Below are 72,089 nucleotides of genomic sequence, written 5' to 3' on the forward strand. Positions count from 1 at the left end.
TGATGAGGTCGCTCATCATATCTTCCTCCCTGACCTGTTGGAAAAAGCTGTGGGAAACACCGAGCTTCCAAACTTTCCTCCCAAACACTAATGGGACTCCCTTTCGCTTGTTTCATTTGAAACAACTCAATAGCATTCCCCATGACTTCCTTGGAATGCAAAGGATGAACACTATAATGTTCATATATTTCTTCACTAGTACAGGGTTCTACTTTCTCAATTTGACCAGCACACAAATCGCTATCCTCTTCCTCACTTACTTCCTCTTCTGCAACATATACATTTTTATAGTATTTATTATATTTTTTCAAATACAATGTTGCCCTTTTGACTTTCCTAACATCTACTAAATCTTGCCATATTTTCTTATTCTTTGTCGGAACCCCATTAACTAAGATAACCAGAGGTTCCTCTTCCACTTTTTCTACTCCAATTGTGTTAATGTTTTTCTTCAAATCTAGAGGCAAATAAACAACTCTTCCCTTTAATCCTCTCTGTAAATCTGATGGAGGCAATTTCCCTGTCTTTGGCTCCATTCTTACAATAGCCTGAAAGGGATGGATACTTTGAATCAAAATAGATTCATAAGTATTTAAATCCTTCAATTCAGAAGGAATTTCAACCAATTCCAGATTATTATGAACTGCTCTAGCAGGCATCTGGTTTTGATTTAATTTGTTACAACAATAAGTACACACACGTTGATCCAATCCCAAATCAAAACAATTTTCTACCATCAAGTATGTTGTAAAATCCTTCCATTCACTATTATTTTCCCTTTCACTTTTTCCATATAAATCCACTAACTTAGTTTGATTCTTATAATAAGTGCGTCGACAACACACACAAGTGAAATTTGGCCTCTCACTTGATTTCACCTCAAACGTCGCAATTTCCCTCTGGAAATTATCTGTACTGGAAACCTGTACACTATCTTCCACATTACTCTCTTCTTCTTGGTCAATTTCAACATTCTCCTCTTTACTTCCAAAGTAACAAAACTCAATTTCTTCACATATATTTTTCACATCTATTTCAGAACCATGCAAAAGAGCAGCGCATAATTGTTTTAGCATAATTGCTGGACTCTTAGCATAATACAACATTCTAACTAATTTCCTCACTTTATTATGATGCACTGCTAGCATCCTGAAATGATGAAAAACACTCTGGCATACTCTCCTGGAAAGACAAGCCAGTGAATGACCATGCAAACCTATCACTTCTCTCACTCTGCAAGGATCTAATTCTTGCAACAACTTCATTTTCTGCTTCAAACTTTTCTTACTAAATGACCGTATAAAATCACAAAGCAAATTGATGGAATCCTGTCGTACACTGCAAATACTACTACACTTCCAGGTGTACACAGGACCCTTAGGACGTCTCCCTAAAACCTCATTACCTAACACCTCTTCTATCTCTGTTCTCACAAGTTTTTCTTTTTCAACTGGACAACCATCTTTCACTTCATAAGCTCGACCACTGGTGTCAACTGCATGCACCAAATCATTATCCTGGAAATAACTCTCCTCATTAAAAAATGCCTCAGAGCTTGAACTATGCATCCATTCTCCGGAAAAAACTTCACAAAAATTACTACGATTAACTATTCTCTTCCATCTACTATTTCTTTTGAAATCATAAATTACCTTGTTTAGCTTCCTAATTCTATTGATTGTCAAAATAAATAACTTACGTTTAATTTCAAAGGCCTGATCAATAACTTTCTCAACTATTTTTTTTCTCTTATAAAAAACCACTTTCTGCTGACCTTTCTTAATATTTTTTAACAAATTCCCAATTATCCTGTTGCGGAACATTCGTTTACGAATATCCGTAAACTGTTGTTTCCTTCTACTTTCATGCATAGAGTTATCTCTTACTCTAGCAGTAACATTTCTCATTGGCCTTTCCTTACCATTTGAATTCGGTCTCCTTTTCTGGAGTGAAACATTTTCTGTAGTAATATTTTTTTTACTAGACATATTTCTTATGACTGTTTTTCGACTCTTACCCGGTGCTTTCTTGGTGACTTGACAAATCTTTTTGTTAGAGGACTGCTGCAATATTCCATGCTCCTGCTGTCTTTGACGTTTTCCAGCCTTTCTTACTCTTTCTTTGCTAGGCATCCTAAAATCTTGAAATAATGTGCAGTTGAATCTGTGGTAAAATATAATAAAAAATGTTATTAACCACTATTACCCAACAGTAAATTAATAACAGTCATCAAAAACTTAACACACTACTTAAGTATATAATATACTGAAGCCTATCTTCAATTTTTCACTGAACAGGACTCATCTCTTCTTAACCTTGGATAAACCTCACCTACTCTGTGTCCCCTGCACATAATTAAATGTAAAGGGGCAGATTTATATTAACTAGCACATCCCCAGGGATGCACCAGTTAACGTGCACCGCTGCTCTGCCACCCACGGTGTGCCGCATTTACAATCAGATAGGACAAAGCTACATCAAAACCCTGCGCCTGCTTGAAGCAGGCATAGATCTTGACGCAGGTAGGCTGAAAGCTAAAGCAACAACTAAGTGTCGTGTGCAGAACTTACAAAAAAGGAAAAATGGCGTTTAAACCAGTAATGAGACCATGCTAACGTAATACAGAGTAAAAATATCCAGGATCTACATCAGTTTGGGGTTCACGAACCTGGCAGGTACAAGGCACTGAGGCTTTCCACCGTGCATGTCTCATCCCAAAACATATGTTGTTTGTGAATGAAACAATTTCCCAGACCAAATGCTTTGGATTGGCTACTTCTAAAAAATTAAACACCCCTACTATCCCGGAGTTAGAGGAATACGATGGTTGGAGTAATTTTACTCGTTGTCTATTAAAGATTTACAGGCCCTACTCCGTAATTCTTCCTTTAACATTTCCAGTATAAATCCAAAAGGTTGACTGCTTTGGCAACGTGCCTTATCCACGGTTTAATAACGCTGCCTTTTGCTTTATATAAGTTTTCAAATTGTATGAAATATATACCAATAGGTCGTTATTAACCTTTAGGTAGTGGTTTTCTTCATCAAGTCTGGTCGCTTCCATACACATACAGATTTTCAAAGATGATCAAGAACTTTATCTGAATGGAGAGGAATGCACTGAGACGCCAGATCATTCACTAATGTGTAGGCACAGACAGTTACACGGTTCATGCAACAAACACCGACCAAATATGGCTTGCGTGTTGCAAGGCACGCCAGTTCCTGCTATCATCCCCACGTTCAAGTTCTTGGAAAATGGTAGTTATTTGATGCTCAATAATGAAGATTGTTCTGGGTTAATTAAAAGTATTCATTTTATCGTAACAGTAAATGAACGGGTTATTTGCTGCAGAAATGTTCTATTTCCTCCCACACATGAACATAGGGAGTTTTCAATCTGGCCACAAATACCAACCTTGGGAGCACATTTCAACAGCATGGCAAGAATAAGAGCTCTTTTGTCTCAGAGAGAGGTGGCCTTGAGTTCGGCCCGTGAAACTTTCGTGCTTCACATAGCGAACACCCGTACAGAGGTGCAGACCCTTTTAAATACAGATTCGACTTTGCATTTCAGCAAGATTACCCATTCATTTCCATGCAGCAGGAGGCCCATAGGAATGAAGGTGCAATTTGCGATTAGCAATTACCTCATCGCAAATTACGAATTTTTCCGACGGTGCAGGGGTATCTCAAGAACACCCTGCTGCACCCCTGAAAAAAAAATTTGGGGTCATATGGCGCACATAAATTTTGAAAACATTCCTTTACCTCAAAAACGATTTTCAACTCATAATTTGAAAACACTGCACATGGGGAAATGACTTAAAATGTCCTTAAGACACATAAAAGCATTTTTTGATTGCCTTTGCAGCATGTTTCAGTCACCTTTAACATGCCTATGTAACGGAAACATTCAAAATTTAAATTTGCCATGCACAGGTGGGAGCATATTTACAAGCAATTTGCTCCACAGACAAACTTCTTACATTGAAATGGAAAAGACTCTCAATTACCTTATAAAGAAGCAGACACCATTATGTCCTTCTCATCAATATTAAAACCATTGCTTTTTCTCAAAAACGATTTACAAGTCATAATTTGAAAACACTCCACAGCTCCTATGCACATAAAAGCCCTGTCAGTACTAATACTTCACATTTTCTCCAATTACAATTTCTCAAACAAACAAAATCTATTTGTGAAACACTTGAGACAAAGCAACATTTGAAAAACACAACTTTCTTCATAATTTTCTCCTTAAAGCACACTATTTTCTATCTAAATTAAAGAAATTTTTTCTCACCTTAGCAAGTACTTTGAGTTTCAAAACAGTCTCAGAAACACACCAATTTGTCTTCAGCAGAGCAAAAGGTATGCACTCCAGAGTCTGCAGCTATCAAAAGCACAGAAATGCTGTAATTCCTCACACAGATCTCTCATGTCACCCAATCAAAACTCTTCCCTCACTTTTTTTCAAAGCAAAACCCTTCCCCCCTCTGCCCCCTCTCTGCTTTTTCTGCATAGCAACCACCTCTTGCAAGACCTCTCACACAACAATGTTGCAATTGAACTCTGAACTCTCAGTGCACCTGCATATCCAAAGCATTCTTTCATTTAATGATTTTTTCTTCGCCACTCAAAATACATCTTTCAACGAACTCATCCATGCACACTAACTTTCTGTTTTCAGCAATCAAAATCCACCAATCACTCTTACTGCTTCATTAACACAGAAACTCCTCAGTTTTTTTCATTTTACACTCTCATTTTTTCAACTGCCATTTCATTGCCACACTTCATCTGACTGCAAGAGAACCTTCTCTCGCCATGTTTTCTGTCTGGATTGTTGGACATAGCTACATCTATTGGGCTCAAAGGTACGCTGAAAACAGGAATTTACCTAACCTCAATTTACAAGATGTGGAAATTAAGTGGTTTGGCCACAGAGGATTAAAATGTCACCAATTGATACCATTGGTGAAAACCTTTATGCATTTGCCAAAACCTGACCTGTTAATTGTGCACTGTGGAGGTAATGATTTGGGCACTTTGACTGGGGTAGGTCTGGAAATGCTTTTAAAGGACACCTTTGAGCAATTGATGGCACTTTTTCCTCAGACTGCCTTGGTATATTCAAATATATGCCAAAGACAGAAATGGAGGTGGTCGAACCAATTTTGTCCACAAATTGAGAAATCGAGGAAGCATGTAAACAAATCTGTTTCAGCTTACATGAGAGACCATGGAATGGGCTCCCTGTACAACAATAACTTGCGTTACTACATGCAAGATATCTACAGAGGAGATGGAGTTCACTTCTCAGATGAGGGCAACAGAGTTTTCACTCTGAATTTAAGAATGTGCATTGGTACCTACTTATAAGTACCTAAATGTACCATAAACCCAAAAGCTCTTCTCAGAGCTACCCTACATCTGATCACTCACAATTATTATTGTACTCTAACTTTTTTCACTAATTTTCAAGAAAGTACGCTCCCCAGAACGCTTCCCGGTTCGCGAACCGAGCGCACTCCACGCAAAAAAACTAAAAAAACGGTATATATTTTTTTGCCCTGCGAGAACCTTTCAAAGCCTCCACATCAAACCTAGGGGGTCAGGGACGATCTACTATGCCCCCTTATGGTCATTTGCCCCTTCGCTTTGGCCTCCTCTTGTCTCTCGATCCTACCGAGAGACAAGATGGCGGCCGCTACGGACTGTTTGGAATGTTTACAGACGCCGAAAAACCAATCAGCTTCGCAAACCTCCGTAACGCGAAAAGTACGCGAAGCGGAGCGCTGTTACAGATATATATCTTTTTTTGAACGTTAATTTCTCAAAATCCACTGGAGCACATATATTGAGACCTAGCAAAGGCACATCGGGCTACCAGTCCCTACAATTTTGCCAAGTTTCGTGCAAATCCATTCAGCCGTTCGATTATTATTATTATTTTTTTTTTTGCCCCGCGGGGCCCTTTTAAAACCTCCACATCAAACCTAGGGGGTCAGCGAGGATCTACTATTCCCCCTTATGGTCATTTGCCCCTTCGCTTTCGCCTCCTCTTGTCTCTCGATCCTACCGAGAGACAAGATGGCGGCCGCTACGGACTGTTTGGAATGTTGACAGACGCCGGAGAACCAATCAGCTTCGCTTCACAAAGCTCCGTTGCGCGAAAAGTCCGCGAACCAGACCGCTGCCTGGTCCGTGCTTACAGATATATATCTTTTTTTAAACGTTAATTTCTCAAAATCCACTGGAGCACATATATTGAGACCTACAAAAGGCACATCGGGCTACCAGTCCCTACAATTTTGCCAAGTTTCGTGCAAATCCATTCAGCCGTTCGGGCTAAAAGTGAGGCCAACCGCCCTATGGAAATTAACATGGGAAAAACGCGTTTTGGGACCCCCCTTTTTTCTCGGCCCCCCCTTGACGAACCCCCCCCAAATTTTCAAAGGCTGCTCAGAAACAAAATGTGCCATTTTCCTGAAAATTTCAGCCAATTCCGTCCACAAACGGCAAAGTTATTAGACATAGAATTTTCAAAAAACCCATAGAGAAAAAATCCTAACTATATATACCTACTGGCGACCGCCAGTAGGTAATATATATATATATATATATCCATTAAAAACAAAGTTTATAGGGACGTTATAGGTAGGCTGACATTTCACTCATACAAAACTAGAGAAATTCAGCAGTTTTAGTAAGCTGAGCTAACTGACAACATCACTAATGATATCATCCAGTGACTATGAGTGTTTTTTAAAAGTTTGTGAGCGTTAAATATATATACCAAGGTGCATTGATGAATCAGTTGGTATATGAGTGCCTGTATGGATCACTCAGTGGGTGTCTGAGTGAATGTATGGGTGAGTGAATGTTTGTGTGAATGTCTGTTTCAGTCTGTCGCTTGGTGACTAAGTGAATGTATGGGTGTGTGTGTGGGTAGGTGAGTTTTTATATGGGTGAGTGATTGGTTGTCCGAGTACTTCCACGGGTGTCTGAGCGTCTCTGTGGGTGGGTGAGGGGATGTGTGACTGCTTGTATGGATGAGTGAGTGTGTGACTCAGTGGATGAGTGAGTGAGTGAGTGAACCATGCATACTCACTACAGGAGACTTTTCTGCATTGACTTGGAACCTTTACAGGGATTCAGACTGGATAATTTTCGGTAATTGCTGTTACCTGACACCGACCCGTATCTGAGACGTTTGGCTCAGATTAATAGCTACAATTGACATTATGGTGTGACAAAACAGAATGTTATCATGTGGAGTAGAACAGTACCAGGTTGTATAGGAGGGTTTAGGTTGGCAGCTGACACATCAGAAGGACTGTCAATCTCTTATATTTTACCACCTGCACATATATCCACCCCGGATGAAGTCATAATTACAACAAAAAACTTTTTGGCTAATTAGAACAAAGCTGTTTTAGAATAAAGCTATCATAATGCTCAAGACCAAGTACAATGTCCGAAGACTGGATTCCTAATTATTCCTTGTGCCATAAGGCAGCTGTACCTATGTTTATATAGAGCCCTGGTTCTGTTTGTGGATGTAGGGTGGGCATCCTTCCATGTGTGTGCACTGCATTACTCACGTGCATATACCAAACTGAGTGTTACCTTTGAGGTGATCACCAGGAACCCAAAGTTACCACCTTTTAGTATAATTGGGTGAGTGAGTGCATGTGTCAATGGTATATGGGTGAGTAACTGTATACGTGAAAGTTAGTATAGGTATGTGTTGGAGCATATAAGTGGCTATATGTGTGAGTAAGTTCTTGTTAGAGTGGCTGTATGGGTTACTGTGTTTGTGTCAGTGACTGTATAGGTGAGTGAGTATGTATGTGTTAATCCATGAATCAGTGAGTGGTTCTGTAAGTCCTAGGACGGGTGTGTGAATGGGTTTGAGAATGCTAGTGTGGAAGTTGGAGTGGGTAATTTTGAAAGGTTATATGGGGTTATGAGTGGATATATCAGAGATTCTGTTAATGATGTCCTCAGTGTTGTCATCACTGTAGTAATTTGAGATGTCATCAGTGATGTTGTCACTATGTCACCTAATATGTGAGGTCATAAGCAGTACAATGCAGGGGAATGAGTTATAGTTAGCTCACTAACTATAATGTTTGGATTTCACTGGTTTTGTACCAGTGAAACTTGACCTAGCTATAAAATTCCTGTAAGCTTTAGTTTTTTTTTGTGAATTTATAAGGTGTTTTTTTTATTCAGTTTCCTAACTATAACATCCCATTGACCTTAGTTTTTTTCTGTGAATTTCCAAGGTTTTCTTAAATGCTAATTCCTAACTATAACGTCCCTGTAATCTTTGTTTTTTTAGTGACTTTCAAATTTTTTTTTTTTAATAGTGGTTGTATTTGCAGAGTGGTGGTGAAAGGGGGCAGGGCCCGACCAGCTCCCAGGAATCCCTGTATGTATGACTTACAGGAGATACCAAGAGAGCTTCTTGACAGAACCAATAGTTCACCAGGGAGACTAGACACAATGTAAAAAAAAAATATAGACTGGACAGAATATCGAGTTTTTTTATATAGAATAGACAGAATATCGACTTCCAAAATATAGTGGTGCCCAATATCCAAATTCAGGTAAGAAATATGGATTTTCATAATATTGAAGTTAGGAATATCGACAGTCATAATATAGTTATTAAAAAAAGTGAATTTCTTTATAGTGTTTTAAGTGTTAGCATATGTGTTAAAAGTAAGTAATATTTTTGTAATGTATGTTTGAATTTTTTTAAAGTAGGGAATTTTATGTTATTTAATTTTACGTAATTTAATTCTGTAGAGGGTTGTGGGTTTATAGGGGAATAGGGTGGGAAGTAATTTAATTATAGTAATTAAATATTATTTTTTAGGAATTATGAATTATTTTTAATTAAATGTTGCGTTTTAGTTCTGTAGCGAGTTGTGGGTTTATAGGGGAATAGGGTGGGAAGTAATTTAATTGTAATTAAGTAATTATCTATTTTTATTTATTGGTATTGATAATTAATGTATTGTTAATTAAATATTGAGTGGCAATTAATTTATATTAATTGGTAATTAAGTTTGTATTAATTGATTAATTGATCATTAAATTAATTGTATTAAATAATTCATTTCATTTCACACAGCTTTATTTGATTATTATGAACAGATCACAAAAGCAAAAGAATACATATAAAAAATATCCAGATCAATAAATATTCATATATACATTAATTAAAACATTATTAAACACATTTTGTTGTGGTCCAATTAAAACCTTCAAAATAGGTTATAATAGAAAAAACTGTTCATAATATGGTTACAGGGTGTTGCTGGAAACTATGCCATCCTTTTCCTCTTCCCGAGGCAGGCCCATAGTTATGAGGCAACACAGAAACAAAAAGGGTCACATAGGGCTTTTAAAAAATACATTGCGACCCGACATTGTCTAAAATTATGATGTCTCAGAATTGGCAGTATAAACAATTTCCTAGCCTCAGAATATTTTTGACAAAATAGTAGGATATGCAGATCTGTCTGCGCCGCAATGTTGTTGATCGAGATCTGCTAGCCTATACTTCTTTTGTTGATATCCCAGGAGTAACCAAATCATGTTTAATCTGAAGTGCAGTAGAATAAATCTGTGCTGTGTGTTGTTTATTCATGCTAAGTAATGAAAACCGTCACCTGGTATTAATGGGACCAAGTCATATGCAATAGTAGAATGATGGATCTGTATTTTTTTCCCTGCTGGCGTATTTTGCTCTTCGGGAATATAGATCTTTTAACCATTTTTTCGTGACCCCCTTACAGGAGTCAGGGTCCTGAAAGAGTTTTTCCATCCCTATAACCTTCAATACATTTTCTACATGATTTAGCCTCCCGATTCTTTCTGTAAAATTTTAGGTTGCAGCATCCTCTTATAATGGTCTGTGTCTAATCTCCTGTTGTTCTTTGCCAAATGCATAGCCACAAGAGGACCGGAGCCCTTCTTATGGTGTCGCTCAGAAAGGGGGGCCCTAATTCGAGATGTAGAATACAAATTGAAGCTGATTGGGGTAAATACACATGGTTTTTAGAAAAAGAGTCTTCCATTTGCTGTAAAAGGCCAGTATTGGCCATCCCCCACACGCCTGCTCCATATGTTGTGGTTGATTTTATTTTGGCTTGGTAAATATTTTGCATACCCTGGGTTCTTGATTATACTAGTTTGGACCAAGAATGATCCTTATCATAAAGCCCTCCTAGGTATTAAAAGTAAGCCTGGGCTTAGTTTGCATAGCAGCACTTCACATACTTTGCACGTAGCTGAAGACACTGTGTACTTGTCTATACTGTACTAAAATTGTAAAATAATTGCAAAAAGCTTCCTGTACATGACCAGATATGATAAAATAAGCTTTTCTATCTGTTAAAATGCATATAGTACTTTCACAATAGTGAAACTGAAAAATTGGCACGCAGTGGGAGATGATTTTGGGATCCTCCCTAACCTAGGGAGAGTACCAAACAGATGCCTTGGAAACAAAAAAGCACATCTTATTGAACGATTTAGTTGTGGTCCCATCCTGTTAGGACAAACCCAAACACAGTTATTGGCAAAAAAACATTCCCAACCAAAGGCCCTGCAAAGCATTATGGGATGAAATTAGCAGTGGGCAGTGAATATTATATAGTACACAATATCAAAAGAATTCTACAAAGAGCTGCATTTCCACTGGTCGTCCCTAGATGTCCATCACGAGGCATCAAGGCATCTGCTTGGTGCTCCCCCTAGGTTAGGGGGGACCCCAAAATCATCAGCTATCTAATTCATCATTCATCATTGTTAAAGTTCATATTTGTGAATTGGTTATATGCTATTGAGCATGTAAACTTGCTTTTTCAAAGCATCTGAGAATATTGTTCATTTAGATACTATGCTACGTGGTTAAGCACAGTGTTAAGCACAGTTTTGGTGCAAAGTGTGAATTAGTACAAACTTTGCATGCTTTGTCAGCGTAGCGAAGTTTTAAGCCCAGGGTTAATTAAAAGGAGTCCATCACCTTAATTTCTTTCTTTGCTGGCCATCTGGTATTGTTGCAGTTTCTCTCCTCTGGTTGTTCCGGCCACAATTATGAAAGATTTTGTTTCATTCACTTTTAGGTCAAGGGAAGCCATAAAGATGGCGTACGTTTTAATTAGTTTTTATAGGGCCAGGCCCGTTTTTGCCATCAGCACCGCATCATCAGCGTATGCCAAAATTGGGAGAGGGGTTTGATAAAATTTGGGTTCGTCCAATGAGAGAGCAGGCAGGGAGGACTCGACTCCATTCATATAGATTGAAAAAAGGAACGGGGTGAGCACACACCCCTGTCTAACTCCCTTTTCAATTTTAAAATGACGTGTGTACTCCCCCTTTCTACCATACCTTACACCGGCAGTGGTACTGGCATACAGCTGGCGGATTAACCCAATAATCGGTGAGTCCATACACATGTCCTCCATCATGGACCATAACCTAGAATGTGACACACAGTCAAAGGCTGATGTTAGGTCCATAAAGGCCATGTATAGTTTCCCATTTCTGGCTTTCGAGTAGTTCTCTATAGTTAGGGAAAGGTTTAGGCACTGGTCGACTGTCGTCATACCTCTCAAAACCCATATTGTGCCTTCATGATTATATTACGTGTTTCTGCCCACTCCTCTAGTCTGTGGTGGTATCGAGATGGGATATAGGGCGGTAATTCTTTGGTGAGGCCCTTTCCCCTTTTTTACTAATTAATTATTTGGAGCGGGTCGTGGGTTTATAGAGGAATAGGGTGGGAAGTAATTTAATTGTAATTTATAAATTATTGCAATTATTTTTGTGCATTGATAATTATGTTACTGGTAATTAATTATTGTTTTCTATTATTACTTATTAATGTTTGGTATTGAAAATGTATTTGTTGTACATAATTAATATTAGGTAATTAATAAATAATATGTATTGGTTTTTATAATTAAACATCAAATCATTACTTTCCCTTCTGTTGCACTCACAGGAGTCGTAATAGTAATTTTTAACACTACACTATCCAACCCTTTCCCTACTGTTGCACTTTCTGGAATGGGAACATTCTTTTTTACCCCTACGCTATCCAACACTTTCGCTACTGTTGCACTCACTGGAGTGGGAATAGTCATTTTTACCCTCCCTCTTGCCAACGCTTTCCCTACTGTTGCACTCACTGGAGTGGGAATAGTAAATTTTACCCTCCCGCTATCCTACGCTAAAATTATTTACACGTTTTTTAATATTATTACGTTTATATATATATGTATTAAAAAATGCATGTTTTTTAATTACATTAATTATTAACTTATTTTAAAGTTATTTGAGTATTTTTAAGTATGATTTACTTAATCATATTAATTATTTTATAATTTTACATTACTTTTAAGACATTTAAAAATTTCAATATTTTTACAAACTATATTATTTATAACGATATATTGGATTCAATATTTTTGTACTTACCTGGTTGTAGATAGGAATTCGATATTCTGGCATTCTATATTTTATCATCAATAGTTTGCCAGGTCGATATTTTGCTCCTCGATATTCTGTCAGTGATCCGTTCACCAGGAGCATGGCCTCCAAAGGCCTCTTAGCAATGCCGCTGTTTGGGACTTACTGAAGGTAACAGGAGAGGTGGTTGCCCCCCAAGGACCTCCTTGCAGATGACTTTTGCAGCCATCCACCCATGGTGTCACCCTGCTTCTGCCCTTGAACAAGGGCACTAATGCCATTCTACAGGGCAGAGAGGATGGAGGGTGATGGCACCAGAAAAGGATGCAGAGGTGGCCAACAGCTTATAAAAAAGGACATGTGTGACACCAGGATAGAGAGGTAGGCCAGGAGTCCCAAACATAGCTGCTTGTGTGGTTTTCCCCATGAGGGGTTGTAGCAAGGAGCGCCCTGGAATTTATGAGACTCCCCCACACCAGAGAGAAAAATAAATTAAGAGGCATAGAAAGAGAAGGAAAGGCTTGAGAGCAAAGGGGCGGTCATGGTCTTCCAGTGGAGTTAGACAGACATTTAGAGTAGGAGTGGCATTCATCAGGGTGAGCTTGCCCACAAGCTATGCAACATAATGACTGCAATGGATGGTCACTAGGAAAAATTATTATTAGGAGCACATTGAGCCTTGGACAAACAACAATGGTGCAACAAAGTTGCAGCAGAGGACAAGGGACTACTATCATAGAGATTTAGAGACCCTACAAGCAGACCCCTATGCAAAGCAAGCCAAATGTGCAGGGATCCGTCACCATAGAAACAAGGAGCATAGGGACCCTACAGCTAGGGTAGGAACCTTCTCAAAAGAAGGAATCTGGTGATGGCCGAGGAGTCCCGTATGGAGGGGCAGAGCTCCTGAACTGGAAGTGTGAAAGTAGTAATGCATGGAAAGGTGGAAAGAAGATTCAGTCTAAATCAAAAAAGAGGGAGCAGAAGGGATTAGTGAGTTGAATAGGGAGAAAGAATGAAAGATATGACAAGGAGTAGGGAGCAGGAGTTGTATTGTATTTAGAAGAAGAGTAAAACTTTGGGGCATATTATCAAGGGTGGCGATAGGGAATTTTCGCCGCTTTAGAGGCCGTTTTCGCCCACTAAGCGACGATAATTCTATCGCCCTATTAGCAAGCTGTCGCTAACAGCAGTTAGCGACAGCTTTTAGGTGATAGCAAGCGGTTTGGGGCCCGCTTTGCATGTTAGCGATATTTATCGCTAATGACATGTAAAGTGGGCGTACCCAAACTGTTAGCGACTGAAAACAGTCGCTAACATCACTATCGCCTATTAGCAAGGCAGGCGTAGCGATGGAAATATTCGCGCTAAGCGCGAATATCTCCAAATACTAACACCTGCCCAGACCAGTTCTTAGCCATGTTATCCAATGGGAGGTGGATAACATGGCTAAGAGCATTTCATCGCTAATGCGTGAATATTGCTGTATTCTCAGCGATATTCACGCATTTTGCCGCTATCGCCGCAAAATGTATCGCTTTGGAGATAAACGTTGCTAAATGCACGTTATCTCAGCGATAAATTCCTGCGATGCTCAACGATGAAAAAATTGTCGCTAAGCCTATTTAGCGATAAATATCTCTACTTGTTGGTAATATGCCCCCTTGTAAGGGAAGTGATAGCGGCAATGCACTGAAAAGGCAAGGCACCAGGGAAAAAGGAAAAGGAGGAAGTGGCCTAATGTGACTCTGAAGACTTAGGCAACAACCATGGGGCACCAGGACAATGAGGATGGAACAGAGTATTGTTGCTGGAATCATCGTTGGAGGATGAAAGTGCAAAAGAGAGGGGGGAATACATGCCAGGTGCAAGATTAGCATGTGAAGAGAATGGAAACGAAGTTCAGTGATGGTGGTTAAGCAAGCTGTGGTATGAATTGTCACAGGATAGCCAAAGGGCTAGATCAAGAGTGTCCAACCTTTCCTATATTGAGAGCTACTTCTGATTCCTGAAAACCACCTTGAGATACTGTCTGAAAGAGGGATTCAAAAAGGATACATACACGCCAAGTAACTTAAACACTGCCCCCCTAGAGTACATCAGTTTAATTTAATGGCAGTGGAACGATATTGCAAAAGGTTTACTGTGGGGTTCCCACAGATCAATATTGTTCATTTACTCTTGTTTATGAATCACCTCTGAGGATGAGTAAGTCATTGGGACTTGTGGTCTATTTTTCATGCAATGGATAGGATGACATTGCTCTAATTGTGAGAGCTTTGTCCCAGAATACTTCGGCTATTTTTCTAATATTTTTGTAGGCCCGTGGTTATTACATCCACAACAATCAAATCATAAGAGTTTAACATACATTGCACTCATGCAAACTTCATAGCTCTCCACAAATATATCTCTGAAGCCAACTTCAACCCACATGGTTTACTCCTCAGGGAACCATGATTCAAAATGTAAAACATAAGGAAATTGTTTATCCAATCTTAGAGGAAGGGAAACCGAAGATGAAGAAGGGGAGAAAAAGGAAACAGAAAGAAGCAAGAGAATGGAAAGGAAACGAGAGGAAGATTTTTTTTTATTTGTGGAAGAGACATGAGAGAAAAAAAGAAAGAAAGGAAGAAAGATAAAGTATGTAAAATATTCTCTACTTTTGTAAGTGATTTGGGAATGTTCATGTAATGTGTTTTCACTTTATTACACATTATCTCTAAGTTAAGTTTCACTGATTTGTGCCAAGCTACCAAATGGTTAAACACAGGTTCATTTAGTGACTTTCTGTGGTTCACTCTAACAAGAATTGTGATTATTATCAGTGGGCCCTCACCCCTTCAACTAACACTCCAAACTCTGATAGAGGCACAGTAGATGCTGCAGCCCACTGTTGGCATTTATCTTACAGGCCCAGGGTATACTTTGGGCACCATTGATTAGGGATTTATAGGTATGTTAAATTATGGGTAGGACAATTTTACCATGCTTAAAAGGGTACCACAGGTACCCCACAACTGGTCAGCAGTGGTAAAGTGCAAAGAGCTCTACAGCCAGCGACAACAGTCCATGGAAATATCTTGTGGTACACCACATAGAAGGTGGTAATTCCTAACAATTCTGTTAAAAGATTGGCTACAGCATCCTCAACTATGTGTTGGAGAATTGCATGTGGAGTTATTACACAACGGAAAGGAGACAAGCCGAAAAAAAAACATATGTTAACACAAACCACAATACATTGGGAAGCCAAAATGTCTAACACATGTTCAAAACAAAAATAGTGAACAGCATACCAAAGCAAATAATTGAGAGACAATTGTAATTTCAACAGACCAGGGGGTATATTATCAAGGGGTTTTATCTCCGCTTTTTTGGCTTTAAAAGCCAAGAAAGCGGAGATAAAATTATCTCCCTATTACCAAGCTGTCGCTAACACCAGTTAGCGACAGCTAATAGGAGATAGCGACCATCATGGGCCCCACTTTGCATGTCAGTGATATTTATCACTAATGATATGCAAAGTGGGCGTGCCAAGATGTTAGCGACTGGAAACAGTCGCTAACATCGCTATCTCCTATTACCAACTTTTGGAGATATTTGCGCTAAGGGCGAATATCTCCAAAAGCTAACACCTGCCCTGAGCAGTTCTTAGCCATGTTATCCAATGGGAGGTGGATAACATGGCTAAGAGCATTTGCTCGATAATGCATGAATATCGCTGACTTTTCAGCGATATTCATGCATTGCGGGCGTTTTTTATCGCATTTGCGATAAACCTTGCTAATAGCAAGGTTTATCTGCGATAAAAATCGCCGATGTGCGGCGATAATTTTTGTCTCTAAACAAGTTAGAGACAAAAATTATCGCTAGTTGTTGATAATATACCCCCAGATCTCTCGCCCAAAATGGAAGTTGAAGCACGTACTGCTAAAATTCATACGACTTTGTGTTTTTTAAAATATTTCCTTCCCTCAATACAAGTCTATGGAGTGTAAAATCCTGCCACTCTATGAGATTCAGGAAGTACTCAAATGTACTACGTCAAATACCAGTATTTTTAAACCTACTATGAAATATAGCAAGGAAGTGGCTAAATGGCCCATCGAATTAACAAGAAACCAACAAAATGAATGCAAGGTATGCTTTCCCACAACTTAGAGGAAAGATAAACTGCTGATCAAGGAATTAGGACAGCAAGGTCAGTTGGAGACACTAAAAAGGCCTCTAGTGTGAGCAGCATTTCTGTCAGCTGACAGAGTGGAGCTGGACAAGGGAGGGGCACACAGAGTTCCACAAGAAGACTATTTACTGGATGACAAAAGCACACTTAGTAAATAGTAAAATTACACTTTTTCTTGAAGTTAAAGGGAAAACCTGTTTATTTTTTTGTTTAAACATACGTAATATACCAATTTACAGTTAACATGTACTAAATTAACATATTCTACATCTTTCAACAAATATACAGAAAAGCATTGGTTTACTAATCAATACACATCGGTTTGTCTTTAATTATAAATGTGTATGTGATGTGTATTTTACAATACTTGTTTGTGACACCTTTCATGCACACATTAATCCTGGGCTTAACACTTCATAACATCTAAATGAACAATATTCTCAGATGCTTTGATAAATCAATTTTACATGCTTAACAGCATACAACCAATTAACAAATATGAACTTTTACAATGAAAACACTAGGTAATGAGAGAGCTGATGATTTTGCCCCCCCCCCTAACCTAGGGGGAGCACCAAGCAGATGCCTTGAACATAAAGAGCATAAACAAAAAGCACATTTTGTTGAACTTCAGTGGTGATCCCATCATTTTAGGACCACCCCAAGCACAGTTATTGGCAAAAAACAATCCCAACCAAAACTGCAAAGCATTATGGGACAAGATTAGCAGTGGCAGTGAATATTATAGTATCCAATATCAAAATAATTCTACAAAGAGCTGCAGTTCCACTGGTCGTCCCTAGATGTCCCTCACAAGTCAAATGCACAGCATTGAAATTATTCTTACATCAAGCTGCAGTTCCACTGGTCGGCCCTAGATGTCCCTCACGAGTGAAATGCAAAACCATTGAAACCCTTTCATCAAGCATTTGCATTTGACTGGTGAGGGACATCTAGGGATGACCAGTGGAACTGCAGCTCTTTGTAGAATTCTTTTGATATTGTATACTATATAATATTCACTGCCCACTGCTAATTGTTTCCCATATTGCTTTGCAGGGCCTTTGGTTGGGAATTGTTTTTGCCAATAACTGTGTTTGGGTTTGTCCTAAGAGGATGGGACCACAACTAAATCGTTTAATAAGATGTGCTTTTTTGTTTTCAAGACATCTGTTTGGTACTCCCCCTAGGTTAGGGAGGATCCCAAAATCATCACACGCAAAGTTTAAAGGGGCAGATTTATGAGGCTCTTGCGCCTCCGTGCGCCGCAATTGCGTTACGCAATGTGATGCAACGGCGGCGCAAACAATGCGCCCTATTTACAACGTGACGCATCTAGGAGATGCGTCACGTTGGAAACCCCTGCGCCATAAGGAGGCGTTCCTGCGCAGGAACGCGCGTTCCTGCGCAGGAACGCCTCCTAAAAGTGGCTGAGTGAAATCTATGAGATTTCACTCAGTCACTTTCTACGTCAATTCCCTACGCCTGCTTGAAGCAGGCGTAAGGGTGACGCACCATACATTGAACAGGTGGGCCCGCCGCCCGTGCGCCGAGAGATGCGTCACGCATCTTCACTGCCTTGCACCATGGTGCGCCGCATCATAAATGCGGCGCACCATGGGTGGCGGAGCAGTGGCGCACTGTGGCGCATGTTAACTGGCGCATCCCTGGGGATGCGCCAGTTAACATAAATCTGCCCCAAAGTATATTACGTGAAGCTATATTTAAGGTCATATTATCAACACAGGCGATAAAATTATCGCTGCTTTTATCGGCAGAAAACTGCCGCAAAAGCGGCTTTAGCGATAATTGTATCGCCTGTGTTGATAATATGCCCCTTAATTCTGCTACGCAAACTATGCCCAGGCTTAGCACACATGTTCCTCTGCAGCTCGTGTAACATCATGACCTGGAAGTGGTAATCAAGGTGGATTTCTTATGTCTTCATCATCGCATTTAACACTTGCTGGGCAAATCGAAAGTATGTATAACAAATTGCATTGTATGTTCCTATGATTATACAACAAAACACAAGTAGCTTTGATTTTTCAGCACATCGCTCGATCACTCTCTAGGGCAAACCTCCACTTTTGTACAGACATCTGAACCTGCATTTAAGTAAAACAAACGTCTGCTCGATAATTCTCCTTCTTTGCTAAACCATATTTATATCCTTTCCCTTCATGTCCAGGGATGATAGTAAAGAATAAAGATCCAGGCTGTTAATGCAAATGCGTTGGCACCTGATATTTAGCACACTTGCTTTAGATTTGACATAAACAATACACTATTGTGGCCAGTAAGGTAATATTGAAATTACAATTACGAAAAAAACATGTCTCTATGTGCTAGTACAAATCATGAGTGTCCCCAGGGTACCGAGCAACTAGGTCTACAATCAGATATGTGCCATTACACATTCCTTGGAAAATGGATGCTTGTTGACTTTCTATTGCAAAAGATATATTTTGTTTTAAAGGGTTGAAACATTAGAATGTGTAATATCTACAAATCCAATCACACGGGATAAACAAAGCAATTGCATAGAATTTGTTGGGAGATTGAATAGAATTTGATTTTCGTTGCTTTCAACTTAGCAGGAGTACTCTTAAATGTTGTGTGTGAATTCATTATGGACAACAGTGCATCAAAATAATTTCTTAAATTCCTGCATACAACCCTTTGGGATATCCATCCTGCAACTGAAAAGTGTTTAACTGCGGTTCCACAGATAAAAATGGCTATACCCAATGTCAGTATCAAACATCACTACACCCATCCACATCAGCTATAAGATGCCAGGTAAGACCATGAGCATAAGCCGGTAGGTGGAGTCGCCATCATATTCAAATACAATATCAGCTATACTACCTGCACAAAAACTTGCCCACAGCAACATGGAACACCTCACATTCAAGATGTTCAAGATATGCATTACAGCCAACTTCTCCTGTGTTGAACCCGTATATGCAGACCACCAGGACCCTGCACCAATTCCTCCAGCAACATCATGTACTTCGTTGCACACCTTCGTCACAATGCCAGAACCTTCATCCTCCTATGAGACCTTCATTTTCACCAAGAAGACCACACTGACTCAAACTCTACAGCCTTTCTGGAAAACCTCAGAAACCACAGCCTCTTTCAGTACCTTACTGAACCCAACCACACTGCTGAACACCTATTAGAGCCAACTTTCTCCTCAATATTCAACAAAACATTCAACAGGCTAGGAACTATGGGCCCGATTCACAGAACTAACTTAAGAAAAAATCCTAAACTTACTACTTTTGGTATTCACAGAAGTTAGGATTTTGTCTTAAGTTTGTCTTAAGACAGACTTAAGACAGACTTAAGTTAGGATTTTTTCTTAACTCTGTCTTAAGTCTGTTTTAAGACAAACTTAAGACAAAATCCTAACTTCTGTGAATACCAAAAGTAGTAAGTTTAGGATTTTGTCTTAAGTTAGTTCTGTGAATCGGGCCCACTAACCAAGATACAGCATGCCCTCTTAAATTGCAGCATGCCAATCGCACACCAACAAAGACCTATCACCACCAGAACCAGTTGGAAAAGCATCACTTAAGAAGACTAGGCATTTGCCCTCTCGAAGCACTGGCCAGCAACTTGGCAAAAACCATCAAAAACCTTTACAGCTGTATCACAACATGCACTGACATCCTTGCTCCCTACAAGTGCAACCCAGCAGCATGAGTGCTACCAAAGGACAGCAGGAACTGAGGCAGATTTAATTCCATTGCAAGAAACAAGAGAGCAAATTGAGACCAAGCCAAGACACCATGGATAAGTGCATCTTCAAATGCACCCTAAGATGCTACCACCCACAGATACTGAACACTAAGCACACAGCTCGCATATACTGCATCAACAATGGCACAAACAGCAGCAAGGAAATCTTTGCCATTATCAAATATTTCCATGTACCTCTTGCTGCATCCTGACCAAAAAGTTCTCAGAATTCGGTAACAAACTCACCTTCATATACAGCAAATTTGACACTCAACTGTTACTGTTGCAACTACATTTTCCCTACACAGCTGATGAATGAACCCTACCCCATGGCCCCCATCACAACCTTTGATATCACTGCTACCATGAAGACCACTGCTTGGGGGGTCACACCAGACCGTTTCCCCAATCACACAAACTTCGATTGATCAGTAAAGCACTAACACCCATCCTCAACAGGTCCTTTGGCTCAGGAACTTTCCTGTACACCTTGAAAGATACAGCCGCCATGCCTCTATGCAAGAAACTATCTAATACCCCAGCCATGGTCCCCATCTACAGACACACCTCCCTCCTTCCATACCAGGCCTAGGTCTTGGGGAAACAAATTAAATATTGCATGACAGACCACCACAATAACCACCGGCTCCTTGATGCAACCCAGTCTGGATTCAGGCCCAAGCACAGTACAGAGACAGCACTCATCCCTTAAATGGACAACATCTGAATGATACTTGACAGAGGTCGAGATCCCCTTTACAAGAAACAAGTACATCGGAATAAACACCAATTGTTTAAAGCTCAACATCAACAAGACTGATGCAGTACTCTTTATCAAGAATACCTCGTTGTGGGAATCAAACTAATGTCTGACTGAACTCTGACCCACACCCAGAACATACGTAGTAACCTCAGAATCATCATCAACAGCAAATTGGACATGACAGCACAAGTCCACACTGTCACTGTATTCTGATTTCACACACAGAAGATGCTTAGGAAATCATTATATGGCTCCCAAGCAACACTTGCAAACTAAGCCTGTGCATAGCAGTACTACACGTAGCAGTCTGCATAACATAACTAAAGACACTGAGTAAGTGTCTGCAGTGTGCTAAAATTGCAAAAAGCTTCTTATACATGACCAGACATGGAAAAATAAGCTTTTCAATCTTTAGATGCTAAAGTGCATATAGTACTTTCACAATGGTAAAAGCGAATAAATTGAAAGCAGTGGGAGATGTGATGATTTTGGGATCCTCCCTGACCTAGGGGAGTACCAAACAGATGCCTTGAAAACAAAAAATCACCTCTTATTTAACGATTTAGTTGTGGTCCCATCCTCTTAGGACAAACCCAAACACAGTTATTGGCAAAAAAAATCGCAACCAAAGGCCCTGCAAAGCATTATGGGATGAAATTAGCAGTGGGCAGTGAATATTATATAGTATGCAATATCAAAAGAATTCTACAAAGAGCTGCAGTTCCACTGGTCGTCCCTAGATGTCCCTCACCAGTCAAATGCAAATGCTTGATGAAAGGGTTTCAATGGTTTTGCATTTCACTCATGAGGGACTTCTAGGGACGACCAGTGGAACTGCAGCTTGAGGTAAGAATAATTTCAATGCTTTGCATTTGACTTGTGAGGGACATCTAGGGACGACCAGTGGAACTGCAGCTCTTTGTAGAATTATTTTGATATTGGATACTATAATATTCACTGCCACTGCTAATCTTGTCCCATAATGCTTTGCAGGGCCTTTGGTTGGGATTGTTTTTTGCCAATAACTGTGCTTGGGGTGGTCCTAACATGATGGGATCACCACTGAAGTTCAACAAAATGTGCTTTTTGTTTATGCTCTTTGTGTTCAAGGCATCTGCTTGGTGCTCCCCCTAGGTAAGGGGGGGGGGCAAAATCATTAGCTCTCTCATTACCTAGTGTTTTCATTGTAAAAGTGGGCCACAGAGAGACTGTTACTACAATGCTTCCAGTGCCACAGAACATGGAGATGAGAAGAAAAAGAAATTTCACAGCAGAGAAGACCACCATGCTTGTGGAATACATAGTCAGGCACCACAAGCGCCTATATGGGCTACCACCATACTGCACCAGTGGGGCACAGAAGCAAGAACTATGGCAGCACATAGCCGCTGCTGTTTCAGCCCAGGGGGAGAACAGGCGCACAGTGCAGGACATAAAAAAAGTGGCAGGATGAAAGGCAGAGGGTCAAGGAGATGCATGCCCTGGACCCTGCCGGCAGCTCACCACACTGGAGGAGGATATCCTCACAACTATACACCCCCACTTGGTCCATGGGCTGCCTGTCAGTGATGTTCGCTACGTGGTACCAGGTAAGTGGAATGAAAAGAAAAAGTGCATGAAGAGATTGTCTGTGTTACACTGTCATAGTGATTATGGAAATTGTCCAAAGTATATATAAATATATGGTTAGTCAGAGACTCATGTGTCACCCGCTACGTAGCACCACAAGTCCCAGAATCCTTTGCATCAGAAAAGGCTAATACCCCCACCCTATTAAAAACATGTGCACAGTACTGATGCCAGACATACACAACCCAGCTAATTCAATAACTGTACATATTGACTGAAAATGTGCAATGACAAATGTAAATTTAAAATTAAGTTAAAAAAATAAATTAGCTAAAGACAAACATCAGCAGGGAAGCGCCAGTACCAATGTGACATGCAATTCAACCCTTGCGCAAACAAGATGTGTTGTGTACATATGGTGGTGCACTGTGGTGCAGGGATAGACAGATGTGTGTTGAATCTGAGGGTGTCTAGGGGGGGCTTTGCTGAAGTTGTGTCGCAAGAGCGTTGCAACTCCAACAATGTCCATGCACTGCCCATACCTTACGTGCTGCGCCACTCCTTTTGTCTGCTTCAAGCAGGCGTAAGGTTGGGTCGCAGCGGCCTCTGATAAGTGATACTGTGAAATCATGTAGATTACACTGACTCACTTGGACGCGGCATATCCCAAAGGAGTGCACACCCTGCCTACCTCCAAGCTGACATTGCCCAGGGCCTTACAACATGACGATTCACCATAGTAGCGTCACGTTGCGAATAATCCTAAATGTGTTGTCTGTTGTACACCACCGTTGTGTCACAGAAGTGATGCAACAACAGTTTAAATTCATTTTCTAGGGGGTTGTAAACCTGCCACAAAATCTCCAAAAAGTACATCACCCTGTGCCAGCCTAAATCACAAAGCAGATGGTGAGAGTATTCTCTGATGTAAATATGTCCAACACATATCCTGTTGTCCAATTTCCACTCTGCCACGCCATTACATCCCCAACACACCACTGCTCCTACCTGCCCAGTCTGCGGCAGTTCCGCGCAATAATGTTATCACACAGAAGATATGGGCAAATCCCCGAAACGTTACACAAGCACATTTCCCATTTGTCTACTTTTCTCTCGTCTCACCCATTGACACATCCAGCCAGAGCACAGAAAAAACGCAGTAGCAGAGGACACCGCATCGCATAGGAGGAATCAGCAACGTACCGAGGAAGGCATGTCAACCACACTAATTGGTAAGTCAAAGTGGACAGGAGATGGTCAAAATGCATACATCGTCAGAAGACGGCAGAGGGACAAATAGTGCCCAGCTATGTAAGTCAACCATTTATGCTATATTTGCGGCATTACAATTGGAGTTGTCAATGGACATTCACCTTTAACATATGACATTTGTGAACAGCGAAAGACAAATTATAACATGTCTTGGCTTTATCATACCTTTTTAAATGTGGTACACAACATGTATTACACCAACAGACCCAGAACGGGGAAGGCAATCCTGTAATCGAGGGCCACAACAAGTCGAAAGGGTGTACACACCATATTGTAATAGTGTTTGTTGGACTTGGCCCGCAGGGCTGGTTCACCCCTGAACTTTTTGCCTTATGTGTGACCCTGTGTCAGTGATTTTTGGGTCTATGCGCACTTTTCCCTGGGTCCCAGAGTGAAAGTGCGTGCGTGTAGCATGGCTGGCCTGCCCTCCCATAGGAATGCATGGGGAATGTGTGTGTCACTGGTAGTTCCTGATGCGTGGGGAGTGCAGGCTCGAGTTTAGTATGTGTAAACTCGTGAGAGTGAATGCTGCGAGATGGTATATGCGGCATGTATGTGTCTAGAAGGGAAGTGCTACTTCTGGACATTGAGATATGTGTGCGTGTGCTGTGAGGGTGCTGGAGCGTGATTGGCTGGAGCTGGCTGGCATGCCAGGCTCCAGGAAGTCTGGATGGGTCTGCCCGGTGGTGAGTGGGAGATTAGCATGAGTGATGTGTGGGAGGAGTGTACCTGTGTCCTGGATGGGCTGGGGTTTCCCCACACAATGCTGGCTCCGCCCCCCTGTGGTGTGTCTAACGACCCTAGCCTCCCCAGTGAAAGAAATGGGTGGTTGGGCCATCAAGAGTGCTCCAGAGCCAGCTGAAACTGGTTTTCCCCCCACCCTGCACCTTGAAACAAAGGATTTGTTACTATAAGAAGGGGTTGTGTCCCCTTGGAAAATGTTCTGCTTTTGGATCCTGCCAGAGGGGGCTGTTGCTGCTGCTGGGGCCAGGAGGACCGCCACTTGGGGTGTCTCCCTGCCTGGAGACCCAGTGTGCTGGCTCTGGCCCAGCCTTGCCCCCCCTGCCTGCCTCCAGCCCCTGCTGGAGCCTTGTCCTGTCCTCCAGTGCTAGGGAGCACTGAGGATTCTTTGCCTGCAGCCTGAGAGCGCTGCTCTCTGCCCTTCAGCGCTGGGGAGCGCTGGAATCCCTGCATAGCGCTTGGAAGCGCTTTATTTTGGCCCTAGCGCCGCGAGCGCTGTGAGAGCACAGCCGGTGCCCACCCGGCATCTGATCGCCCTGTGTGGCGGTTTGACGGCGCGGGTGCCACCCCGCTCATTGCCGCTTTGTTTGCCCGTTTTTATTAGATTCACGAGGGAGCCCACTCCTCGGATCCTGGGAAGCCGCCTGCCTGCCTAAGAAGCGAGCCGCCGCGCTGCCCGCGGCGACCCGGAAGTGGTAAGCGGCCCGGCCAATCCCAGCGCGGCCCAGGAAAGGCCGACCGGAAGTCCCGCCTCCTCAGCCGAGCCGGGGAGGGAGAAGCTGCCGGCCGGGTCCCCGAGGCTCCCCGAGTGGAGAGGGGAGCCCCGGGACGAGGGGAAAGGAGCCCCGCGGCGAGAGGAGCCGCCCTGCAGCCCAGAGCCGGTGAGTGTTGCGAGAAGCGAGGGGAGGGGCGCCGGGACACGTTGTCGGTGTCCGCCCCCCCCCCCCCTGCCCCCCTCAGCAGCGCGACCTCGCGCCCTTGTGTTTAGAGCCAGAGAGGCTCTTAGGGGGCATTTCTCGTCCTGAGTCCCCAGAGGGGGGGACTCCAAGCGCCCCCACGTGTTCGAGGGTCCCCCGTGAGGGGCCCTGACGCCCACATCATTGTTGAGGAGCCCGGAGAGGCTCCTGGGGGCCATTTTGTTCGTTGAGCCCAGAGAAGCTCTGGGGGTGCCATTCCCTCGTGTAGGAGCCCAGAGAGGCTCCAGCCCTTTTGCGTGACGAGCCTGAGAGAGGCTCCAGCCTGCATTTGATTTACGAGCCTGAGAGGCTCCAGGCGCTATTTGTTGAGGAGTCCAGAGAGGCTCTGGGGCAGTGGTTCTGGAAAGAAGTGCCTGAGCGAGGCTCAGGGCGCCATTTCTTGTCCAGAAGCCCAGTGAGGCCCCACAGTGCCACAGCAGTGGTTCTTGAGCCCAGAGAGGCTCCAACGTTGCCCTAACTTTCCCTGCACCAGTTGCCCAGCACTTTGTGGGCAACTGCGACGTTTAGGCCCTGACATTGGGACACAGGGACTGTCACAGGTGGTGACTGATCTAAGTTTTGCGCAATGTTATTGCTACACCTCTGAATGTTAATGCATCATGTGTTATGTTTTACACCCCTACAGGTAGTGTGACATGTAGGTGGTTGTTTTTCTCCCTAGTACAGGTGGTGCTAGTGAGGTCCTGTTACCAGTGATTACTGGTTGAGTGCTCTATGTTTATATTGTGTGCTACACTTATTTTACTTTCTAAAAGTGCTATTACTGAAAGTATTATTTCTAAAAGTGCTGATACCCCTGACAGTGGTCCAAGTGGCCCTGTCCTGTGCAATATCCCTTGTAAATTCCGCCCGTGCCTGTTGGCACAGTGTAACAAGATGTGTGTTTTATCTGATGTATATTTATTATAATACAAAGGCTATTTTTATATAACCTTGTGTGGAGTTTCCTTTGTGGTGGGCCTTTGGTTGTTGTTGCTGGGGTGCGTGCGCAAATACTTAACTTACATCGCCTCCAAGTTTAGCCTTGCTGCTCGCGCCACGTTACCTAGAGGGTGAGCTGGGGTTATCTTGGCGTGTAACTCCCTTGCCCTGACTTGGGTGTGGTGGTCTCTGACTGACTTTGGCGAAAGCCCTGGTCAGCCGGGGATCCCATTTCCAACAGTGTTTGTAGACCTAATGAAGAAATAGCATTCCCACCGATACGGAAATGAAAAACAAACAGTGAGATACCAGTCTCTGTAGTATTGACAATGCTTAAACTGTCCAACTTCTAATCTTTCATACATATTTTATTCAGCACATTCCACACAGCTGATCATGTACTGCGTACATTGGGTGGATAATTTCCGGACATCAACAAAACACGATAGTGGACTTTACCTCTGAATTCGTAGGCATGTCATTGTGATATAGGTAGCATCAAGGTAGTGGGCCCAATCTAAGTTATATGTGGGATCACTCATTACATAATGCATGACACACTTCTGCAACGGTGGTGACCATGACTGCTTGTGCCCGTCCCGTGCCAGAAATTGAATGCATCACATGTGGCAGCAGGAATGTAAAGTTGCTAAACAAACTTATCATTGTAGGTACAATGCGGTCCTCCCAGAACACAAGACGCCCACTGACTTCTGCTACTAGGTTGGACTTGACATCTGTCCAGGGACCACATACTGCTCCGGTGCTGGGCCACGGTTAGTCAAGCTTGCTGAATGCTTATTAATTGTGCCTTTCACCTCCACCGTATGTGTTGTACAACACTGTTATCCTGCATCACAATATGCTCACATAGGGCATTTGAACACATGGCCGATCAGACCCTGGTGGCAAATGAGATGCTGACACAAAATGTATGCACAATGGACATACAATAGAACAATGTGTCATAAGAAACGTCCACAACACAACAGGTTTGCAATTCAATGATATGCTAAATCCCTAGCAAAATTAACATGGACAAATCAATATGAAATTAGTATGGCTGAGGCACACACTGGTGCCAATTGTGTACCTGTGAGATGGGTGTAGGGGCTGCTAAGGTGAATCTTCATGCAGTTACACCTGCAAAATGATTTGGCTGAAGAGCAACAGGATAATCCAGTGCAGGTGGGAATATTCAAAGCTTCTCACCTCATCTGCAATGTGTGATCTAAACCAAATGTTGTCTTCTGCTTGCCTCCCTTCTACCATATTCACATGTATAGGTGAGTATATGAAATATGAGCTTTGGATGTCTGCTGCTCAAGACACTATCCATTGTCATGTAAGTAGTACCATGATGTTGGAAATCGAGCATGGGAACAGAGAACACTCAAAGGATGGATATTAGTAAGCTGTGTTCTCTCATTCAAAAATGAACTGTGTGACCTCATGGGTAGGGAAGCACAAATGGGCAACATCAGGCCCCTGACAACTGCACATCTAAAACATGAACTCCTTTCTGACTTGTCAACAGACAACATTACACCCATGAAAAAAGTCAGTCACAATGGTAAGGGTGAAATCAGTAACCTTCTCATACAAGTTCGTCAGTTGATGTGTCATCTTATTGATGTCAGTGATGCATGGCTGTAACCTTGCAAATGCTGCTTGTGGCAGGTGCCAACATGTTAAGTCAATCAGCTACACATGCTGCACATCGTCCTTGATTATCCGCAAATGGCTAATGAGAATGTAATTTGTTCTCATAGCTACAATCTGTTGTACTAAAATATGGACATGTATTTCTCATCACAGGTGCTGACAGGATGATACCACTGCAGCAGACACCATCCCGGGGGATACATGACATCCTGGCTGCAGCTGTGAAACCGTCGCGCACCTGTCCCTCAGGTAAATTGGGCATGAGGAGTGTCAACAGCTTAGATTACAAAGCCATGACAGAGATCGAGATCCCCTTCTACATGGAATCAACAGTTGTTGATTACAAAGTGAAATACAGACCAGGAGTGACACATATGCATGTCTGTCATTTGGTGAGGCAGATCATTGAGAATGTTGTTTCTACCCTCTACAGCTATGTCTACTACAACTATGATGAGACAGGTGCAGCAGGATACACCAGGAGGGAACGCAAAGGGACAGAGAGTTGTGGCTGGAGCTGGTGAGTTTGCTAGTATCATGTAGATCTCCGTGTAACACCTCAGTGCTATGGTGTGATCGGCCATTTGTGGTGGTACCCTAACCTGGTCACATGATCCTCATCTGCTGATGCAAAGTGCAGTAAATACAACCCTGGTGTTGCTGCACATGTAATACCTGGTCAATCACCAATACAGTTGCAACCTCTGTGTTGAGGGAGAGGCTGACAGACCTACAACCAGTGCTGGCCGACAGGCAATCCGAGGGGAGAATCCCCTGATCTTCCAGGCAGCAATGTCGGCTGCAACTCATGCCCAAAAGGAGGAGGATCAAGGTCAAGAGGACGTTGACTTTGAGGAGGATGATGAGTACATATCAATTTACTCCGGGGATGATGATACTGACGTCACAGCCTCACATCCTCTGACAAGCAACGCCCGTCTGCCTCCTCTCAAACCATCAATACCACAGCATAAATCAAACCAGCCACGGCTCCCACACATCCACTCACAGACATCACTCACTCACAGCCCTCACGTCCGGGACCGACATGGTGGTTCCCCTACCCACTCCTCCCTACGCAGTGTTTCCCTGCTATCCTCTCCACCATCTGTGGGAAGTACCAGACCTGTTGTGGACCAGGTATCCCCTGGGCACCCTTCTCCTGCCCACAGACTTCTACCTGCCACCTCCCTGTTGTTGGACCTGCTCATCTCATCCCTGGCAGACACCAGCAGAGGGGGCCTGCACGTGGCGATGGTGGCCAGTGGGAGCAGGACTTCTTCCGACAGCAGGCAGATGTGAGGCAGGACATTCGGGCCAGAGGGGCTACCCTGTCAGCCATTTCTGGGTCCCTGCAGGACATGGCGCAATTCCCTCAGGTGGTGGACAGGGTGGGCCAAGCTTTGGATAGGATGGATAGCACTTGGCAGGAAATGTCTAGAAAAATGACAGACCTGATATCCATCCAAAGGGAAGAGAGTGCAAGACACCATGCCTTGGCCATGAAGATGATGGAGGGCATGTGAGAGTGATCCAAAGTCTACCTTCACGGCCAACGCAGGGAGGGGAACAATCATGTTGATCTGTAGGACAGCACATCCCCACACCTGTAACACCAACTGCACAGCACCACAGCCAAGGTACACAAACACACCCGCACCCTGAACAGGCACGCCCACCACCCCCACTACCTGGCCAAACACCACAAACCTCTGGATTGTCACTCCCCCCACCCCCACTACCTACCTAAACACCACCAACCACTGGACTGTCACTCCCACCACCCCCACTACCTGCCCAAACACTACCAACCACTGGACTGTCACTCCCACCACCCCCACTACCTGCCCAAACACCACCAACCTCTGGACTGTCACTCCCACCACCCCCACTACCTGCCCAAACACTACCAACCACTGGACTGTCGCTCCCACCACCCCAACTACCTGCCCAAACACCACCAACCTCTGGACTGTCACTCCCACCACCCCCACTACCTGCCCAAACACTACCAACCACTGGACTGTCTCTCCCACCACCCCCACTACCTGCCCAAACACCACCAACCTCTGCACAGTCACTTCAACCACCTGAACAACCAGCCCTTGTCCAGCCACAGACACCTAATGTGCAGACACCATCGGCACCTGCACCTCTTGATCAGCCTGGACAACACCCACAGACACGAAGACGACAACCTCACCTCACCCCTCACCGTGTTCCTCCCCCCCTCTATTGCGGAAACGCAAACACGATCGCCATTGACATGGCCAATTTGTTTTGGGCTCCTTAGGAGTATTTTGACAATAAATATCTACTAAAGTAATATCCTGTTGTGTACCATGTCCCTTCTGACGATGTAGGCATGTTTGTGTGTGTGAGACAGGTACAAGTGTAACACATCATAGCAACACGTTGTAATGTGCATAGCATATGGCTTACTAAATATGTGTCTATATTTGGGAACAGACATTCAAAATGAAGTCAAACTAGTCAGACAAAGTAGAATTCAGCAAAGTTATTTATGTAGGAACACAAACAAACCGTCCGTTTGGAAGGGAGAAAGGAAAACAAATGATGATCTTAATGAAGAAGGAGAAGGGAACTTGGATTTGGGTGGGGCAAAACAAATATAATACGTCAGGTAGAGTCATGGGAACCAGTCTATTCACAAGGGGAAAAAGAAATCTTCGTCCAAAACAATGTCTCAGTCCAATAGTCAAGTGTCTTTCAGGTCATTCTCCAGGACCACAATGTCTAGATCCTCAAGGTCGGACACATCCACACGGCTGGCTGATGCAGGAACAGGTACCACACGGGAACGTGACACACGAGTATGGGGGGAAACAGTGTGGGGCAACGGACAGGGGGACACATTGACGGTGGTATGGGAAGGCACTTGGGAGATGAAAGACGTAATGGCTGTGTTCAGGGACTGGACTTGGGTGCCGAGGTTGTCCATAGATCGGACTAGGTCTGTGTTCAGGTACTGGACTTAGGTGCCAAGGTTGTCCATAGATCGGACTAGGTCCGCTCGCATCGAGCATATCTCCAGACACACCTGTAGCAAGATGCGAGCGAACATGTCAGGTTGACCCTCGACCATCCAACTCAAGTCCCCTGGCACAGCCACAGGAGGAACAGCACCGGTACTTGGGGAGAGGGGGGAACAGAAGGGATGTGGTGCCTCAGGTCCGGAGCGGACGGGTTCGGCTTGGCGGCTACGAGGAGGGGGACAGGTATCAGGGGATCGAGCTGGAGCCCCTGATGGCATGGGGGACTCTAGAGGTAGGGAGGGGCAGATGGCAGGTCCAGATTGAACGTTGGCCTGCCCCGGGGACACCTCTTCGTGACCCACTGGTGATGTATGTGTGGGTGAGTGGTTATCCACCACATCATGGTCCGAGGTGTGCGGTCCTTCACCCCCCCTTCAATGTCCACAGCCTCCACCCGGGACATAGTACCAGTGTCGTGTTCTTCTTCATCCCAGGTGGGTGAAACCCCCTGGCCTGCAGATGTTGAGGGCCTCTCCTCCTCCTCCTCTCCTTCATCGCTGGTGGAAAGAGGGTTTAGCCACCGCCGAACTGATGGTCTCCTTCTCCGGACTTGTTCCTGCGGATCTCCTGTCTCACCAACCGTGCCTGCAGAACTGTAAGCAAAATCCTGATGTGGTGGTTGTTTCATGCATGACGCTACACATACATAGAAAAGCCTAGGTCCGATTTTGTTTGCCTCTGATCACACTATACAGTTATCAGGGGCCGATTTACAACTTCGGGCGCATCTCCGCTAATCAGCAGAGGTGTGTCTGATGAGTTGCAACGCATCAGCCCACCCATGCGTCACCCCTGATGGACCGCATGTACAAAGCGGCACACCATGGCGCTTGGGTGGGCAGATGTGTGATGCATCCCCGGTGGAATAGCCGGGCTTTGCTGGAGTGGCGTGGCTAGTGCGAACCCGCCTCCAGCAAGGCTCGGGGGTGCACGATCGCTAACATGCTGCGGCAAACCTTACACCTGGGTCAAGCAGGTGAGTAGATTTGACTCCGCTTGGCCCTAATAATGACTCAGTGAAATCTTGTAGTTTCACTCAGCCACTTTTAGGATGCGATCCTGCACCGTATGCGTCACGTTGTAATTATCCAGCAGCATGGCGCTTTGTGTGCTCCGCCGCTGCGTCACTAAAGTGACCCAATGGCGGTCCACTGAGGCGCAAGTGCCTTGTTGATCTGCCCATCAGTCCTTATGGACTTAATGGTGGTTGGGAGCACACTGCCTCACAGTCCCAGCACAGTTTGCCCCTTTGCATCCGAGTAAATTCTGTTTACAGTATTAACTAACTCCTGAATCATCTGGGTTTGCTGGGAATGCTGCCAAGTTCCTCTCAGGTCACAGTAACACTCACAGACACACAGCAAACCCAGATGATTTACTTTGCTCTCTGAAACTGCTGCTCTCTACTGATGAAGCGCTCATTCCAGGAACACGTGTCTAGAGATATACAGCAAAGTCAGCAGCAAATTTGGTGTATGACTCCAGATTATTCCAAAGTAAGTTTGAACTGTGTACTGCATTTACCAGGATGCAAAGGGCTGGGACCAACCCCCATTCTGTCCATGCACTTACATTACATGTATGCACGCTGTCATATACTGATTTGAGTTTGACATGGAAATCTCATGTGTATTATTGTGGCTTGCGCAACTGCATTAGCCAAACCTCAACCTTGGCATTGTTGTGATCTGTGTGTCGTGTCACTGCTGCATGTGCCAGTTCAACTACAAGTCCACCAGAGGAGAACATGAAGAGTCCAGATATAATAGATATTGGCCATTGATATGGATTTACAGCTATTTAACGTCTGGACAAGTGTCATCTGCTTTGTAGAATTGTATGGGACAAGACAAATGTGGGTCACACATCCATGTGGGGTCTGGAGTACTCCTCTAGCTACATTGTGTGTCTAGCCTTTTGATGTCCCCACACATCTTCGGACAATCCAGTGCCACATAGTGGCTTACTTGACTTACAAGGTAGTGCAGTACACCGCTGAACAGTGGTGGGCGGTTGTGACAGCTACCTGTACATGTAAAATGTCATACAGGCCACTGAGGGTGAGACGTCTGTCAGTGGACACACCTTGCAAACCTATGAAAACTTGTGAGAGATGCAAGGATCTCAAAATCTGTCTTGACTCCAAGGCACATGATGATCTGTCTCAATTGGAACACAACTCTACAGGTGCAATGCTAATCACAACATCCAATCCCCTATGGCCTGCCATGTGCAGACTGGACAGTCTCTGTACCATCGCTCTTCCAATGCACACATCCGTTATGATTGACTTGGTTCAATTGTAGTGGTGCTGGCAGAGCAGAATTCAATATGAATGCATGAGTGTGGCTCATTTACCCAGTTGTCATGAGAAAACTACAACTCCCAAAATGCACTCTGGCCTGTATAGTCCATATGCCACAGTGTGCCTCTTGAAACTTGGTGACTGCTGCTTGGACATGGAATTGGCTAATGAGGCATGGGACACACAATGGTACAGAACTGTTTCACTCACATCATACTCCCAGACACATATTGCATATGATGCACTTACTAGGTCCATGCTGCTCGTGCTCCTCCAGCTGAGCATGGAGGGTCGGCCAAGCTGCTCGTAGGACCCTCCTGTACAGTGGTGAGCGGCGAGGACAATGCACATGGGGCTGGGAGGACAGGCCAGCCAGCTCCGTAGCCTTGTGACGGGCCCACCGCTTCAGGTCCTCCCAGCGCTTGCGGCACCCCCTGGCACTCCTGGTGGACACTCCCACTGTACTGCAGCGCTCGGCGATGTTGGCCCATAGCCTGCCCTGCAGTGCTCAGCTGGTGCTCAGGGTCAGCATATAGCTGAGGGAATTTCTCCAGCACCCCCTCCACCAAGATGTCCAATTCCCTGTCTGAGAAAGGGGGGGCTCTCTCCTCATAGTCCTCAGCCATTATGGGGAAATAGGTCAGATGAGAGCAGCAGGATGCCTGAGGATCTGATCAGTGATAGAGGATGACTCAGAATGACCACAAAATGGCTGCCCACTACTTCCTGTGATGTATTTCCTGTCTCCCACTTCATGTATTACCTTGCCTGTATGAAAGGATGTGTTCTAGTTTATTTTCGGAATTTACAGCCCGAAATCATAGTTTCCGGTTCCGGGGCGTCGTTTACGCACACGCGCATTACGCTGCGACACCGGAAATTACGATTTTGCGCCAAAATGACCCGGAACACATTATATCATACAGGAAATGTAATACAGGTAGTGGGAGACAGGAAATACATCACAGGAAGTATTTTGCAGCCATTTTGTATTCATCCTGAGCCATCCACATTCAGTAAACAAATCCACTGCCATCCTGTTGTTCTGATGTAGGGGAAAGTGAAATGACAATGCAGGTGTGATTCATGAATATGTATCAAAAGAGGGAACAGATCATTTCATGTCATTTCTGCACTGACAGGGGGTAGTGGGCTGACACAACATCCATCCCACTTTCCTATTCTCATACTTTGCATTATGGGACATGTAGTTCATATTGAGTACTCAGTATCAGAGTTGAGTGAAATGTTATGTAACATTAGTTTGGAGAAGTGTGGATATGTCAGATACATATGGGGGCAGCTATATGAGCCCTGTGTGCCACAATTGCGCCACAGTAGCGTCACTTTTGTGGCGCAGCAGCGCTACGCCACCTCCATGCTGTGGGATATCTTCAACGTGACGCATCTGTGAAATGTGTCATATTGTTAGGCCCTGCACCGCAGTTGTGCGTTCCTGTACAAGGGGGGCGTTCCAGCACACGAACGCCTCCGAACAGTGGCAGCGTGAAATGTACAAGATTTCACTCAGTCATTTTCATGGCCACGCTGTGTCACAACCCTGCGCCTGCTTGTAGGAGGCCTAAGGATTGATGCAGCATGTTAGGCATCGGCTCGCCACTTGCCTTGCTGGAGCTGCGTTGCGCTTGCGACCCAAGTCCAGTGGTGCTTCACCTTTATGACAGCATATGCTTCACGCTTCTGTCTATACTTGGCCCACAGCGCACAGCTTTGTAAATGCGGCACATCCATGATGGCGCAAGGGATGTCGTTTGTGAGGCACAATTACTGGGGCATCCCTGCTGATATGCAGAGATGCAACTCTTATTGTAAATCTGACCCATGGTGCATGATTCTCCCATGACATCATCACTCACTTTCTGGGCACATCATTTGTGGGGGAGTCAATTCTGTTGTGGTCATGGGCCTGAGTATGCAACCTTTTGTGATTTGGTGACCCATCCTTATGAGGTCCAGGTATGTCTCTCAGGACATGTATTGTCTGTCATTAGCGTGAATAGTTTGTTTAAGGGATATCCACTACGCTGATCGCTGACATGGGCACATGACCTGAAGCACAATCCACCTTTTGACTTCTGTCAGCAGCTGTGATTTGCATGCAGTTAGTGTGGCTTGCAAAGTCGTCTCAGGGTGGGATTTATCAACACTGTTGTGTCTGTCCACATTTCATCATTGACAACAGACAGCAAACCACATGTTGTCCGTGACACTACAGGTTGCTCATGTGAAATACGTGGCAACGAGCTCATCACGGACTTGCATGCCCTGACGTCGGTTATGTGCAATAGCCCGGTCTCCCACATTCAGAGCTAGTCGAGGTTCGAGAGGCATGTGTAAGCCATGCATTAGAGCAATGTTGTGCAAAACACAACAGGCTAGTATGATCTTGCACACAACTACTGGGGAGTACAGAAGCACACCCCCTGTACGGTCGAGACATCTGAATCGCGACTTCAACAGACCAAAAGTGCGCTCGATGATGGCTCAAGTACGTATGTGTGCCCTATTGTACCTACGCTGAGGTACAGTGTTAGCACGCCTGTAGGGGGTGAGGAGATGTGGAGAGAGTGCATACCCAGCTTCGCCTGAGGAGGGAAGAAAGGGCAGTTGTTAACCTTTTACTCTTTGACTTTAACAGAACATGATCTATACGTTCGTCCATGCATTGTCTGTTGGGCCATGTTTCTTATTGTACAATGGTTACTATTGGGGGGCATTCAGACATTTCAATGACGCATATCACTCATTTTCAGTGCTTGGTACTTACCCAGTAGCCACATGTTACCAAATTCTCCAGCAGCCATACGCCGAGCAAGAGGTGACATGCGGAAAATGAAGCTGTCATGTGTACTACCTGGGAACACTGCATGCACATTGATGAACCTTCCACTGGCATCACAGACAGCTTGAACATTGATGGAATACCATCTGTGTCTGTTGCAGAAGATGTCTGCAATGTGGCGGGGTGGCTGAAGGGCCACATGGGTGGAATCAATTGCACCCAGCACACGTGGGAATTGTGCAAGGAGATAAAAGTCTCTTGCTGCCCTTTGTCTCATGGCCAGTGTATGTGGCATTTGTATGTAGTTGGGGGCTCTATCAGTGATGCATCTCAGTACCTGATGCAGGCACCGCGACTGGCTTGCCTGGGAAATGCCCACATAGTCACTGGTGACCTTTTGGAAGGACCCAGTAGCAAAGAAGTGGAGGGCAGAAAGGATCTTGAGGTATGCTGGTATTGCATGTGAGCAGCAGGTCACAGAGTCAAGTTCCTGCTCCCACTCACATACCATATCCAAGATGACTTCAGGAGGGAAACGGTACCTGGCCCTTACATCCTGGCTGGACATTCCAAATAGGTTGATCCTCTGCCTGAAGATCCTCTCTGCTCTCCTCCTCCTCCTAAAGTGGTTTTGCCGCATGGCAAGTGGTAGTACTACAAACACGTTCAGTGACATCCTTCAAAGGGATTGTTTGTGTCTGCTCTGCATTCATATATGCTGCAGGGCTGGGATTGGCTCCTGTGTGTCAGCTGATCCATGTTGGGGGATGGGTGGACCTTGGCCAGGTGTTTACCCTGGGCTAACATGACCAACGGCCAGTAATCGTAAATTACGGCCCGTAATCGTAAATTACGGCCCGTAATCGGATTTTACGATAATGCGCCGTAAATTCCGCCAAAGTGCCGTAAAATCCGGCCCGGTAGTGGAAATTACGGCCCGGCGGCGGACGTAAAGTTAGTAGTCGTAAGTCTATTCTGTGAATCCCGAAAGTAGTACGTTCATTCTGTGAATCCCGAAAGTAGTAAGTGCATTCTGTGAATACCGAATAGAGGTAAGTGCATTCTGTGAATATCAAATAGTAGTAAGTTTAGGATTTAGTCTTAAATTCATTCTGTGAATGGGCCCTTAGTCAACAGCAAGTTGGACTACACAAAGATCATCAAGAAACTCACCAGGAGACTAAAAACAATCAGAACTTGGCAGCCTGGCTCATCTACAACCACTCAAACAAAACTACCATCACACTACATCTCAGGGAGCTCCACTGGCTCCCAATACATAAATGTACACACATTCAAGGTAACACACATTCCCACTAACCTGAACACTTGTATCTCTTTCCACCAACTACCCAGACAACTCCACTCCACGGGACTCCTACTTTCACAGATTCCTCGCATACATAGAAACAGAACAGGAAGAAAGGTGTTCTCTTAAATCAGTGCTAATCCTTGTGTGACCTTCCACTCCAAATCGGAGCCTCCTCCTCTCTTCTTGAATTCTGCAAGAAGCTGAGAACTTGGCTGTTTGGATGATAGACCTCGTCAAATAATAATTGCACTATTCTTTGCAAGTACCAGATATATATCAATAATTACCTGAGCTCAATTATTGGTAGCTGTGGCACAGAGCAGACAGGCTAAATGTGGGAAAAATGTGCACAGCAGTGATCAGTACCAAACAGGAAATCAGTAGAAACCACCACCCAATCAAAATCCTAATATAAACATTGTATAAAAAATGTTAACCTTCAAAAGGACATGAAAACTCCAAAAATCAGATGTAGGGAACTATATTATTTTTTTACATTTTAGATGCTTCTAATGCCAAAGAGTGCTAAGCACCAACCACTGGTATCTGGATTCACTAGACTAGGTCAAAGCCATAAGTTAAGGCTGACTAAAATGTTGCAAGGGTTGGATACAGGGACTGAGGTTGGTTGAAGAGTTTTAATTACTGACTATAAAATGGAAGTCAAATACCCTCAGTAGGGCAAGCCAGCAGTCAGTGGCTAAGATGAGTTCCACAAGGCAGGAGAGCTGTTGGAAAATGTCCAGGTGAAGCCATTGGCATTTGGTAAAACTCAGAACTTTAAAATTAACACCTGAATAAGGGTCCCCACCAAAAGGATACTTTTCGGACTTTAAAAGTTTTTTTTAAAAGTCAGAATCCTTTGAGAAGTATGAAAAGTTGAGTCTAACTGGCAGTGTGACATCAGCATCTGCGCACGGTGGCCGTCTGATGGCAGCCTCTTGCTCTTTTCTTAAAAATCCTTGAAAATGTTTCTAAGAGCCAGTTTGTATGTTTAGGCAGAAGGTGTACACTCTGTCACTTATCAAAGTGCTCTTGGACCTCAGAGGCACAACTTGGGAGTCAGATCTCACTCAAAGTGAAGCCATCAGCAGGGTCCAGGGCAAGTCCAATTGGGAATGGACAGCTGGGCTCTTCAGGAAGGTGGCTTCTTGTATATTGTGAGAAGCCAAGCAAACTAGCCCTTGGAGTCCACTCATCTGTCTTTGGTTCAAGTGGCAGCAGGTGCCACCCTTTTAGTTTCTCTCCTCAGGTTGCAGTAGGTGCAGTCCAATTTCTAAAGTTGAAAGGTTTCAGCAGGTGCAGTCCTTTTTTGTCTTCCTCAGGTCCACCATAGCTCTGAGGAAGATATCCATGTGTGACACCTTTATACCACTAGTTTGTGGAAACTCGCTGACCAATAGAGTATGGTTCCCAATGGTACCCCTACCAACGTTGGCATAATTTCTTATGGGTTTGGCATTGAACACTTTTCACAGTGCTTTTTTCTGACAAAACCCAACATGACATTGTTTTTTTCCCCTTGGATAGAACACTAGGCATTTGTCACCCCGAGTGGGAAGGGTATGCCTAGAGGTGGGTCCCGTGCTCTTCATGCCACTGGAATCAAGCTATCCTGGCTGAAAAGGGGTGAAACCCCGAAACCGGTCGTAGGATGCTTGTTTTCAGTCGAGGGGGGACCTAGCTTGGCACTTCCGGCTGGACTGTTCCCATAAAGTGCAGGGTCACGACTGATTCGCATATGGCCAGGTCTAAACTAGGGTGGCATGGTGAGCAAAAGAATGATGGATTTAACCCAGATCTCTTAACTGGGGATGAATGTTTTGAGTTGCTCTGCATTCCGTCCATCAATTGTGTGTCTTTTGCTTTCTCACCCTAAGTGCGCCAGGTATGCCAGGAAGAGGGTCCTGGGCGCACTGTGCCACTGGCATAAAGCTATCCTGGCTGAAGAGGGGTGAAACCCCGACACCGGTCCTAGAATGCTTGCTTCTGGTCCAGGGAGGACCTGGCTTGGCAGTTTGGGTTGAACTGTTTCCATGAGGCACAGAGTCAAGACTGATTTGTATATGGCCAGGTCTAAACTGGGGTAGCATTGCGAGCAAACAAAAAAATGATGGATTTATTTAACCCAGATCTCTTGACTGGATGTGAATGTTTTGATTTGTTCTGCATTCCATGTGTGTCTTTTGCTTTTTGTGTTTTTTGAGGCGCTGTACCAAATTTTCTCTGATAGAAATATGTTGAATTTGAGAAAAGGAAACTACTTTGCCCAGCATTCTATATACTACCATGTGAGAAATTAGGTTGTTGTTGGTTGACCGCAGTGTGACCCTGGTCAAGCAACAACCACAATCCTTGCCAGGGTGAACCACAAAATGTCACAAAGTTGGGTAGCTTGGCACAAAAAAAAGTCAGGCTTTACTTTGAGACAATGTGTAAGTATTTATGTAGCACACAAACATTAATAAAGTGAAAACACATATAAAATCTCACACCAATTTATAGAAATAGAGCACATTTTAATAAATTATTTGACACCAAAACAACAAAATTCCTATCAGTAGAACTGGAGTTATGATTGCTTTTTAAAAATCATAGTAAAAATTTGTGCCATGAACAGGATGTTGCCACAAAAGATGATAACATAGTTGGAATGGGAGACACAGGTGGAGGCGGCTCTCCATCTCTTGGCTGTAGTGCAAATATTCAAGATTGCAATAATGATGAAGGCATAGGTGATGAGGATAATAATCCGAGAACTTAGCACAACTAATGAAGCAAAAACAAAACACACTAAATCATTGATGGAGATGTCAGTGCAGGACAGCTTCACCAGCACAGGGTAATCACAAACTGTGGGTCCGATTCACAGAATGAACTTAAGACTCAATCCTAAACTTACTACTATTTAGGTATTCACAGAATGCACTTACTACTTTTGGCATTCACAGAATGAACTTACTACTTTTGGTATTCACAGAAGTTAGGATTTTGTCTTAAGTTTGTCTTAAGACAAACTTAAGACAGACTTAAGACAGACTTAAGACAAAATCCTAACTTCTGTGAATACCAAAAGTAGTAAGTTCATTCTGTGAATGCCAAAAGTAGTAAGTGCATTCTGTGAATACAAAAATAGTAGTAAATTTAGGATTGAGTCTTAAGTTCATTCTGTGAATCGGGCCCATAGTAGTTCATGACATCAGGACCACAAAAAGTCAACCGACAAATGCAACATTCATGAATCAGTGGTTGCAGGAAATGTCCTATGTATGTCCACGCAACCAGCTGCATGCAGAGACAGTTTGTCATGGTGACTGTATAAAGCAGTGGTTTACATACTGCTACATAGTGGTCAAAGGCCATCACTGCCAAGAGGAATAACTCACTACTGCCAATAGCAGCAAAAAAGAATACTTGGGTTACACAGCCATAAAAAGAGATGGTCTTCCTATTAGACAGCAGAACAACCAGCATCTTGGGGCAGATAACAGTTTTATGATCCAGACATCGAAGCTGGCTGGGAAAGAAGTATGCAGGTGTCTGAAGGTGAGTGTTGCAACCAACAATAACCAGGATGCTAACATTACCCAACAGAGTGAAAATATAGACTGGAAGAAGTAATATAAATAGCAGGATTTGCAGGTTGGGATCACTGGTGAGACCTAACATGATAAATCCAGTGCCAGTTCTTCTATTCCCAGGTTTCATGGCTCCAACCAGAGGCATCTATATGGGAAAAATGATATTCAGATAACTATGAAAGGCACTCAGCAAATATCAAATATTCTAGCAACCAATATTTTAGCTTAATGTTACTACATGTTCCCCTGTGTGAAAGCCATAAGCACAAGACAAAAGAGGACATACAGGTACTTCTTGGCTATGAACAAAAGACACGACAAAACACATGTTCTGAAGGAACTGAAAGCTCATACTGGTGCAAACTGTACTGTATTCTGCCAACCTCTGATCCTCCAACCTGTTATTGTTTTACTCTGGTGTTTGGCAACATGTACTAGTGCTGGCTCTTTGAGCAGAGTAAATGCGACAAAGGCTGAGGACCCTGCCCCTGCCACTAGGAATATACATAGAGAACATAATGAAGCCATTTTATCCTTAACAAATGACCTGAATATCACAATTAAACCTGCTGATAAGGGGGAGGGGTGGTGATTTTCAATACTACAGACTATGACAATAGGGTCAAACGTTTATTAGATGTGTGGGTGGTAGGATTTTAACTTTTGCCAACGTTGTTTGGAGACTGTGTCAGACTCGGGGGCTTGTTTAGTCTGTATGGCCACTGCTTTTTTAAATATACTGCATTGCTTTTAATAAAATTGCACTGTTTGGGAATTGATTCCACATCCGTAATCAGTTTCATTCCTCACGCGCTAGCCGTACTAGACGTGACACGGCATAAACGCTGCTTGGGGGCATGTTTTTTACATTTTAAACTCACCTGAGACTACAACTTCTATCGAGTGCTCAGCCCCCGCAGTACCCGGAAGTCAGTCGGGACCGCACTGCACTGGGGTTGACGCTCCAGTCTTTTTGGACCCACCATTATATCACGAGCGCTGGAGCGGCCAACAGCGGGCGCGCCAAAGCGTCTGAAACGTAGGCAATTTCTTTTAGACCTGAAAATTAACACATGTGTTTCCCAAAACTAACCAAAATCGTAGCATCTAAATGAACAATATTTTCAGATGCCTTGAAAAAGCAATTTTACATGTTTAACAGCATATAACCAATTCACAAAAATGAACTTTTACAGTGAAAACGTTAGGTAATGAGAGAGCTGATGATTTTGCGGTCCCCCCTAACCTAGGGGGAGCACCAAGCAGATGCCTTGAACACAAAGAGCATAAACAAAAAGCACATTTTATTGAACTTCAGTGGTGATCCCATCATTTTAGGACCACCCCAAGCACAGTTATTGGCAAAAAAACAATCCCAACCAAAGGCCCTTCAAAGCATTATGGGACAAGATTAGCAGTGGCAGTGAATATTATAGTATCCAATATCAAAAAAATTCTACATAGAGCTGCAGTTCCACTGGTCGTCCCTAGATGTCCCTCACAAGTCAAATGCAAAGTATTGAAATTATTCTTACATCAAGCTGCAGTTCCACTGGTCGTCCCTAGATGTCCCTCACGAGTCAAATGCAAAACCATTGAAACCCTTTCATCAAGCATTTGCATTTGACTCATGAGGGACATCTAGGGACAACCAGTGGAACTGCAGCTCTTTGTAGAATTCTTTTTATATTGTATACTATGTAATATTCACTGCCCACTGCTAATCTCATCCCCTAATGCTTTGCAGGGCCTTTGGTTGGGAATGTTTTTTTGCCAATAACTGTGTTTGGGCTTGTCCTTAGAGGATGGGACCACAACTAAATCGTTCAATAAGATGTGCTTTTTTGTTTGCAAGGCATCTGTTTGGTACTCCCCCTAGGTTAGGGAGGATCCCAAAAGCATCACATCTCCCACTGCGTGCCAATTTTTCAGTTTCACCATTGTGAAAGTACTATACGCAGTTTAGCATATAAAGATAAAAAAGCTTATTTTGTCCTATCTGGTCATGTACAGGAAGCTTTTTGCAATTTTAGCACAGTACAGACAAGTACACAGGGGCATGTTATCAAGGGGGTTTATCTCCGCTTTTTTGGCTTTAAAAGCCAAGAAAGCGGATATAAAATTATCTCCCTATTACCAAGCTGTCGCTAACACCAGTTAGTGACAGCTAATAGGAGATAGCGACCATCTTGGGCCCCGCTTTGCATGTCAGTGATATTTATCACTAATGACATGCAAAGTGGGCGTGCCAAGATGTTAGCGACTGGAAACAGTCGCTAACATCGCTATCTCCTATTACCAACTTTTGGAGATATTCGCGCTAAGCGCGAATATCTCCAAAAGCTAACACCTGCCCTGAGCAGTTCTTCACCATGTTATCCAATGGGAGATGGATAACATGGCTAAGAGCATTTGCTCGATAATGCATGAATATCGCTGACTTTTCAGCGATATTCATGCATTGCGGCCGTTTTTTATCTCATTTGCGATAAACCTTTCTAATAGCAAGGTTTATCTGCGATAAAAATCGCCGATGTGCGGCGATAATTTTTGTCTCTAAACAAGTTAGAGACAAAAATTAACGCTAGTTGTTGGTAATATGCCCCACAGTGTCTTCAGTCTCGAGATTGCAGGCCTGATTCACAGAACTAAATTAAGACAAAATTCTAAACTTACTACCATTTTGGAATTCACAGAAAGCAATTAGGGCCATATGTATCATCAAACTATTTTGCATTTCCTAAATAGCGAATTTTAAGGAATTGCTATTTAGGAGTTGCAAAATGGTATGTATGAAAAAAATCACTATTTATTTGCGATTCCTTAAGCTTCCTTATTTGCGAATTCGCATTTTGCGAATTCGCAATTAAGAAATAATATCCAATGCATTCCTACGGGTCAGGAGGCCCATAGGAATGAATGCAAAATAATTCTCAAATTGCGAATTCGCAATTTGCTAATCGCAATTTGAGAATTATTGCAAGGGTGCAGGGGTGTCTCAAAGACACCCTGCTGCACCCCTGAAAAGAACATGTGTGTGCATATGGCGCACACACATGCCCTATGGGCATGTGTGTGCATCACATGCCACCTTTAAAATGCCAAATTGTGCATTTCAGGAAGAATTCGCAAGTTAACATCAACTACAAGTTCTTGGTAATTTGCGAATTCTTAAACAAAATTCGCAAGCCAAAAATGCTACATACATGGGGCCTCATTTATGAGGCCTTGCGTGAGTTTTGCGCTTCCGATGCGTCACTTTTTGTGACGCATCGGCGGCGTAAAACTTGCCTCCTGATGCGCACTATTTACAAAGTGACGCATCTGAGCAGATGCGTCACTTTGTAAACCCCTGCGCTACATTATACCTGCGTCAGGTATAATGTATTCAAAGGGGGCGTTCACACCCAAAAAGCCTCGTAATAGTGACGCAGTGAAATCTATGAGATTTCACTGCGTCACTTTTAGGACGCTGTTGCGTCAAAATCTTGCGCCTGCCTCAGAGCAGGCGTAAGACTGACGCAAGCCCTTTCACATGGTGCTTTCCCAATGTGAAAGGACGCATTGCTGGAGTTGCGTCACTTTTGTGACACACCCCAGCAATGCGTGACTTTTGCGCTTACAAATACGTCAGAAATACTGACGTATCTGAAACTCCTTGTGACATGATGCGTCATATTATAAATATGACGCATCAATCATGTCGCAGGGAGAGCGCAGTGAAAAGTGACGCATCGCTGTTTTCACGCAGCGATGCGTCACTTTTCATAAATTAGTCCCATAGCATTTAAGGAGTCGCAAAATTGCGATTCCCTAAATGCTATGGAAAAATAAGGAATCGCACAAGTGTGCAATTCCTTATTTTGGGAATGTTTCATACATCCCAAAACATGCAAAAAGGCCTTTGCGATTCACAAAAGCCTTGATACATATGGCCCTTACTCATTTCGGTATTCATAGAAGACACTTACTCATTTCTTGCCTTCTGTGAATACCGAAAGTCTTAAAGTTAGGATTTTTCTGAATTTAGTAGTAGTAAAGTTAGGACGCTTAACCTTTTTCTGACAACCCATGACTCTGATAACAACAAGGCAGCTCAGCAGTTCAACGACTGGCTAATATCATCAGCTGATAAAGTCACGCCTAAGAAGTTAGCAACAGTAAAAAGAGTCAAAACGTCTTCGCCTTGGTACACCCCAGAACTTAAAAGCTTGAAAGTCAATTGTAGGAGAGCGGAGCACCAATGGCGGCAAAAGTACGACAATGACATGAAAGCCCTCTAGAATCGCACTTCTCTAGTATATAAAGAAGCAATTATTGCTGCAAAAATAAAGGAGGCGGGCAATTCCACAAGGGAACTGTTAAACTCAGTTAACTTGCTGGCCAAACCGTAGCAAGACAAAGCGTTCAAGCCAGATCAACTTCTATGTAACAAAGTGGCAAACTATTTTCAAGAGAAGGTGAGAGAAATATACAATAATTTCTCAAGCCCTGTTAGATCTTTGGGCCCGATAACGCCCACTATCAGTCCACAATGCAAACTGACTTGTTTTCAGCCAATGAACAATGAAGTGGTTGAAAAACTTTTACTCCCTATAAAATCAGGCGCACCCACCAATCCCTGCCCCCCCCCATCATGCACCAAGCAGCTCATAAGATCTGCAAAAATCTGGCCTCTATAGAGGTCTTTTGAATTTAACTCGCCAAAGACCGAAACGTCGACTGTTATGTCTAATTCTGCACATTACTGACCGACTACAATTGGCTTTCATTTATGTTTGATTTGAAGTCATTGCTTTACTCTGTGTAGCAGTTTAGACTCACTTTTTAGATGTATTATACGAATATATTATCAACTCCCTTGTACATCTGAAATGCATTTTGCTCTGTACCCCCATTTTTTATTCTGTATCCCGTTACACAAGTAACATCTTTATTCTTAAGAAAATAACAATCTTTTGATAAAAAACCTGGTCTTTGTATTTATTGCTTTTCGTTATATGTGTGGTAATACCATTTACTGGTCTTTTATCATTAATTTCAGCTACTCAAACCAAAACAGTGAGGGTGTTCCAAATTAAATTCATTCCCCTCTCAGCTGGTATTTAAACACCTTAACAAAATCCCTTCCTGGCCCACTACTCTTCAATAGACTTAGTAAGGAGACATGGCTTCGGGCTGGTCTCGTATGCTGATGATTCACAGCTCATTATTTCCATCACAAACCAGCCAGAGACCACAGCAACTAGGTTTCACGCCTGCCTCACTGACATCATGGCCTGAATGTGCAAGAGCTATCTGAAAATCAACACAGAGAAGAGAGAGGTGAGGGTGTTTGGGCCAGGCAAACCTCTATGGAACTTGCCCTGGTGGCCATCTGAGGCCGGAGAATGTCCTCGTCCTGTCAAAAAGGTCTGAAATTTAGGGAGCATTTTCGATAACAAACTGAATTTTGTTGTGCAGGTGAACAGTCTCATCTCCTCATGTTTTCTCCTTCTAAAAACTTTGAGAAAAATATTTCCATTCATAACCCAAGAGCTCCAAAAAACAGTGATGGTAGCTCTATTGCACTGTTTTTAGGAATTGAGAAATTCCAACTGCAAAAATTGTAGTCCTTGCCAAATGCGGCAGCTAGACTCCTCCTGGTGTTGCACAGAGGACAGCCAACCTCTGCCAGAATTAGATCACTTCACTGGCTGCCCATTAAACAGTGCATTGAATTCACATCTCTAAACTTGGTATATAAGGCAATAAATGGGGGGGAGTGCTGCGGACTGTTTACACTGTACGTCCCCTCACGTGCCCTTAGGTCGGCCAGTCAAGGTTTTCATAGAAACCGTGAAGATCAAATGAGCCAGATGGGGGGGGGGTGGCCCGAGCTATTACATACTTCGCGATCAAGCTCTGGAACAAACTGCCTTTGTCCCTGAGACACCAGCCTAACCTTCAGTGTTTCAGGAAGAACCTAAAAACTTTTTACAACCACTTAGGCTACGCTCCCACCCATTCTCTACCCCCACACCTCAGCGCCAAGACGTTTTTCGGAATACAAGTGCTTTACAAGTATCTAAACAAACATGTAGAGGAACACTATATGAGATTTCCCTTTTAGGATGATGGACTCCCTGAAGGCATAGATTATGGACCTTTTAGAAAGTGCTAAGAATAATGATTAAATTGTGGAAGACGAATATATATTTCTCCAACACGAAAAGGCCATCATACCTGCGATGCATGGACTTCCTAAAATTCACAAGAGTGAAACCAACCTTCATCTGAGATCCATTGTCAGTTGCATTGGTTCCATTTTGGAACCATTGCGCAAATATGTGGACAGTTTTTCAAGCCACTAGTTCAGAGACAAAGGTACTACACAAAAGACTCTGCACATTTGATTTTGATCATTAAAGGCACCAGTTTTAACGTAACCTCCCAAATATTAGTTACCCTTGATATAGAGGCCCCATATACCTCAGGATGAAACTATTGAGTTATAAAAAAGATTTTAGCGGATGAAGACTGAGGAGCAAATAAGAATTTTATAATGGACTGTGTAATTCTAGTCTTGAAAAATATTATGTTTTTATTAAAGGAAAATCTGTTCCTCCAACATAAGGGGACCAGCATTGTCGCCACATGTGCCCCCAGTCTTGCCTGCCTTTACGGTGATGAATTTGAGGAAACATTTTTTTAATGAGGCTGAGCCATTTTACGAGAACATTTCCAAATGGTATAATTTCATAGACGATATTATGTTCATTTGGGATGGCCCTGATTAACTTCTTGGTGAGTTTTTAGAGTGGCTCAATTTGGGGGACCTGAACCTAAAATGTAGGGCACAGACAAGCAACCAGAGTGTTAACTTACTGGATCTTACCATTAAAAATATCAAGGGGGTCCTTGAAGTAGAACTCTTTGTCAACCCGACCGACAAGAACACATTGCTGCATTATACAAGCTACCACCCTAGAGCCCAGAAGGATAGCATCCCCTTCGGACAATTTCTCCGTCTCCGGAGAAATAGTTCTTCTCTAGAAGATTTTTATAAACACTCTGAAAACTTAAAGATTAAACTTGAGGATCGGGGATACCCAAAGAAACCCATCAGCCATATGCTTTAGAGAGCACGATTCTATGATCGTGAGAGTATACTAATGGACACCAAGAATAAAAGAGGGAAAAAAAGAACAGTGAGAAAATAGTCTTTGTCAGCCAATATTCAGGAATCAGTAATAGAGTCAGACATATTATTAATACTAACTGGAGCATTGTAAATGCTAGTTGGGTGAAAGTACTACAGAAACTTTTGTTTGCTTTTAAACAGAACAACAATCTCGGGAATGCAATAGTCCACACATATCGACAAATACAACACACGTTATTTGGGACCAGTGCATTAGGAAATAATAAACGTGGCAGATGTGTCATCTGTGACCCGTGTGTAGTAAAGACGATTATTACATACAATGGCCACACTTTAACTGCCAAAGACCGTAAAACTGCAGGAGTTAAAATATTGCCTACATGTTAATGTGCCCCCCAAAAACAGTACAGAAAATTCCCCCCTAGTTGATCATTTTAGAATAGCAGGTCATGGTTATACTGATTTCAGATGGTTCATCATTGAAAAAATAAAAGGAAATAGAAGAGGAGGCAACATGGAAACAAAATGCAAAAATAGGGAACAATGGTACATATGCAGTTTGGACACAGTGAGGAAAGGACTTATCACCAAAGAGGACTGGATGAGACTGATCAAATATCCCTTGGGTAACCTAAAGTTTAGCACCTATGATAGCTATATAGATGATCACTTTCTAGGAGAGGTGTTTTTATGATTTGATGGCCCGTAAAATATGGATAGGTTAGATTGTTGGCAAGTGTCATCCACTACCGCGTTTAGATACACAGCCCTGAGTTTTTTTAATCTATGCTGTGGCACTGATGAGTATGTATGCCACCTGTGTTGTGTCTGTGGTGTCTGTGAGTAGTGGTGGTTCAAAGAGGCTTTATAGATCAATTTTATGCATGATCACCGGAATGTTGGCAGCGCTCACATAGTGATACCCAAGCGACACCTCTGGCAGTCATCAGATTACTGTGTAAGGCTTATAATATACAGAGGTCCAGACAATCAAGTAGCTATTGTGGCAACATTATCAATTATTGAGCACCCCTGCCATAGATATGAGCCTAGAGCTAATGATCTAAGAAATAGCGGTACTTCACGATATGGAGTGGCACTATTAGGTACTTCGGTACCAGTACTTTTTTGCTCTAATTATTAAGACCCCCTTTTTGATAGGGAAGTGCACCTAGAGTATCATTTGCCTTTTTCAATATGTCAATGTGGGCCCCTTTTTAGGAATATATTAGGAATCATGGTCATTTATAATTCCTTTTTTTTTAGAATTATAAGGCCATGTATTGGCTTTTATTTACCAATATTGCATCTTCTGAATATTTTACTCGCTATAATTAATGGATATACGCCTGAGGTGGTAATTATTTCCTGGACATATATTCCTTTGGAGGACTGACAAGTCCCCATCATCACGTCCTGGATTCTCGATTTGAATATTGAGATTCTAATCAAGTTATGTGTTAGATAGAATATGGGTTGAGATAGGGTTTAAATATACCTTTAATGGTGGACTGACAACCTGTTCCCGTTTTTTGTTGTTTTTTTTTAAAGAATTTCGACCCAGATGTGCTAGGAGACTATATACCTCAGGAATAACGCCCGGGAGGTAGGTCGTCTTACTTTTGTCCTAATTGAACGTAGGCCATTATTTTTTAATATTCATTCTTGGAGGATAGAAACATTTATATATAACTAGCTTACCCTTCGTGCGTTGCTGCGATCTCCGAAGAATGGAAATTCAAGGAAACTCGTTATGATAACATTCAATTTACATTATGTCATTTTTACTGAAACCTATTCATTTTAACATGGAAAACATTTCAAAGTGTCGTTTTAATTCTATTTATTTATTCGAATGCTTGTCGATACACAACATTTTTTGTTTTTCCGTCTGGTGCCTACATCAGTATTCAAAAGATTATGAGGGCACAGGGGGGGCGATATTTAAAAAAAAATTATGCCATAAACCTTTGCAGTAGTGTACTCAACAACTTCCCAAAGTTTCCAGGTGATCAGATGAATGCTGTTTTAATTCTATTTATCTATTCGAGTGCTTGTGGATAAACCATTTTTTGTTTTTCCGTCTGGTGCGAACATCAGTATTCAAAAGATTATAAGGGCCCTGGGGGGGCCGATATTTTAAAAACAATTATGCCAGAAACCTTCGCGGGAGTGTACTCAACAACTTCCCAAAGTTTCCTGGCGATCGGATGAATGCTGTTTTAATTCTATCTATTTATTCGAGTGCTTGTGGATACACAATTTTTTGTTTTTCAGTCTTGTGCGTACATCAGTATTCAAAAGATTATGAGAGCCCTGGGGGGCCGATATTTAAAAAAATGTTTTGCCAGAAACCTTCCCGGAGTATACTCAACAACTTACCAAAGTTTCATGGCAATCGTATGAATGGTGTTTTAATTCTATTTATTTATTTGAGTGCTTGTGGATGCACGATTTGTTGTTTTTCCGTCTGGTGCGTAAAATTCGAAAGATTATGAGGGTCCTGGGGGGCTGATATTTAAAAAAAATGATGCCATAAACCTTCGCGGGAGTGTACTCAACAACTTCCCAAAGTTTCATGGCGATCGGATGAATAGTGTAGTAACGTATAAAGGTAAACAGACAGACAGACAGACAGACATACTTTCGTTTTAATATATATAGATATAATGTTTTACAGTACAGGAATATAGGGACTCATGCCAAAACATCTTTCATAAATGTGTCATGGACTTCTAGAAAGTTAAGTCTCCTGTATCTATGGGAGCACCCAGTTAAATAGGAGGTATACATATTTAAATATCCATTTTGATTTTCAGAAGGATATTTTTAAAACATAAGGGTCATAATTCAATAATTTTATTGTCTATTTTTGATCCCTAGTTTTATGTGTCTATGACCAGATCTGTGACTGTTAAAGGGTCACTCACCCCTTTAGCAACAACCATAGAATGTTGGTGAGTGCAATGATTTATTCATTCTTACTTGAGGTATGAATGTGACAGTATTTCTCTGTGATGAACAGGTGAATGAATGGTTGGTCTCAGTCTTGACGTGGACCCTTCTGACAATTATGAATCTGACCCAAAACTGTTTTGTCTCAAATATCCTCTTGGTTTGTTATTGGAATACATCATGTAAGAAATATATGTTCTATTTTGCATGCACAAGTTGTCAAAAACATAATTTCTTGCTTATGATATTTGTTTTGCTTGTGTGTCTCATATTTGTTTTGCTTTTTATGTAGGTGAACACTGCATAATCAATTAGAGAGTTATTTATACTATTGTCCTGAAGAAGGTGGTCTTATACTGTGTTTCAACCACAACTCATCAACACCCCCTTAGTTTTGTTCAATTTGAGGAACAATGAAGAATTTGTAACATTTTGGCACTTTACCTTACTGATTTCTTCAAATTAACAGTTTTTTAAATGACAAATGTATATGTCTGGATATTGTCTCTCTTATTTGTCATCTTTTACAACTAGGATGCAATATGTTTCCTATGAGGTTACTTGGAATGTTTTTACCCATATTAATTTTATTTATTGTTCTATTGTTTTTTTAAGTCTAGACTTCATTAAATAGATTTTATTCAATTGCCTCTAGGCTCTTTTTAAGACTGAGGTGAGTAGCTTCCGATAGATGACACCATGGAGTGTGATTGATCTGACTGGTGATTCCTCCAAGAGATCCTCCTCTTTTGCTATACTCTTTGAGCAGAGTCACACATACACTGTCTCTTCATAACGTAATGAAGTCCAAGGTCCACAGGGGAAATCACTTAATACCAAATAGACCCTGAGAAGTCTTCCCTAGTTGGGTGTGGGTTCATAGGGAAACATTCACCATTGTCTCACTCAAGCAGGAATGCGTATTATCAGCATAAGGTCATTAATACACGTCTTTATTTACCACAGTGTAAGTGTTAACTGAAAGTTACAGCGTCATAAATTTTTAGTAACCACACCCAAGCACTTACATCATAACACTACAGAGTCCATGAGGGACCATAAGGGTTTCTACGCTCTACATAACAGTTCCTCAATGATGTTTCGAGGAGCTCAAACCAATCTTCCAGATCTCGTGGCATGTTGTTGATATGACCCAGAAGAGGAGGCCACAGCAGGCACTTCTGGTGTAGCCACAGACGTGGTCACAGGGATCGCCTGACTTGGCACTGTCCCCTTCTAATCATAGTTGGACCTCGTACAATCAATGTGGGACACTGACCCTGCTATCAGGTGTTTCCACCGTGATATACTCACTCAGCGCTACTCCCACAAGACAAACGATCGGGTTCTGGTACACTATTGTGAATTCTGCCATGCTGTCTAGCATTGTCAGTACCCACTCCCCGTTCAGAAGCAGAGTCTACAAAAGCTGTGGCGTGCCTGTCTTTTAGTCTGGCTACCTTTTTCTTTCTAAATTGAGATTTTTAAATGTTAGGTTTCTCTTCCTGTTTAATAATGTAGTCAGATGGTGTGAGTCCTTCCTTTGTTTACTATGCTGTTCTTATTTCCGCTGTGACCATCTTCCTCTCTCTGAATGTTTATCAGATTTATCATGAAAGGAACAAGAGGAACTTGTATCAGTATCCTGATACCTATCAGGTGGTTTAACACTATTCCAGCTTTGTAGTTTGTGAAGATGGGTAGATTACTGTGCGGGAGACCCACCCCTTGATTTGGGTTTTTTCGTATTTATTTTTTTGTCACAATTCTTTGTTGAAGAATCGGGTGCTTGCTTAGAGTTAAGCTGTTAAGAATTGCTCTTCACTTGTGGGTTTTCTGGTCTGGCTCTCAAGTGATATCTTCCTAGTGTGGCATTTGTTTCTAACTTTAGGCAGATCATGCTCCTGCTGGGTAGGGGGCAAATCCCTTAGCTGTTGGCGTATAGCTAACAATGCTGCTTCCCCTTTTAACTTACTCAACATTATGACAGAAACTGCAGCAAAGTTGCTTATCAGGTTCATTCCTAAATCCTGGGTAGGGGCTGCCCCATGTTCATTCTGCACTTGTTTCAGGACTTCAGGTAAAACTGCCAGTGAAGGGGCACCGTGTTTTCTGGTATATATTGCAGCAAAGACTGTACCCAAAATGGCACAATCTTCTATCGGGGGAGCTATCACCATTTTCATGCAAATTTTCAATATTCTAATTTTTTCCTGTGGGTCTGTATGGGGAAATACTGATTCAAGCTGGTCTGTTTTGTGTGCAATCTAAAATGGAATTCCCTTGTGTTGATGATTTTACCCATTTCTGCAGTCAAATTCTGTAGGTGTATGCCTGATGTAGCTAACTGAGGAGTTACCACTTAAACAGTTCTCACAGGAGCAAGTGTTAGTGTTTGTATCATGTATTGTATATAATTTCTACATATTGTTACCAGATTATTGTGTAATCCTCTTACCTGACCTGCGGTCAGATGCACAATATTTGGGTATGATGTGTAACAAGCTAGGACTGCCCATGTCCCCACTCATTGCTGAGTGGACCCTATCATATTTTTTGTATACTATTAGGAAGGGTGCCTTTAAAGCAATTATTATGCTCTTGGTATGTTATTGGTAATTCTATTTTCTCATAAGAAGTGTATTCTTCTGGAGTTACACTCTTGCCATACTCTTGAACTACCCATGTAGCATCATCTGCAGCAGAAAATTTAACCCAAGTGTAAAATAACTCAGTCCTAAATGCTTTGTGTGTCTCTAGCATGAAAGTAACCTTCCCACCCTCTAAGGTGAAGCCTTGTTGTAGTCGTTTTTGAGTAACCACATGTCTGCAGTTCTCTGATATATTTTGTACCATGTTGTGAGAATGAAGTGTTACCAAATTCAGCTTACACAGTAGGAGCAATATCCTTTGAAGCTTGAATTTACCGACAGCCAATACGTATGATATATCTACTCTGTCGAGGAGGATGTTCCTCACCACCACAGATCTCTGTTTTAAAAGCTGTATAGAGATCTCTGAGGAAGCACGATAACTCTACTCAGTTGATCTATACGTAATAAGAAACCAACCAAGATTGGCAGCACCATGTTGTGTAGTTTCCACCCATCAGTAGGAACTGTGCGTTTGGAGACAACTTAAACTTAGGATGGTGCCAGACTGATTACATGCACCCCTGCAGGATATGTTGTCACTTGGACCAGCCGGCACACAGTGTCTCCGTTAGCCCCCCTAAACCTGAACAGGGAGCGAACAGGTCTTGCAACTACTGCATATGACAACTCTGTACCCTCTGGAACCGTGGGGACAGACATCAGACTTTCTGCTTAGTCGTTTCATTGCCCATGGTGATTATTGCATAGACAATGTGGGCTGCAATGATCAATAGACAGAAGCAGATAACAGTTATACTGAATGTCAGAACAGTGATCAAAATGAATAGCTAGACCATTTTGTTGACCCAATGTATGTATGCATTCATATACAGTGCTATGTACCGCACTCCTACAATACAAAACCCTAACCTATGTGTCTATGGTGCAGATTTGTGTTTTGCCAAGAAGCCCCCTTCTGGATAGATTGTATGATGTAACATCGCATTCCATTGTTACTCATGATTTTACCACACATTTAAAATGAATCTGTGCTGCCATCTGAAACCTATAAATATTGCTAATTCTGAGGCAGCCTTCTTTAGCCTTACTCTAAACAGTCAGCTTACACTGACTGGGATTTTAATCTATCGCCCGCCAGGTTCAGCCTCAACTTTTGTGAAAAGCTTAGCAAACACGATTTCGGACTATGCAGTTAAATATGCAGATTTTACAGATTTAGGGGACCTCAACATTCAAATAGATAATAAGGATTGCCCAACCACGAAAAATCAAATGCGGGATTTGAGCTCGTTCTAATTTATTCAAGTGGTAATGGCCCCACACATGCTCTGGGCCATATTTTGAACACCATTTTTACCAATTCACACTCCTTAATAGTGGCCGAACCCATCCCACTGGCATGGTCAGATCTGGACCTGAACCCTTTTGGAACTACAGAGGTCTCCACAGGCAGGGGTACCATCCCAAAAACACACCTCACCTAAATGGGGCCAGATACCCCTAGCACTCTTACAAGAGTCCTTAAATCCAATAGACCAACTCTTGAATCCCGCACATCATTGGCTAATGGACAAATCAAGGGGTGGATTACTCAAGCCTTAAATACTTTAGCACCACTTAAGCCAAATACTAGCAGGCCGTCTAAACCCTCTGCACCCTGGTTCTCAGAGGCACTCCAAGAAACTAAGAGATCCTGTAATAGGTTAGAGCATGCATAGCACATAGAGTACAATGAACATCATAAATCTACGCACCTTGCAGCCTTAATGAAGTACCACAAGGATCTCAGGCAGGCTTGTGCAAACTATTATGCCCTATAAATTGAACACATGAAAAATGTACCAGGGAGCGTTGTAAAGGCTGTTTCTCTGCTAGATGATCTAACCTGATGCGTAAAAATGTAGGACCCAATATTGGTCACGAACTGGACACCCCTCATGGAGATGTCAGTCAGCTGCTAGGCGAAAGCTTCTGCATCCAGGGGCCTCTCAAAGTCGGCAGAAGTGTCTCCTCTGATTATGTTAGGAAGCAAGAGGTTCTATATAGAAAATAGTATCCTGGCTTCAGGCAGAGATGGTACTAGCTTGCCATTGTTTGTATTTCACAGATAGCTGCGCCGCCACATAGACCTAATAATAAACGCATTTGTGTCATGCACATGAGGGCCTTGTTCATAATTTCATTGCAGTGTGATAGTGTGCTCGCAAAGTATTCTGTGTCAGCAAGGCAAGGTTTCCAAGAGGCATGGGTGCAAATGTGTGCAAAGAGAAGGCAACTGTAGGAAAGGATTGTGTGCAGGCAAAAATTGCTCTAATTCCTTAGGGCCTGACTCGGACATATTACAAAACTTATATATGGCCTAATCAAACTTGAAAGGGTGGAGCTTAAATGACACTGCTTCGAGGGCAATGGAGCCCTTCCACAAGCACCAATTACATTACACAATGTTAGATACATATTTTTTTAGGCACAAGTGATTAAGGGATTTGCCCAGAATCACAGCATGTTTACCTTACTCCAGGACTCGAGCCTAACTCCCCAGTTTCAAATTCAGAAGCTCTGGCTATAACGCAACATGACAAGATGCTGAAGGTGACAAGACTGAAATGACGCAATTAGATAACAATGGGGAGACTTGATAGCCAGTAGCGTTATCACAGAGAGATCGCATTACAGCAATACCGGATGAGCGACTCGGCTAGAGGAATAAAAAGAACAATCTAATGCAAGGAACTGTGGGCCCGATGTAGGTAGCCCTTTACCGATCGGAATCGGCCGAAAATACCGATTTTCGGCCGTTTCCGATCGGTAAAGGGCCATGGAGATGTAGGGGCACATTTTCGGTAATTTTACCGATTCGTTATCATTACCGAATAGGTAAATTTACCGAGTCGGTAATATTTACCGATTCGGTAATGATAACGATTCGGTAAAATTACCGAAAATGTGATGTAGGTAGCCTATGGGCCCGATGTAGCCATTTACCGATTTTGAAATACCGAATCCTACCGATTCGGTATTCAAAAATCGGTAAATGGGATGTAGGTCCCAACATCTGGATTCGTTACCGAATCCTTAACAATTCTTAAATTACCGATTCGGTAATGATAACGAATCGGTAAAATTACCGAAAATGTGCCCCTACATCTCCATAGCCCTTTACCGATCGGAAACGGCCGAAAATCGGTATTTTCGGCCGATTCCGATCGGTAAAGGGCTACCTACATCGGGCCCTATGTTCCGGCAGCACATGGCTTACAGAATCGGTATTTTACCATGGAATACAAATCCATGGTAAAAAACCGATTCCTGTGTACATGCACATCTGTGCATGTACACATGTGCCATGTGACAGACAGACGTGCCCTTAGGGCATGTCTGTGTGCCACATTGCACACATGGCCGTTTTGGGGGTGCTAGAGGGTGTCAAAGTGACACCCCCTGCACCCTTGTGAATTCCTTAAATACCGATTGGGTAAATACCGAATCGGTAATGCCTAATCATTCCTATGGGCTTCAAAGCCCATAGGAAAGAATGGGCATTACCGATTCGGTATTTACCCAATCGGTAATTCATGAATTGTTAAGGATTCGGTAACGAATCCAGATGTTGGGACCTACATCCCATTTACCGATTTTAAAATACCGAATCGGTAAGATTCGGTATTTCAAAATCGGTAAATGGGATTTACCTACATCGGGCCCTGTATGTATGCATCAGCTTAGAAGTGAATTTAGGGGCACATTTATGAGCCACTTTGTGTTGCTCTTGCACTACAAGGGACGCAAACCTTACAAGTGATTTATGAAGCCACACAAGGCCACATTGCATGGCCCTGAGTGGCTCCATGAATCTGAAGTAAGGCAATGCAGCGCAAATCGCTGTGTTTATCTTACTCTGCCCTCTGAATGCATTCCAATGGTATTGTGTGGGTGTTTCCACTTAACACCCATGGGATTTGATGCATTCCCAGATTTACTAGCACTGGTAGACCTGGGAATGCACTAAAAAGGAACACCTTCTCAGGTGAGGTGTAACAAGGAGAAAAATCTTTATTTCTCCTCACTACTTCCTCTTTCTATGCGTGCTGCACTCTGCAGCACACATAGAAAGAGGAACATGCCTCTCAAGATTGTTTTGTTCAGGAAGGTGCTCCTTGGCAGAACAGAGAAGACTGCTTATGTGCTTAGTTATTTTAAGTTAAGTTTCATCATTTTTTATAAAGTGTAAATACACCAAAAAGGTTTCAAGGTTCTGAGACACAGAGGAAAAAGGACCCAAAGTTTAGTCCTAAACCTGTTTAATGAGCCAGGTTTTAACATGGTTCTAATGCCCACATAGGAAGTTGTGGCTCTGAAGTATGGAGAAATCATGGCAAGCCTACTACCACCCAATCTCTTCTTGATAGATTTATGATTCATGTTGTAAAAGCTGATGCCGGACCGGATGTGCAGTGCACCTTTTAATTACTGTACTTTTTGTAGGGCTACAGTTGATTTTATGTGCCTTGCGTGACTGATCTTAACCAAGACTTGATGCTCACTTTTATTACTTCATGATTAAATGGACTTTGATTGCATCCCTTCTTTCTGTTCTGCCTCAGTTCTCAAACTGTTTGTTGTGGAGAAAGCTTCCTACTTAATTGACTCACTTTGAGCTGATATGCTAGCAATACAAGCGCATTTGGCTATAAAAGTCGATGCCAGACTGGACACGCAGTGGACGCGTGCAGCGGTGCTCTGTTGGCACGCCAAAGGCAAGCCCATCTGCATCCGTCCGCACCCGGACATCGCCAGGAGCCACGACCCCTGGCTCTGTTGTGGGAAAAGGAACTCCGCCCCTGTTATTATTATTCATCTGCCACTCTCCACCAGCTGAAGACACCTGGTAAACAAAGTGCTCTATGCCAACTTTATTGCACCAACAGCTTTGCTGCTATCTCAGAGGGCCTGTTGGCCTACCGTCAATGTGACTTTTGAAACTCCTTGGAGTCAGGCAGCACCCTTCCTACCGCCTTTCGTTCTAATTCCATTAATAACAAAGTAAAATGTTTTCTTTGTAATGTCAGGTCATTAGCCAAGTAAAAGACCGAAGTATGAGACTTAAATACCACACAGTTACCTGACATCTGTTTCTTTGATGGAAACACGGCTGAATGCCTCTAATCTCCCAGCCATCACGTTAGCCATTCCTGATAACTATAAATTAATACAGCTAGATAGAGGCCTAAAATCAGGAGGAAGCATTGCTATAACCTTTAAAAATACCCACAATGTCACATGGATTATGACCATTAATACTGACTGACTAGGTATTTTTGAAATTATTTTATCCACCACAGATAGCTGGAAAGGAACCTTGGGGCATATTACACACAACTAGCGATAATTATCGCTATGTTGGTTTAGCGGCGATATTTTTATCGCCGAGCTGCGGCGATTTTTATCGCTTAGGAACCTTGCTATTATCAAGGTTTATCTCCTAAGCGATAAAAATCGGCCGAAATGCATGGATATCGCTGAAAAGTCCGCGATATTCATGCATTACCAAGCTAATGCTCTTAGCCATGTTATCCACCTACCATTGGATAACATGGCTAAGAACTGCTCAGGGGCAGGTGTTAGCTTTTGGAGATATTCGCGCTTAGCGCGAATATCTCCAAAAGTTGGTAATAGGAGATAGCGATGTTAGCGACTGTTTCCAGTCGCTAACATCTTGGCACGCACTCTTTGCATGTCATTAGTGATAAATATCACTGACATGCAAAGCGGGGCCCAAGATGGTCGCTATCTCCTACTAGCTGTCGCTAACTGGTGTTAGCAACAGCTAGGTAATAGGGAGATAATTTTATCTCCGCTTTCTTGGCTTTTAAAGCCAAAAAAGCGGAGATAAACCCCCTTGATAATATGCCCCCTTTATTTATCATGCCCCTGTAACTAAGACGGGTTTCAGACGAAGGTTGGTAGAAGAAATAGCCAACTAAGTACTGGCCATCAAAACATTTCTTCTCCTGGGTGACTTTAATTACCATGGGGATGATCACACTAGCTCAAAAGTGGCGAAGCTTATAGCAGACCTGGAAATGCTTAGTTTGTCTCAACAAATCAAAGGCCCTTCTCATCAAACTGGACACTTGCTTGATTTATTATTCACTAACTCTGATGTTTTGGTAAGACATTAATGCCTTTAACATGGACGGACCACTTTAAGATTCCCTTCTATGTTCAATATTCTCAACCAATCAATATGAAGAATAATTGTAGAATTGCAAAAACATCAAGAAGGCCGTGGCACTTACTTTCTCCTGAAGCTTTCAGTAAATCATTTCACTTCAGTTTGCCAGGAAATAACTTTGAGGTCAATAACATTTTAGATACTTTAACACTGCTTTAATGGAGGCCCTGGATTTAACAGTTCTCCACAAAAAATGCAGCTCCACCAAATTGCAATCAGTCTTTTGGTATACTTTTGAGCTAAAAATGGAAAAATCGATGTTTAATAACTTGGGGGCATATTATCAAGACAGGCGATAAAATTATCGCCCTTTTAGCGGCAGAAAACTGCGGCTAGAACGGCGATAATGGGTTTGATAATATGCTCTATGGAATTCTAATTGAAGCCCATGTTAGATGTCCTTCACATTTACCATGGGCTTCAATTGGAATTCCATAGAGCATATTATTAAGCCCATTATCGCTGTTTTAGTGGCAGTTTTCTGCCGCTAAAACTGCAATAATCTTATCGCCTGTCTTGATAATATGCTCCTTAGAGAGAAGATGGTGCAGAACTAAAAAGCTGCATGACAAATACTCCTATAACCTAGCATTATCTCGATATCACCTTAACATTAAAATCTTGTGACAAACTTTTACTACCAATCAAATTGAACAGGTAGGCAATGCTCCTAAAGTTCTTTTTAAAATCATCCAAGACTTTTCCAGCCCTCGGGGGTGTGCCCCACTTTCCATAGGGTCCCAGGAACTCTATGACTCCCATGCCAATTTCTTTCTAGAGAAAATCTACCATATCTAACATATCTATTTAAAATATAACATTCCATCCTATACTATTACTGTTGACTCCCGCAGAAAAGTCGATCTTATAGCAGATAGGACCTCCATCAAAGGGATGTCATCTCTATCAAATGGTCCTGCCCCGGCAATTTTAGAGACATTCAATCTTACAGTGGCACTAGGTACCATCCTTTTTGAATGGAAAGCCACTTGCGTTCTACCTACCTTAAAAAAACCTAACCTAGACTAAAAATACTTTACCTAACTATCGCCCTATAGCTCTGCTACCCTTTTTGAGTAAACTTTTCTAAGGCTTAATTAATAAACAATTAACAGCCTACCTAGAATCAAATCAAATCCTGGGCCCATCACAATCTGGATTTCGACCAGGCCACAGCATGGAAATGGCCCTCCTGCCCATTACTTACCCTCTGCGACTTGCACTTGATGCAGGAAGTCCTGTCATGCTCATGCAACTGGATCTCTTTGCAGATTTGGACACAGTTTCCCATGTCAGGATACTGGAGAGGCTGAAAGAGATTAGGATACAAGGCAACATGCTCAAATGGCTGCATCATTTCTTGGAGGACAGATACCAAACTGTTACACTTGGTCCCTATACCTCGTACAACATGCGACTGGACAGGGGTGTCACACAGGGCTCTTGTTTGAGCTCTACTTTTGTTAACATTTATGAGATACCCCTTGCTAAGATTGAAGAGCCTTAGGGCTTTGAAATAATCTCTTATGCAGATGCCAGTTGGTTTTCACATTCGAATCAGACCTGCCCACTACTAAAAAGCGCTTTGCTATGGGTATGTTAGCCATATCTAACTGAATGAATGGCAATTATCTACAACTGAGTGTAGATCAGATGGAGATTGTGATGTTTGGCAAGGCCACCTCTATCTGTTCTGTTCTGATGAGTGAAGGCCTCTCCAATCCTGTGCCCAAACAAGCCGTGAAGAACCTTGGTATAAAAATCGACCAAGCCCTCATAATGTAAGATCATATTTTGACTGCCACTGGATTATGTTATCAGAATATTTGTCTTCTGCACAGAATAATTCATTTTCTTCCAACTCATACCAGAAGAAAGCTAGTACATGCCCTGGTAGTAAGCAGATTGGACTATGGCAATGCTGTTCTGGTGGCAGCTAATGAGATGGTGTTAGCCTGTAGTGTAGTTCCTATATTCCCAATGGGCTCTGCGCATTGGAATAATATAAACAGCAGTGTAGACGTAGGACTGAGGTCGACTAGGTCTCTACTGACTATATTAGACTTAATTAGTTTTGCCAGCTAGCTCAGAGGTCACTAGAAACTTTCTCGAATAAACAAGGAGGAGTTTAACTTCCCTGGATAGACAAGAAGGGATTAGCTTCTGACAACCATAAAACATGACAACTTTGCTCCCTCAGAATAAGAGTGTATCTCTAGAGTCGTGTGAAAACAATAGACAGCTATTTCACTCAGTCAATTGTGCATACTTAGTTTCACCAGAGTGCAGAGAATAGAGAGACGGGCGTTTTCAATAAAAGGTGTTATTTATTGAGCAGTCTTCTTTCTCATGCAAGAGAAATGAATTGCCACAATTGAAATACTTATAGTAAAGTAAAGTGCGTACAGTAAAAGTAGTATTATGAAATAATACTGTAAAAGCATTGGTATGGTTTCTTAGCCATATGATACTTTAAAATAGATTAAATATATACATACATAAAAACATTGACTAACGTACTCAACTGGTGCTTCTACATACGCCTACCCCGGTGTACCTGACCTAAGCCTAATACGTGGGAAGGAGTAAGTAAGTAGCAGTTTAAGTTTAAGTTGGTTTTGCCAAGAATCTGAATCAAGAATTCTCTTTAAGGGTTTAGTCAGCTCCGTACCTGTGTAATAGAATTCAGGAGGTCTGGTATCTCTCTCTCAGGACTCGATATCCCAGCAACCCGCAAGGGCGGCTGGAAACACCGGAGCTGGATTTTCTCGGCTGGAGAAAAAGACAGCGTCTTTCTTAGAGGGAGGGGCGGCGTCCGTGGGCTCTCGCATCAGCTGGGCTCTCGGGCAAGTAGATAGCCGCTCTGCTCCAAACCATCGTGTGTTTGCTTAAGGCAACGTTGGTATATTTATAACTGAAAGGTGCCGGGTTTGACGTAAGGTTGGACATAAGACGTCAAAAGAACGGCCAGTTCTTAGTGACATCTTGATGTCACTAAGAACTGGCCGTTCTTTCAGTGCTCGCAGGAGTTCTAGGACAAATCAAAACAGAAGCATGGGGAATGCCCAGGTTGCTGAAGGTTTGGTTTGTTTAAAGAACGCGTTGTACTCTCTAGGAGTCTGGGGAAGTAGTCTTGCTTAATTTGGACTGCATGGGCTACGACTAAATATGGATATGATTCTTATGCCTTTATAAGGATATTATTTATTATAGCCAATCAAGGGCATAAATTGGGAATATGGAATTAGGGTCCTAGATAGAAATACAACACCCACTCCATGATCTAATGTCCATCATTACTAAAACTAAGCAATAGTAAACATATAATGATGCATGTGTGTTTTCCAACCCACCCTAAAATACATAAATAAACGAAAATGAGTATTGGTACTGTACGCTTTTCAACCAGTGGTATCATTCAGTTAAAAATGCATATATATATCAGCTGAATGAATTGCGAAATGTACACATGAAATGGCTCTGAATACAGAAAAGAAGGTCGAGACCATTCCATCACATATTTATACAGATTCTGTACATATGCTAGAGGCTGAGGTAAAATATTGTCTCTAGAGATCCTAAAAATAGAAGCTCTGTTCTCTAAGAATAGTTCTACTTTAAGCAGAGTACATGTGCCAGAAAAAGGTAGATATTTTGGAAGTGAAAAACAAATAATTTCGCTTTCGGGGGAAAAATAGTTCCAATTGTTTTCAGTAGCTGTGTTTATCAAAAACTGAAGGCCGAATTGAGAGTTCAGGGAACGCTGTGTGCTCGTTGCTTTAAAAGTTATTCTTGTTGTTCAGGGGAGAACATCATATCAGACAGACTCGCAAAAAATTGGTCTACAACATCAGGTGAAAGTGCGACCAAGTTTGAAAATGCCGAAACAGTGCATGTGTGAGAATGATTGCTATCATCGATGTCAGGATCAGCAATGCTCACAGAAGGTTGTACCTGTGTGATGCTGCTCTCATCTCGTACTCCACTGCCACATACTCGTAGTGGTGAAGTCTCAATGAATGCCGTCATCAGAATGGGTAGCCGCTGGGGACAACATGATGCATGAGCCGTTACAGGACCTAGCAAGGTATCTGTATCCATTGGTACTGCTGATGTTAGTGTAAGACAGACGTCTAACACACATTCTTCTCCGCATAGCATACATCGAAGCACAGGTAAGATGCAATTTTGCCAGATTGGTCTGAATGAAAGAAACCAGGTCATATTCAGATTTCTTAGCCGGGCTAATCCGAGGACTTTAGTTATGCGGTCCCGATAGCGTATAGCTAGGATCGTTTCTTCCTTCGTTGCTGGAGTCTTGTCTGCGGCTTGGCTTGCCATATCGAAGCAAAAGGATCAAAAATAAAATTCCTGCCACGAGTCCCAAAAGTAGAGGTAGGCCGCCAAAGACAGAATGGAAAAAATTAGGAGAGATGCCCAGAACTGTTTCAAAGGGTGTTAACAGTCCCGAAAAAATTGTCTTAAATACATGTTCGATGCCACTGGTATCTGACATGTTTAAGATTTGGCTTAACATTTCTACGAAATGCACGAGGCAATTTGTTGATAATAGGGAATGTATCTCTGTCGTTGTCCTTGCAACTTGCAGATCATACGTTTCTTTGGACGAGGTCAAAGGCACAGTTGTCTGTAAAAGAATAGACTTTATTCTGCTTAAAGTATCAATTCGAATAGAGGAGATATTCAAATAAGGCCATATTGTCGCCTCCATGTCTGGAGTGCTGTTTGGCTACAATACTTGCATACAGCAAGTGACCATGGAACTAACGCTCATGAGATAGGCTTTTCCTGGCACCATGCCACAACAGCTGTGGTCATTTATTAGAACATAGCTGCTGTTGGAAAGCTGTCTAAAGAATGGCTCTATCTATGTTGCAGGAGTGCCGTGCAGGTGACATGAAAGGTTATTCGAAGACCCTTCGCAGGCTCCATGCAAGTTAATACCTTGACACAGAAGTGTACCGCTTAGTGATTTTTTACAATTCTTACCACTAAGAAATACCTCCTTTTTCTTTTCACTATAACATTTGTGTGTATAAGGTAATTTCCATGTTGACTTGATGTACCCTTTACCCAACCTTTCATACTGGCCCGCTGGTATATACTCTTGGCAGTATTTAAACTGGAAAGTTGTTATCGGAATTGTAATTATTCCATGTATTATCCATTCAATGACAGGTCTTTCTGACATTGTCAATGGCAATCTTCCAAGTTTTTCAATGCTCAGAATCGTATAGTCTGCTCCTTTTTGTGCCAAACTGATTTGTTTATCAGTAAGGTTAAATATAGACAATAATGACGTAGTGTTGATTAAACGCCATGGCACGTAGCCTGAACGCAGATTTTGCAACGTCCAGCCAAGCTGTACAATAGAACGCAATTGGGACTGACCATGTTGTAACATTAGCAAGTCCTGCTCTATTATATCAATAGCAGATAATACAATACTGTCCAGTGAATATATTCTGGAGGACAGAGTCATTAACCCATTGTCCACAACAGAAAATGATTTTTCCAAATGAATACGATCAATTTCCCATATTTTTTCTGCTGTTTCAATTTGTGTTACTTTCCAAGCCTCGTTGTATGCAGCGTATATACCGGCCGCTATGAAACGTTTTTTACGCTGTTTGCGTGGTCCCAGTAGGAAATCACGCAAGTCAGCACCGTCTTTAAGTAAAGTCAAGTGTTGCTTAATTTCAGCCAGTGTTGATTTTTGTAGCCATTCGAGGCATAGTTTCCCTACACTGCATGTTGTAACTATCCCTGGATGTTGTCTCTGGGAGTATCTTGGGTCTGGCCTGGTCATTTTGAACCCCTGTGTTTTGTTCAGGCATCAATCCTGACAGTTATTTGTGTCTGTGGGCCAGATCAACCATTTTTTCCAATCAGGATGTGTTCTGTTTTGGTATAAAATATAGGATACGTCTATCTCCACATCTGTAGTGCTATTACTATCAGGTATGGGCTTCGGAATAGACGGTTTGTTTAAGTCTTTTATCTTAGCTAGGCCAAGACAAGTAGTCTGTTGAATGGTGTCATTCAAGAATATTAGTTGTTCTGGGATCATGCAGGCTCTAAATAATGCTTCTAAACCTTGGACCTGCCATTCTTTTGTACCCCAGATGGTTTTTGTTTCAATGTTGTTTTTCCAGAATTCAAAACCAAATGTAGTCATTTTTTCATAAAATGTTTCAGAATAAATCAATTTAGTATTTGTCAACATTGTTTTCATTCCTGTCTTATTTAACATTTTAAAATAAAACGTTTCTGCATCACTAGTGTTAAACCCTGAGAAGTATGGGAATTTCTCATAAAATGTTTTCGGGCTGCTTTTAGGCGGTGTTGCACAATGTTCCCATTGGTTATAATTAAAAACATTTCTAGGTTGAGCAGATTTATGCAAATAGTGATGACCAAAATGATTGTAGCAATACATTTCTTCATAATTTGATGAACCCTGTAAATAATCATGTTCTGTGAATTTGGCTGACATTACTAAATCTGACATCATATTATTAATATTTTCAAAGTCCCAATCATCGGAAAAGGTACTTGGTGTTACAAAGTCACTTAAGGAAACCTTGAACTGGTGTAAATATTTCAAGAGCTCAATCAGGCCAAAAATGTCATAATCAGTTCTGTCCCATGCTACCCCACCGGGTATTGGATTGGCTGTGATGTTCACTGATGACAGTTCTCTTTTTCTCGATGTGAGGTTCTAGGACCAAGCTGTGTCCATTGTACTGTATTTTCCTTCAATGAATTGTCCTAAACAAAGAACCATGATGAGCCAAAGTAGGAGGAAAAGTACACCTAACACAATCCAAAATTCAATCCATGGAGAAATAAGATAGGTTTCTTTTAGTTGATGAAAGTTCAGTCACTTTGTCTTTGAAAGTTTTTGTTGCTGGCGTTTCTTCAGGCTCGCTTGTATCTTCAGAAAAGTCATCGAAATTGATGAAGTAGCCAGATGCAGTTCTGTCAATTGTTCATTTGCGTTTGGATCTTTCTTTGTTTCATTAGCACAGTCTGAGGCTACATCGTTGTAGACTGGTGTTTCTTGATGAACTGTTGCAATTTGGGTTTCAAGAGGCACAAGTTCCATGGCTTTGTTGCATAGTCCTTTTTTATTCACTGCAGGTTTATCAAATGTGATTAGTCTCTCAGTTTGAACCTCTTGGATTGTAGCACATTTTGGTACTCTGCTATTTCTTGGGAGTCCACTGGGCCTACTACTTATTATTGGCCACATGATTGTGGTTTTACCAGGTCGATGGATACAACTCGGTTCTCCTTTTTACCAGCAAGGGGCGGTAGTACTACTGATCGTGTTCCGCTGACAGCTAAGACAGGTACTGCTTTTCTGTAAGAAGGCCCAAATTCCTTCTTCACCGCGATCTTCTCTCTGACCAGATCCCCAATCTTTGGAATCCAGACAGGTCTTGCTGGGACAGGTGGTTTTTCTTCAGTGACTGTTGGTTGTTGCTTTAACTTTATGTTGCTCAGGATTTTTCTTGTTTCATTTAAGTCCTGTAAAACAGCCAAACGGTCTTTGATATCAAAGGATTTTTCTTCTACCACTGAAGTGTGACTCTCAAGATCCTGAATGTGTATTCTAGTACCGAACAATAGGTCGTACGGACTGAGACCTTTTAGAGAATTTCTTGGCAGATTATTAAGACTACGCTGGACACTGGTTAAATGTTGGACCCACCCATCACCCGAACCTAATACCCTCGCCGTTATAGATTGCTTTATGTTCCGTTTTTTCTTTCCACTACCGCATTTCCCTCAGGATGGAATAGACAAGAGTACCGCAATGCAATGCCCATGCTGGCCATGGCCTCCTTGTAAGCCCTAGAGCTAAACGCAGAACCCTGGTCAGAATGTAGCATGCCAATTGCGTATGTGCCGATAAGGACTCGCAAATCTTTGTATAACAGTTCTGGCGTCGGCCGAGTGCTGGTGTCTGCATTTTAAGTGAATCTAGTCTTAAATATTAAGGGGACACATTTCTCCTGCTGGATTTCTGCGTATAGAAAGCCTGATGGTTTCTAATAAAAAGGTCCAGGCAATACTCCGGTCGGTTCACGACTGCAATCTCTGTTGCAGTTTGGCCAGCCCATTGCAAATTTGTAATGTTGCAGGCTCATGCCCGGCCATCAGTATTCTGATTGTGATTCTTTCAGAGATTTCAAGATCTCTTGGTGCCTTAGACCCTCACCCATGTGTGCGTCTGCTATCAATAAGACTCTCCTGTTCGTGTTTGGAATTACTCTGTCCCACATTCCAGCAAAAGGAACGGAGTTTGCATCAATTATGTATGTATTATTGAGTGGATAGTTCACTGGTAATGCTGCATAGTCGCCTTTCAAAGACGCTTTTACCGCCAGCATCGTTTCCCCGTCTATGTATTTTTCTGAACGCTTTTTTGTGGCTACGGAAGCCGGTTAAACCGCTTCCGCTGTGGCTGTGTCAGCCAATGAATTCCCCGCAACATGAACGCCATCACGTTGATGACTCAGTGTATGTATCACGTGAGTGTTTTGTAGTTCTTTCTGCAATAGAACTACTTGTTCCCAAAGCTTTTTATGCTTTATTGTGGCACCGGTGTCATCTTTGTAATAGTTTTGAACCCAGCTCTGCAAGTCATTATTGTAAGACCTGATGCAGAAATGCGAATCGCACACTATTAGTGTCGGGAATTCACGATCGACATTTTCAAGCGCCATCTTTAAAGACCTGATTTCAGCTCGCTGAGCTGAACAGTTTCTCAATGATTCAGTTTTTGTGACTATTGGTCGGAATTTACAAAGGCGCCATCGACCTTCAACAATCACGCACGCTGCGTTGTAGGATTTTTTCTCTACATCGTAATGTTGTGCAAATCTGTCCATGTAGATTACACATGTGTACTGTTCGAGAGGCAGAATTTCGATTGGCAGAGGATATTCTTCTTCATATTGTAGATTTTCTAGTTTTTTCATTTTCGGGTCAAAATAGTATTTCAAGTCTTCTGTAGCAAGAGAATTTTCCCATTGTATCCATTTTGGATCTAATGCCACAGCATTCAAATTGCGTGGGCTTGTTAATGCCTCAAGGGCTGATTCTGCTGTTAAAACAGTTATCCTTCTGCCTTGGGCTTGGGCTCTTTTTTTTGCTACAGTAATTTGAACCGCTATTAGAATTTTTTCAGTAGAACTGAATTTCATTTCAGCTTGTGTGTACAAGTGAGATTTGTAAGCTATTGGTACCGTTTCTCCCTCATTAGAGGTTAGGTACGTAAATCCACATCTTCCTGGGATGACTCGGATTACAAGGTTGCGTACGTTTTCGAAAGTTTGTAATTTTGTTTTAGCTAACATGTCTGTTTGCAATGATCTTAAAATTTCTGTGTGTTTCTGAGTCCAATTAATTGGTTTGAAATCAAGTTTTATTAATTCATAGAGAGGTTTAACCCTCTCCGCATAATTTAGAATGTATGTTCTTCCGAAATTCAGGAAACCTAGTATTGATTGTAAGTTCTTTAGCGTTTTTGGTGCTTGGAGTACAGCGCACTTCTCTAAGAATTTGTCTGCTAGGCTCTTGCCTTCACTTGATAATTCATATCCTAAAAACAGGACCGTTAGATGGGAAATCCTTGACTTTTTAAAGTTGAATTTGTAACCCTCAGCTGCAAACCCAAATATTATGGTGTTTACTCTTTTCAAGTGAGTCTCCAGGTCATCGTCTGTGAGATAGATGTCATCGACATAGGATAATGCCTCATCATCATATATTTGTAGTAACTCTGTTACTCTTGCTGAGAATAATCCTGGGCTATTCTTGAATCCCTGTGGGAGTCGACAGAAGTGTTTTTGCGACCCCATTATTGAGAACGCGGTCAAATACCTGCTCTCAGGTGCAATGTTTTGACCAGAGAATCCATTACAGATGTCTAATGTCGTTTTATATTTTTTGCGTACGATGTTATTCATTAGTGCTGCACTGTGTGAGTTTTGTACTGCAAATGTTTTGCAGCAGGAGTTTGCTGTAGTCCAAAACTAGACGATATGAATCGTCTGGCTTGGAGACAGGAAACAAAGGATTGTTCATTTGTGAGGTGCATGTTTCAATCACCCCCTGATATTCAAGTTGATCTAAGATCTCCCTGACTTGCTTTTTAGCTTCTTGTTTAACTGGGTACTGCCTTTGTGCAGTGGGTTGAGTTTTTAACTGGATTTTGTGAGGAGGAGAATCCTCATCCCATCCTACATGATTGTTATATAATGCAGGGGCTTGGGCCACTGCCCATTTTCTTGCATATATGGATTTTTTATGAATTCAAATATGATTTGAGAAGGCAGGCATAATCATTTCTTCGCCATGAGGGCACTCCCTGACAAAATCTGGTGGTCAGTCTTTCTCAGCTAGAAGGATGTCATAGCCTTTCGAAAGGTTATCCCAAAAGAGACCCCTTACTTTCCTAGTCTTGTCCCCCTCTATACGCAATGTTATTTCGTATATTTTATGAGGTTTGCTAACTCTGGTATCTGCAGTTTCCACTTGAATGTATTCATTCGTGTCCACTGTCTCCAGAAGATTCATCAGGATCTTGCGAGCTATGGTCACTTCAGCTGCGCTGTCTAGCATTGTCTGGGCCCACTCTCCGTTTTTCAGTTGTGTCCTCAGTATCCTCGACATGTTTAAATATTTTAATACTGGCTACCTACTTTCTTGGAAATTGTAATTTTTTACTTTGATGAGCAGGTTCCTTGTCTTTGGACAAGACGTGCTCTTCCATGTGTTCTGACTGTACTCTTCTTTCCGATTTCTGCGAGGAAGTCTGAAAAGATCGAGAGGGACGTGTATCAATATCTTGATATCTATCAGGTTTTTTCAAATTATCCCTATCTATAAGGTTGTATCTTTTCTCAGAGGGCTCCCTCTGGGGAGACTTGTTTCCTCGGTCTGGAGATCTTTCTCTCCGTTGAGGAGACCTTCCCCTGGACTGGAATCGTTTTTCTTTGGGAGTGGATTGTTTATTACCATCCCAACTCTTTTTTGGAATATTTAGATTATTTTTAATAAATGTTTTTTCAGGATTTTCAGTTAGTTGGGGTTTTACTGGTTTCCCACCCAAACTATCTCTTCCTAGTTCTTCATAGGATTTTTCTATGATTCTGGCAAGTTCAAATGGTTGTTCTGCTATATCTGTTTCTTTCAATTTCTGGCTGATTGCCACAGATGCTGCTTCTCCTTTTATGTTGGCTAATAATATAGCCGAGACCGGCTTGAAGTCTTTCAGTAATTTCATACCCAGAGTTAAAACAGGTTCTGGACCGTATTCATTTTGAATCTGTCTTAGTACATCTGGTATTACCGCCATGGGCGGAACACCATGTGGTTTTGTGTAGATGGAAGCAAAGACTGTGCCACAAGTGTCACAGTCTTCCACATGTGGTGCGATCCCCATTGGAAGACAGATAGTCAGAATTCTGTGTTTCTCAGTAGGCATAGTATCAGGAAATATTGCCTCTATTTGAGTTATTTTTTGTGCTAGCCAGAATGGAATTTGTTCCCGTTTTGCGGGTATTTTGCCAATGGCTGATTGTATATTCTGTGGTGTGATTTTGTTTGTGTTCCCCTGATGAGGGGTCAGCTGTGGAATGTTAATCGCTGGTTGGACTGTTGAAGTCCACATTACATATTGGACCAATTGTCTATGTATTTTAATT

General features: G+C 42.5%; 1 protein-coding gene across 1 annotated transcript; it reads right to left on the reverse strand.

Moving 5' to 3' along the window:
- Window positions 1–40,390: 40,390 nt before the first annotated feature.
- LOC144761145 (olfactory receptor-like protein COR4) lies at window positions 40,391–41,526 on the reverse strand. The gene is made up of 2 exons (XM_078646627.1): window positions 41,002–41,526; window positions 40,391–40,672 (listed from the first exon to the last, which is right to left on the reverse strand). Exons 1-2 carry the CDS (start codon window positions 41,524–41,526, stop codon window positions 40,391–40,393), a joined length of 807 nt encoding a protein of 268 aa, XP_078502753.1.
- Between the last annotated feature and the right edge of the window lie 30,563 nt (window positions 41,527–72,089).

This window comes from Lissotriton helveticus, chromosome 1_1 (genome assembly GCF_964261635.1).
Source record: "Lissotriton helveticus chromosome 1_1, aLisHel1.1, whole genome shotgun sequence".
Taxonomy (NCBI): domain Eukaryota; kingdom Metazoa; phylum Chordata; class Amphibia; order Caudata; family Salamandridae; genus Lissotriton; species Lissotriton helveticus.

What these genes read in the sequence shown, in the direction of transcription:
- LOC144761145 (XM_078646627.1), bottom strand. Translation starts at nt 41,526, where the DNA reads ATGAAACCTGGGAATAGAAGAACTGGCACTGGATTTATCATGTTAGGT. An exon ending in CTGATGTCATGAACTACTAT is followed by an intron (nt 40,673 to 41,001) that starts GGGCCCGATTCA and finishes ATCGGACCCACA; the next exon opens with GTTTGTGATTACCCTGTGCT.